At 43.2% G+C, this 60948-nt stretch overlaps 3 protein-coding genes across 3 annotated transcripts; 1 reads left to right on the top strand and 2 right to left on the bottom strand.

The window, feature by feature from the left end:
• Positions 1-340: 340 nt before the first annotated feature.
• On the bottom strand, positions 341-21398 carry waslb (WASP like actin nucleation promoting factor b). The gene is given in 12 exon segments (XM_062382788.1): positions 341-2545; positions 3189-3294; positions 3402-3737; positions 3739-3932; positions 4914-5067; positions 6326-6368; positions 6899-7082; positions 11510-11533; positions 13070-13166; positions 13670-13756; positions 14234-14368; positions 20799-21398. Coding segments are annotated over 12 exon segments (1527 nt in total). The 5' UTR covers positions 20904-21398; the 3' UTR covers positions 341-2483.
• A 7841-nt stretch (positions 21399-29239) lies between these two features.
• LOC133949171 (hyaluronidase-1-like) lies at positions 29240-33701 on the top strand. Its single transcript, XM_062383373.1, has 7 exons — positions 29240-29695; positions 30169-30335; positions 30423-30591; positions 30663-30881; positions 30967-31128; positions 32032-32121; positions 32809-33701. The coding sequence occupies exons 1-7, from the start codon at positions 29240-29242 to the stop codon at positions 33244-33246; spliced, it is 1701 nt and encodes a 566-aa protein (XP_062239357.1). The 3' UTR covers positions 33247-33701.
• Positions 33702-35124: 1423 nt separating this feature from the next.
• Positions 35125-38044, bottom strand: tmem229a (transmembrane protein 229A). The gene has a single exon (XM_062383335.1). It carries the CDS (start codon positions 37940-37942, stop codon positions 36926-36928), a length of 1017 nt encoding a protein of 338 aa, XP_062239319.1. The 5' UTR covers positions 37943-38044; the 3' UTR covers positions 35125-36925.
• Positions 38045-60948: the final 22904 nt, after the last annotated feature.

Genomic DNA, 60948 nt, shown 5'->3' with positions numbered 1-60948 from the left:
ATGAGTATGCGAGTGACTTTCCTTCCTCTTTATGTGGAAACTGGAATTTTACAGCCTCACACAGAAGTTGAAACAAAGATGGACTAACTGTACATCTGCTCTCAGATCTGTCCAACTCCCCGTCTGTTGCAGGGGATGAGGCCTGTATTCAACACACACACACACACACACACATATGGACAAAGAGATACTCAAATTACATGAGACATAAGTTCAAATATATGACGCTCAATAAATGTAAATGATCACGTCAGACAATAAAAAGCTGTTCTTCAAACACCAAGAAGCACAAAATACATCAACTGCCTGAAGATAAAAGAATCCCAAAAACCACGGCAGGTAAATCTCAGCCTTTTTATTGGAGTGTACAACGTACGAGTTCATCATTTGTCAGGCCTCTCTGAGGAGGCCTGGCATCCACATCTTAATATCCCACAGACGCGAACATCAGCGTAAACATGGCTAGGTTTTTAATTCCCCCCCCCAAAAAAGTATATCCGACACAAGAGGTCGGTTCTTAATTCTAACTAGTGGCAATTTGTCTCTCAAAGACTTTCACACCAACAGGCCTCTTTTGGCTGACAAGAGAAAAGCAAAAGAGATATTTCAGCGTAATTATATCGTTTTTCTGACACAGAGCGACAAACATTTCTGTATTGGCTCTATTATAACCCACATTCCCTTGTAGTGTTGCAAAACTTTCTTCAAAATATCTTTAAATATCGTGCTAATGCTTGGTCCTCAATGTCTTGGATTATCAGGCGCCAAAGAGAAATAAACCAAGAGTCTGGTTGAATAAAAGCGAGATTTTAAACCTGCTTTAGGTCGACAAGCAAGTAGGAAGGTTAAATAACAATCTGTGGAGCCTACATGGCTTCCATTAAAGCAGGACCACGCAACTTTTCAAATTTTTCCTTTAATTAAAGAATAGAAAAACTAAATTATTTCAATTTACCCTGTTTAAATAATATGGTTATGATTGTGAACCCTCTTCGCTTTTCCACACTGGGCCAACTTGTAGTCCAGGGGCAGATGTCGGCCATGTTTTTTTAATCCATTCCTGTTACTGATCAAATAATTTAGCATTAGCAATAGTTTTTCTTTGTGTCAAATCGACATTGGAACAAAGCATATTCCGAGAATTACCGGGAAAAAGTAATTCCACGTCGCCTTGTGATAACTTGGTCTCTGCAGGGTAAAGGTTGACCGCTGTCTGGTACAATGTTACACCTCATCACGCACTGGTTAGCCAAGACACTGTCGATACTTATTGAATAATGCCATGAACCCAACGATTGTCCCCGTCTCAGCACTTAGTGTCTACAAGAGGGACAACACCACCTGGCTGTCTCCGCACAGTAACTTAGTGTATGGACCCATTACAAGCATCAGAAGTGTAAAATTTAAATGTCTTTATTCCTCAAACTGAGCATGATGAGATACCTGATTCCAACAAACAGGCATTTATCTGTGTGTAGAATCTGTAGTGTGACAATGACAAAAAAAAAAAGAACTGGAATTCACAAATCGATGGGCAGACATGACGTAGGCTGCCCCCTTGTGTTCACTGCATGTAGTGTGGTGAGATAACGGTTTCAAATGCTTGACGTCCACATGGTCATTGCCTCGTTTCCTAAAGCGCATCCATGTTCCAAACACAGACCTGGAAGTGTCCTGTACTGAGTCTCCACTTTCACGCTGTGTGCAAAAATATAACGAGACTCTGGAGCAAATTTACAGTCAACAGAAAACAGAGCTAAATATTTTCATTTCTTTTCTTCTTCTTTGTTTTAAGAAAATACGAGTGCTAAACTAGGATCATTTGAATAAGTAAAAATAAACTACAGAGCAACAGGGTATGAAAATAGTTTCTTTTTCTCTTCCTGATGGACAACGGGGACACGGATATTGAAGGATTTGTGGCAACTGGTTTTCGTAAAGCCCTCCCCTTCAATCACTGACCAAAGGAAACATGAAAAATAATTAAGAATAAAAAACAAAAAAAACATTCAACTCTAAGGTTCAAGAGACAACTTGATGTAAAATTGCACATGTTGATTCAAGGACTGGGGAATGAGAGCGGGAGGGAACATGTGCGACGGGAGGCTGAGTGACAGATGGAGGTGATTAACGTCACAGAGTCGGGGACGTGGGAAGGACACAGTTAAAATGACAGACGAGACATTTCACTGTCCAGAGACGGAAAAGGAGCCAACAAGGAACAGACGGGACGAAAGATGAAGAGAAAAAACCTAAGATATGAGAGTGACAAACATTTACAGGTTAAATGAGGTATTGCACAGATTAATAAAAATAAAAAAAATAAAGCATAAAGGCAACAAAAATATACAGCAAATTGATAGAACATTTATATTTATCATTTTGAAATTAAAGATGTCTTTTTAGAAAGACAAGAACAATTTTTAGTGTCATAGTCATCCAGAGGGATAGGAAGGGGAGAAAAAAAAAAGAAGAGGAAATCGCTAATCGTCCCATTCGTCATCCTCCTCAAAGTCCTCGTCATCTTCATCGTCATCATCCTCGTCTGTGGAACAGAAGACGGATTTCATGGTAAGTGACGCTGTGATGACGCAGGTCTTTTTTAAGGTTTAAACAAAGTCATGTGTTTCTGGAAATATGTGTGTGTTCTCGTTGTGTTCCTTCTCCTGATGCATTTAAAGAAACTGATGTCGAGCAGGGAAGAGACGTTTCGCCCAATGAGACGCTCGAAATAGAATATCACAAGTTGGTTTGAGACTGACGAGGAAGTAGTGAAAGTCTGATTTATTTTGGGGACAAAACGTCATCTGACACTGAATTACACAGTCTAGTTTCAATGTGAGGCTGATGCAGCAGCTGTTTTAAGGTGGAATTTTGTACAGAGTAACTCACATGAAACAAGTTCCTCATTGCTGCATTTAAGACAATAATTAGGATCCTTCTTTGTATTAATATATGACTCACTATAAGTTAATACTTTTTGATATCATGTCAAGAGTGGGATCTACAGGTAAGACAAATGCTTATTTGGTTGTTTAGAAGTTCTAATGAAATGTAGTGCTTGTTCCACATTCACTTATTACATCAGTTACATAATAGTAAATTTAATATTTTGTGCTTTGGGGCTGTTAGTCTGACAAACCAAAACATGTCATAGTGTCACAAGTCAGTTTTTTGTGCGTTTGTACCTGAAGAGTGAATAGCCTTCCTTCTCTGCATCACCTCCATCAGTGCTCCTACGATGCCTGCCGAGGGACCTTGGCTGGAAGGAGGCGAGTCTGTGTTGTCGTCCCTCTGTAAACGAGACGGCACAAATCAGCCACAGTTAAAGCACAGGATGCAAATTATGATGTGGTTGATTAACAGGCGAGCTGAGCGTGATGATTGAGTGAATAGCTGACCACTTTAAGTTGGATTCCTTGTCGGATTTGGTCCAGAAGTGCGTCTCTGCCGACGTTGGACACTGGCCTCTCTTTCTGCTCAGTCTTCTTCAGCTGCCTGCCCTCTCGGATCTGACTCAGCAGTGCCGTCGTGCCGGTTGAGGGCGCCTCCGGGAGCGCCGGAGGAGCAGGGGGTGGAGGGCCAGGTGGTGGGGGAGGAGGAGGCGGGGGAGGCGGTGCGCCGCCTCCGGATGGAGTCGAGGACGAGGGCGGAGGAGGTGGAGGTGGCGGCGGGGCCACAGGAATTGAGGCATGAGCCGGTGGAGGGGGAGGCGGGAGAAAACCTCGGCTTGGAGGGGGGGGGCGGCGGCGGGGCGGACATGCCCGGCCGAGATGGAGGGGGAGGTGGGAGCGTGGAGATGGGAGCTCTGGAGGGAGGAGGTGGCGGCGGGGCACCTCGCCCTCGTGCAGGAGGAGGAGGGGGAGGAGGGGCCGAGATGTGGTGTGGGGGTGGGGGAGGAGGGCCACCTCTGGATGGAGGAGGTGGAGGAGCTGAGGAGAGAAAGAGAAATATGAAAAAAAAGAGTTAAGACAGACGCCGATGATCAGTTTTCATCATTGAGAGCTCAAACTGCAGCTGGAAGAAATTCATATTCATCTTCAAGTTACTTTTGTGAAGAGGAGTAGGAAGATGAGGAAATTCACAAAAAAACTTCACAGCAAATCTTTTCAAAATGCTCATCAGTTCCCCACTTCTTGCTTGTATCAAGCCATGCAGTTATAAAACCAAGCCACAGGGGGCAGCCTTCACCTAATATTGTGAAATATTGTGAAAAGTTTCACAGAATGTCAAAAAACAAAGTCCAGTCAGACGTTAATACGTTGAAATTGTCCCTTCACACATACACACTTTTAATTTTCATGATTTACTTTATTTGAAAGTTTTGATCTGGTGCACTGGAGTCTGTCTGCTGGTTAAAAAGTTGCCAGTTCACATGCAGAGCTCATTCACAGAGTAAAGCAAACCACAGGGAGGGTTTTCTTCGCCTCGAGTCAGGATCAGAGAGGAGTTGCACAGCAGAGTGATAATCGTTGCATGATAACAACTTCGTGAATTTGACTAAAACACGATGCAGCTGGAACAGGAACGCTGTATTGATAGTGTCTCTGATGAGAATAATTGAGCCCGAGAGACGGGTAATAAAAGCACATCCACCTCAAGTACAAACCAGAGTAGAAGAGCAAACACTGAACTGACTTAAGGAACAACGAAAGCCTCACACGCTATAACTAATTGGCCGTTTTAAAGTCGAACTCCACATGCAGTCATGAGCTGTCACAGCAGATCATGCACAGAAACCTACCGCTGCACCGGGGCGGACCTGGGGATAAAACCACCAAACTGGTTAGATTGTCTTTAAAGTGACAATCGGTGCTTTAAAAACACACGATGCCAATCCTGCAGAAACCAGTACAAATCGTTCGTCATTTGTTGGGGCAGATCTGTATTCTCAGAGTCCACGTCTGCCGTACCTTGTCTCCGCAGCTCGTTCTTCACAGCTTCCACGCCTCCTTTCTTCTCGATGAAGTCGTAGATGACCTTCGAGGTCTCCTTGTCCTTCAGCTGAGCCTCGGAGATGCCGCACATGTCGAAGAGGTTCTTCAGCTCCGGGTCCAAGTTATTCAACTGGAGGGGGGGAAAAAAACAAACATGACATTTGTTGAATGCTTCCATGTAAAACTGAAGATGGAGGCAGTGGAGGAGACAATCAAACTGTTAACCTTCAAAAGGGAACAATTTAATAACTTAATCAAAAGTTTACCAAATGTTAATGTCTGAAATAAGAAGCCATAGTGACTTTAACTGTGTTAAATATTCAATGTGTAACATAGTGATGAATTACTTAACAGGAACCAATAGTTTCTTATCAGTGGTTTGGCCTAATTTTATAAAACCACAGGTGAAAAGAAACAAATGCAACCTTAATAGTCATATATCTCACTTCTCTCCTACGACACTGGCTATAATAAAAATACTATTCTGTTGTAATGAGGAGGGGAAAGTGAGACGTACTTAATCTTGTTAAATATTTATGTTAACAAGATTCTTCTGTGTGGAGAAACTTTCTCCTGTCCCTGTAAAAACAGCTTAAAAGATGACTAAATAAATATCAGAGGGGATGCTGCCTCCTGGTGGTGTGGGGGTAACACTACATCCTGCGATGCTGGAAAAACATGTTTGTCATTCACCTGGTATTTAAATAGAAGTCAGAACAGGTCTGGCTACTTCAGCACAGACGATAAAGAGATTCACTTTTAGGTGAGCTATGTGACGGTGCACCAGTTCGGATGCTCAACCTATTTAAGTCCTCTAAACTAGTTTCTAGGATATGAGGATATAAAAGAATAAAAGACAAATTGATCTACTTGGAATATAAAATGTGTGAATCCACTCATCTTAAACCCGAGGTTCTGAGAGGTGATCGAGCTTTGTTTGACTGATGTCACACATTCAAATCAATCTAAGTCCTTGAAAGCACTACCTCATGAAACCAAATCATCAGATTCCACCCCCCCCCCCCCCCCCCCCCCCCAGTTATGAACAGGGTAAGTCCTCTGACCTGTGTGATCCTGAACTCGCCACGCAGCATAATTACTGACGCAGCTTTTTGGGAACGAGTCCATGGATTATGCAGATGCAGGTTGACTCTCTCTCCACCAAAATCTCCTTGTGTAACGCTCATGGCGACTTGGCCACGCAGCTTGGCTTAATATTTTGGAGCTGCTACATAATTTGAAAAATGTGTCTTGAGGAAGAGGAGGAGGAGGAGGGGGGGGGGGGGTCTGACAAATGGATAAGCTCACGGGCCAAGTTTTAAGAATATCCAAGGGTCACGATCTGCGACATGTGCAGAATGTAGTTGTGTTATGTGAATTCTGCTTACATCAAAGCCTGTGTTTGGATCCCATCCTACGTGACCGATGTGCCTGTGAGAAAAGAAAAACAAGAGGATGTGAGGTCACTTAGAGGTTAAAAAAGAATTTGCACCACACTGACGGACGACAATAAATCTGTTTACTACAAGCACAGGGAAAACAGCCAGAGATAACCTGTGGTATCTTAAAAACGCTGACACAGATCCTGATAGCAAAGCACAGATTTGTCTGCATTATTAAGCCTCATCACATATCTCACATGATAAGTAAAGACAGCCTGGATTAATACCTCCCCCAAAATCAGCAGCACTTATATGGAGAGTAACAGGGAGGGGATCAGACTGTGGGCAAGCGTGGTTCATATGGGAAGTGTATCTACAATAATACCAAACTGCCCCTACATTCAGCAGGTCTTTAACACTGATGTTCATTTATCATTCATTTATTCTTTTTAGGTGTACAGGGTTTGCTAAAGAGGGTTATTTAAGATGTTGTTTCCAAATTTGGTGATAATTGTATGAAATATAAATTTACAAATCTGCATCCATTCTAGGGGCACGGTATAAACACCACCGACTCACTGGAAGTTGCTCGGCGTGCCGATGTCCGCCTTGGTCAGTCTCTTCTTCTTGCCCTTGACCTTTTTCTCCCTCTTGGGGAAGGCGGAGTGCACAATGTTGTTCACCTGAGAGTTGCTATGGTAACGATGCACGTTGCTGATCTCCGGGTTCTTGATGTCGACTGTTGCCATGGGCAATGAGGGACCTGCCAAAGTGAAGGGGACAGAGTTAGGGCTTATGAAACAGGGCACATGTAATTCATTAGAGGAGAGGCTTTGTTATAAATACACGCAAAAATGGGTTGTGGGTTTTCCATCAAGGAGAAAGGAGAAATATTAAACACTTAATGCAGATATTTAAAGGGTCACAGGTTATAAAAGTCCGGTAATTGAGAAAACATAAAAGCGTTAAGTGCGTAACAAGTCATAAAACATGAAAAATGACCCCAGCTCCAGGGCCAGCATTGTCCGTTTTATTATGTAATCCATTATCTAATGGATTTTGCAGACTGTGGCTCACAGACGAGTCGGTTTTATTGGGATTTAAGGGCGTGAAAGTGGCTCAGGCTATGTGGGATTATCGTGTCATCTCATTACTGCCACAAACAGAAATGTCAAGACTTATTCAGCCAGAGAGCCGACACTGAATGAAATCTTATTACAGAAAGACAAGGAAGTGTCTCCGGGGCAAAGCTTGTTCTGTGTTTGGTGACATACTATTTTCACAAAGATGATCATTCCATACCATAATTTCTCATTCCATACCATAATTTCTCATTCTAATGCAAGATCACTTTACAGATGATGCGCGTCTGAAACAATCCTTCAAACTGTCACTGATGTAAAACAACATTCTCTCACTTTTGAGTGAGGGCATTACACAATCTGAAAGCCCTGCTCACAAACTAAAAGAACACGCTCCTAAATAAAGACAGGGAAAAAAATCAAAGGTGCACAGAGATTAATTCTGACCACGGTGTTTGTAGAGAACTACAATACGGAGAGATTACAAACTGGATGATTTTTTTACATTATACCATTAGATTAATATTAAAGCACAGTGGAATTGGTGTAAATGAAAGTTAACATAATTAAGACCTACCTAAACATATTTGAGACCTAGTACGTTATGTATGAGCAGTAGAATGATGTCATTTGAAAATAAGAATTAAAAAAAGATGAGAAGCCAAAAATCATATAACTGTACATGCTGATGTGGACAGCAAACAACCAATCAACAAGTGTACATGTGCAGCCAAACAACATGGGATTTAAATCAACAACAAGAGGTCAGCACACTGCAAAATGTTCCCTCCACGCACCAGTCAGTATTTCAGATTCTGTTATGGCACCAAACCCAAATCATCTATTTATGTCTGGTTTGTTCCTTTATACCATGTTTTCTCCACATGTTCCACAAGCCTCACCATTTAAAAACTGAACACATTCAATATGGTCTCATTGGTTCTTCCACCAGTGCCTCAGCCGTAGCACATACCTTTGACACTCTCACTACATGGACCTTTAGGAGTTTTGCTGGGTGAAGGCGAGGCCGACCGACTGCGTCGCCTTCTCACCCGGTCCCAAATGCAACCTCTCTCCTCTTTGGCTGAGCAGGTGGTCATACTGACGTCCAGGAGCATTGCGCCCACCAGGCTGCAAGCTCGCTGTTCGGGGCCAGCTGAGCGCCGAGCGGTCGGGTCAGAGATAGACGGGTACAAATCGTCTTGAGGGAGAACGAGGCAGTGCAGGGAAGACAGGCAGCTACCTGGGCCCAGACCTCCACCTCCCATTGCTGTTCCCCCTCCTACGCCACTGCCCTCTGGGTTAAGTTTATCAGAGGGAGCAGACAGAAAGGTGGTGCAGAACATCATTGTAGACGAGAGCTGGGCATGAGTGGTGAGGGAAGAGCAACCAAAAGTATCTGGTTCTGACAATGGATCTTGTATCTCGGTCAAGATAAAAATATGCAGGAATATAAATAGAAGTTCTGATTGATGCAAGAAGTTCCTCAAGCTCAACAGGGGAAGACTGCTTCAGAAAAGATAACCTTCCTCTTAGATGCAACTCTGTGCGTTGAAAGAAATAACAGAATCCACTTGACTCATCTCAGCAATGATTCCAGTCTTCTCAAGTTAAAGAAAACAAAGAGGATCCTCGAGATTTCCAAAACATCAGCCGAGGAAAAAAAGTCAACGAGCGATGGACTTGGTGCATTTACTGACTAGATAGCTTCTGCAGACATCTGGTGGAGCTGAAACACATGCTGTCTGAGCTGTGAAGGCTGACGTCCAGCAATGCCATGGGAAGGGAAAAGCGCCAGCCAGCCACTCAGCCAGCCAACAGCCGGAGTTGCTCTTCCTCTTACATTCCTTCCATTACTTTAACAGCGCTCTTCCATGTCTCCTGTTTTCCCAGTCTGTGTTTCCTTGCTGTGCCAGCGCGTCTGAGCTCTGCATCTTTGTGTATCTACTTTGCAATCATTTTTTTCTATTCCCTTATTTCAAAAGGGGGCACGGTTATAATCTCGTGCTGACTGGCTCAATGTGATCCAGATCCCCGCCCACCTCGGCCACAATCTCCTCCCATTCCCTGCAAAACACACAAATGGATCTAATCCCGGCAAATTATTAGGGATTTAGCCCTGGACTTTACGTAACCATTAAACCCCCAACCCATGGCTTAATCTCGCGTTAATCTCAGGGGTTTCTACAACATGATGAATCTGTGGGGTGAGACGATGGGCGAGAAAGGCGTGGAAGTAGACAGGAGCAAAGAAAGAGAAAAAAGGGGAACTTAAGAGAAATTAAATGAGGAGTGGAGGGCAGACAGGGACAAACGATGAGAAGGGGGTGAGCTGGAGATGGCAGAAAGAGAAAAGCAGAGAAGAGAAGGAACGACAGTAACACAGCTATGATGCAGTGGTGGAAGTGTGAGAGTGAGACAGATGGAGACGGAGGGAAGCAACGTTTGTGTGAGGACATCAAGGATGATTTCCTTTGGAACTGAACCAATTCAGAGACGAAGATGCAGTTATTCCGAAACGGAAAACCATGCACGATTTATCCAAGAGAAACTTGCATAAACAGTGAGGCATGACGGCACGACTGGGCTCAGACATGTGTGCCGCGCAAATCAGAATCCTTCTCTGTAGGAAGTCAACCATCAGCGCAAGATGGTTTATCGCATCGCTCCAGGTTACATGTTGGGTTAGTGACATCATGACCATATATGGCATCTGAGCATTTGTGACCCAAATCAAAACATCCACAGGCCCAGTGCTGCTAAGCTGGTCGGAATATGAGCATCAGCTAAATGCTTAAATGTGTCAAATTGTGTAGTTAAGATTTCTGCAAGGCTGCTCACAAAAACAACACACGCACAAACACACTTTAATAAGCTAGATCGGTGAAACTGTGCGGCCTCTTTGAAAAGCCGAGCTCATCTCCTGCTCCTACTGGCTGAAACTAGGCTGTGTATTGGACCATATGTGCAGAAAAAAAACAGATGTGTGCTTATCTACAAATACATTACATCTCTTTAGTCATCCGATCACACTGAGTGACCGAGTGAAGCCTTGAATGACACACAACTCACGAGTTAAGACTCTACTACAGTGTGCTGTAATATTATGTTGCACTGGATGTAAACACGGTGCCATAATAATAAGATCATGGGGTTATATCTCCTCTCGTTTCCTACAGTATTCTATTAATTCTGACTTGAAATAAGTAGTCAATAACACGGCTAAGAATTTCACACAGTAATCAAACGCCAGTCTGAAAAAAACCCTGAATAAAACAGAGAGGGTTTGTGATTGTAGTCCCTACTGAACACCAGGTGGCGCTGTGAGGGTATGAAAACGGGGAGCCGCTGGGAGGCCATGTTATCACATTCATTGATCCCAGTCAGGAAATTAGGAAGTAAGATGTGGAATTACATTCAAGCCATTTTTCAAACCCTTTGAAGATAAAAATTTTGAAAAACAAAGAATAGTTTCAGGGACTCTAATAAGCTTTTGAAGTGGGACTTGACTTGTTCAACTAGAAGTTTGCTTCTGTCCACAGCTGAATAAACATGTGTTTTTCTAGGTTGCGATAATCTTCATGCGCTGCAGTAAAGAGTATACAAAAATTGTAGAATAGGAGGCAGAACAGATAATTGTGTCCAACTTCCAAAACACATTGTACTTGTCAGGCTTGAGCAGTTAGTACAATCGGAAAATATCACAGGATTTGCAAGATGTGCATCAAATAATCTACAACTGCATTCTCAAGGTTTTTCCCACAAATGTAGTACCCCCGTTTACAGTTAGTTTCTCCTGCTATGAGAGGAATCCTTGTTTTTCTTTGTGCAATGCATTGTGGGACAGTAATGTCCATCAACGTTGCACTTCTGTTTCGACTTTTCTTTAAGGACAACGCATTCATGTAATTCTATGTATGCTGCACAGCCTTGACATGTTGCCAAGTAAAACAAATATTTGAATGATCCTGAGACCTCACCCAGCTGACATACCACACAGACCGACCCAAACGTTTCCCAGCATCATCAGACACACACCAGAAGCGGGCTTAACACTCCTCCTCTGTTCATATCTGAGGTTATTTTCAAGAAATGGTGAAAAACGTACCATTTGGAGGGTCACGTCTCTTCTCTGTGAACACACAGACAAAAATCAAACCATTACAATCCAGCGCTGAGCAGCGGACTGGGTTAGTGAGAAGAGAATGTGCGCGAGAGCACAGAAGAAAGTGTTGTTGGTTTTAAAGCGAAGGGCTCGACGGGATGTGAAAGTTATTCGGAGAAAAATTGCCAAGCAAAGTGTTCGATTAGTGCGTTAACGGGACGAAAATCAGACATTACTTTCATTCACTCACACATAACAGCTATTATCCATATTATGTAAATTATATCCATGTATGAATTCATAACAATCAACTGTCTAGAGGGCAATATGCTTCCCTCTTTCTGTCTCACATAGACCCATAAATATACCATGAAACACTAACAGATTAACCTCATACACAAACAGACAAAGTACTGATGGCCTTGTAGATAAGATGAGGATCCAATGCAGATAGCTTAAGAGGAAAAGATTAAAGAGGACGATCCATTTGAAAAGGTCAGGGAACAACCCAGCGGAGGAGGAAGAAGGAAGACGGACGGTCGTGATCGAGCAAGCGATGATAAAAGTGCCAGAACAATAGGGTTAACAATGTATCCGTGTAGGTTTGCATGACGTAGGTGTCTTCAACTGAATCCTCACCCTGTTCAGACGCACACAAACATTCACAGCTCATTTCCTTAGATGAGTAGATAAGATAGAAGGTGGAACGCAGAACAACGGCAGTTTAAATTTTCCATTAGGTATTGTAGTCCCAAAGTTGAAATGTTGGTACTGGATAAAAACCATTAATATTTAACTCATATTGAAAAGTCACCTTTTTCTTAATATATCAATCATTTGCTCATTTTAAACTGAAACTGGAGCGCCCCCTTTGGGCCAGTCCACATAATTGTCTGACCATTCGATCCGGCAGATCCTTCATATTGATCCAGAATGTCCCATTGACTGTTGTGTGGATGGGGAAACAAAATATTGAGCTCCCTGGTAAATGTGAGGTTTCCATACAGGGAAACATTTGGTGGATGACTAAATTGTGAAAATGTGACTTTTTAAGGAGTTTGGGTTAAATTCTGACCGCATTCATTTATACATGAGGACCTGAAGAGCGAAGGCTGAAGGAGGGGTTGCAAATTTGCAGGAAAAGAAGAACGAGTAGTGACAGTACCAGGCAAAAATGTATGATACTTTAGATCAGACGTTCAAGTCTATGTAAACCAGAGTTCACATAGCAGCTGGAGGACGTCTATCTAGGACCTATACATTCCTTTTCTTTATGGATTGAAATGTTTTTGCCCAGTTCTGTGTGAAAGAGCTTCATAAAAATGACATGTTAAGAAATGAATTTGCTCTTGTGCTCATATCAGTCAGATAAGTTCAAGCCAAAACCTCAGACTGTAACTTCTAATGTTCATTACAGCAAGAGGTTTCTGCTTGATACAGGTTTTTAAAAGCTGCTGTATTGTGAGCAAAGGATTCATAATTCCTAAACATGTAATTTAAAAAAATTGTGTTAGGAGAGCAGGGAGGTTCGTAGAAGAGTCTGCTGCAAGAATAAGTTGGTACCGGTTTTTCTCTGTCTTTTCCCCACCAGCTCTGTCAAATGGCCGCAGAAACGCTTTGTCTCATCTTCACTGGCAAAGTTCAGACCCACTTGGCATGTCTGTAAACACACACACAAACCAAACAATTGTACAAATTCAACAAAAGTACATTTGTAAAGCCAGTAAGGTTTTGTGAGGTGCCAACAACTTCCCTAGATATTTAATCAGTTGTCTTTGACTGCATTTACAAATCCATGTCCAGTGAACTATCCAAGTCTCATCAGCACAGACAGCAGATACCACATACCTCATGGTCTGCTGGAGTCTGAGCCACTGTACCCACCAGCTAAGACAGTCCACAAATAAAAGGGGTCTTATCTCGTCGATTTAAAATGAATGTTGTTTTAAATGATGGGAACCGACGTCATCAAGATCAGGACTAGATTACTGATGAAAGAAATAACTTGCACGTACGTGTTTCGTTAATATATATAAATAGACTCTGTGACTCCGTGAGGAAAACCATTATGACATGAGAGGCAGAAATTGTTGGTGAGGCTTTTTCATTAAATAGATAGGTAATGTAATGTAATAAGCAAAAGGAAAAGAGAAAGCAACTCACGTCTCCAGCGAATGTAATAAAGTAGGGTTTTGGGGTGTTGATGCTGAAGTTATTGTACAGCTCCTGTTCAAACAGAATTTTGCCATCCTATGGACAGAAACAGACAGATAATGAACACATATACATCAATATACCCATAATAACCTGATTAAGACAATCGTCTGAATAACATGCTGTCACGTAAACATAATTTTCTATATGCTGGCATGAGTAAGAATTTGACTTTGCTTAGTAACATGTGAATGTTAATATGAATGGAATATTCCATGAGCAATGAATAGCGAGTAATGTCCTATTCAGAATAAGGTTGAGAGATTATTGCTGTACACAAAAACACAGGACAATAAATGCTATACGGCTTACGTTTAATAACAGACATCCCACAGATTGTACTGTGTGGCTACGAATACATAAAGTTGAACATGGATATCGAACAGTGGTGCACCACCGCTGATGTTCATTGGGGGGAGTTCAATCCTCTGTTAGCACCAGCTAGAGGTAAATCACAAATTGTCAGTAATCCTCAAAGTGTTTTTTCTGGCTGTCTGCTGTGTCTTCACTTACCTTGAGCTCAAGGACCCTGATAAAGTAGGATCGCAGCGGGTTGTCTTTGACCAGACAGGCCACCCCGCCGCATTTCTTGCTCCAGCTAGAGTTCCTATCGGCTAGGAACACCTGGGCCACTGCTGAGGACAATGACTGCAGGGAGGGAGACAGAGAGGGAGAGTCACGCTGGGCCTGTACTGTTTAATGGACAGTCCCTCCAGTGGTGTGTTTTTTAGAAGCCATGTAAAGGTCTCTCGCCGGGGTTTTAAAAGATGCACACCACAGGAAGAGAATAAAATAAATCCATACAGGAACTGTAAAATGTGAATAAATGTTAGCAGGGAGAAATGGATAGGGTATGTATAAAAGTAAAGGTCTTAAGCTAAAGTTTATTAAGAATTTGCACAAAAAAATATATTTAATTATAGCTGAAATAAAATGTGACAAACGCCAAACTTTCACTCCAACCCCGCCATCAACAAATGATTTCCCATTGTTTGATGGGCAGCATCAAAGTATAAGGACCATATTACTGACGACTGATTGACAGTGACTCTGTGGGCTGTCGAGTCGCTCTGCCCTGGAGGTCCTTCAATGCCAAACGCCCGACAAGCAGAAACTAAAGCTGATTTTGTGTCACTATCAGCAACACTTGTCTGTCAAAGAGATCGAGTCTCTTGTTTGACAGGAAGGGCACACTCGTCCAGGAAGTCACCAAGGACACATACTACCCTCAACTACAGCACCAAGAGATGAGCTGACTCTGGTTGGGTTTTAAGGACACTGCAAATATTTGAGCATCACCTGAAGCAGGAAAACCCTCAAGGATGAATGCTATATTAAGACTGAACACACACCAAAAAAACACCTTAGTGATTAAACCTTGTAAAACAAAGTATAATAGACATCTAAGCAATTGGGGAGGATCTTCTATGGTGTGTAACAGTCACTGGAAGTTACATAAAAACACACCTGCAGCGAGCACAGAGACACGTCTGTGATCACAAGACCAGATCAGACTGCCACTGGTTTTACAGGTTGCTCCGGGGGACTCCTCACGCTGAGGGGTCCGTGCTCTCATCATTACCTCACAGATGAAAGCAGGAGCATCAACGGGGGGAGACGCCTGGTGACTTTTATCCGTCAGCACCAGACTTGTGCACCACAGAGACTGTGTGGTTTCTTTTCTGCTTTGGTCTCTTTATTGCTTGAATTTAGGCCCAACGCTATTCTGTCTTTGTGGCTCACTCGGGAGTAAATGGTGTTAAGTTGTGCTGACACTTGACAGACTGGTCACATTGCCTGCGCCAACTATCACATAAACATGCCACCTTTACTCCTTGTACTCGCTCGCGCTTTAGATGCGGCCTTCAAATACATAATGGGTGTCGCTGTTGTAAAAACAAAAAACACAACTACTGTGAGAACACTCTTTAAACGGATTTTCAACTGATATCATCACACATCTCTTCACTAAAGTGGAAAAAATGAGTGTCCTCATGGATTTGGCCACAGCTCTGAATAAAGGAGATCATTTTCTTCACCGTTTTCACAGCCAAAGGGAACCAGCTGAAAGGCTGATAATAGCTGGAGCTAATGTAGCTTTGTTCAACATGAATCTGCACATTAAACAGCCTCTGTGAGAGAACAGAAGCACATGTGCACTTGCAGAGGAACCGTTACATCATAGTTATAATTTGTTAGTCAGTTTAAAAAAAACGCAACGTGAATGACGCTGCAGATCATCGCGGACTCTCTCACGGCCTCACAGCTGCATTTATCAACACTATAGCGTTTGTTTCAAATGTGTAGACAAGTCCCATTGTGTTAATAACAGGTATTTAAACCATTTCCTTAGAGGCAATTTGTCTTTCATGTGCAAAATATTTCTACTCATATCTGAGTCCTTTGGAAGCTTTTGATTATTTGGATTTACATCTAAAGCATTTTGATTAAAAGAATAATATGAATTCTGCTTTATTACTAAATTTTCTCTTTGAGTGTAACAGTGTGGAGGCTCGGAGGCCCTGGGGTTCCATCTGCCCGTGGAGCAGTGATTACTCATGACAGGGCAAAAGGCTGCAGGAAGCCGAGCTTGCTCTATGGCGTCATCAAAAGCTGCCAAAAATACACTTTCTCACGCACAAATTGTCCGTCTCTTGAGCACAAACATGCTCAGTTGCTACAGCTACACATGACCTGATCTACGGTGATGATGATGATGATGATGATGATGCAATCACTTGGGCAAGACAAGCATGGGAGGTTTTCTAGAGTTGAGCTGCACAGAGAGAGGGATCTGCTATTTGTGCAGGTTACATAATAAAAAAAAATATGAAAATAAACAGACGCACGGTGATGAAAATCTGAAACTCAGGAAGTGGGTATGTCAATATTAATAAAACTGTCAATAACATACTGCGTGAAAAAGCTGTACAAGTCAGACAAACTAACTAGGGCCTGTGTCCTGATTTGCCCCATCAACCATTTTGTCAAGCTGTTCGATCCTGGCACAAACTATGAGCTATTCCACGTCTTCACACAATCTCCTGGGGTGGAAGCGGGTATAAACCATAAACTGGTGAGTGATGGGAAGGAGTGGGAAGACACAGAAGGCAGGATAAGTGGCTGACGCACAAAGGCCGTGTGGTACAGAAGAGGCAGGAAAGGAGGAAGAATAGGAAAAGATACAGAAGATGGGTTGAAGGAAACTGTGAGAAATGACAGAAAAGCAAGGGATTGGATCAGATCATAAAGAAAGAGCTCAGGTGAGAGTGTGGAAGGAGGGAATTTGAGACAGAAGGAGAAGCGGAGGAAAAGAGGAGTCATGTTCCACTTCTCCAGCACAAATCACCAGAGGAGGCCGACCACAGGACTTCCTGTAGGACAGGACTGCTGATCAGGCAGTCTGTGCACACACACACACAGTGCAAATTGGACCTCTTCCACCTTTTGCCCAGTCAGACAGCATTGCTGACGGTGGAAACAGCTCAAGGAATGCCAATGAGTGAAACCAACAAGTACAGCCGACTGCGTGTGCACCTGAATAAGATTACGACATGCAGCACGCAGGGTGTGTACACAATTCCCAAGTTATGCATTTGTCAATAAAATGAGCTGTTCTGCTGCACAATGACATACACAGGAAAGAATCTAATTGGTGCGCTTAAAATCCCCAACCACACGTTGCAGCAAGAGAACAATCTGTGTATTTAATGAGAAGTTGCCATTTTTAGAAGTGGCAACATATTTTGGGGCACAGACAGAGTCACTAAAAATACACAAACAGGTAAGGAGAGCTTTGCTTTCACTGAATGTAAGTGCACACAGGCAGCTAAGGCCTGGGCTGGACAGCACAAAGAAATAAAGCCAAGCCGACTTCCCGATTCTTACATTGTCTGCATAATAAGAGCATTACATAACACACAATCACTCAAGTCAGTCACTAAATCACTGATGGGCATTTTAATTAGATTGGTCAGGGAGACACACAATGTCCTCTTTTTGCTTTCTCTCTCTCAACACACAAACACACTCTCTCTTTCCAACCCACTCTGCATGCAAAGACGTGTACAGACGAACAAGAGCGTAGGACAGGGAGGAATGTTCCCCGATTCCTCGTCTCCGTCATATGTCGAGTGACACAGTTGACAGAATGCCAATGGAACGTCGTCAGTGGATTTTTAAAAACAGGTTACAGAGATGTGGGAGGACGCGCCTCAGAGAGTTGTTTGTTCGTGTAAAAAAAGGGGGGGGGGAGGGGGCAGGACATCCCGCCATATGAACACACACGGGCCTGACATACTTGTGTCATGGGACAGGAAGTGTGTTGTGTGTTCTTCCCAAAGCAATCATGCGTAGACATACAGGTACCTCAGGAACTGAGCGCACAACTGGTTCACGGAAGAAAGTTGTCGATTGGGAAGACTTCTTCCTCTGTACAATCAATAGGTAACTATGATCACTATGAGGAAGGGACCTGAGTGAACAGTTACAGAGGAACTACTTCTGTTCTTCTGTCTTTTACCTGAACGGACCAATATCCACAGAGCAAAGCTGAATGTACATTACACAACTCCGCTTTAAAAAGCCATCTTATACAGATAAGGGGATCTGTCACAGGTGAGGCTGATATCTGTGTGATATTTGCAGAAACGGGACGGCAAAGAAAAAATAAGAGAGAAAGGCTAAAAGATATAGGAATGGATACTGACACAAACACACCTTATTGAGGGAATACAGGCTGATTTAGCAACAACCCTTACTGGGGGGGTAAGTAAGAGTTGTTTATTGAACCAATAGAGACATACAAGTGCATCACTGCCTTAAAGGTGGTGGCGCACTGGGTGAAAGACTCATGAGGTCAAGGGTCACGATGAGGTTGCTGTAAAACACGCAACCACTTATGCCACAGTGCCCGTCTGCATGTGCATCATTTCATTAAGTCTAAATGCTGTGTACAACTACTTAACAAAGCATACTGGTAATATACTATGATGTATTAGTTTGCTCTGTAAAATGGTTGATGAATAATATATTGTACCAGCCGGTGAGGATTATTGAAAAGTAAAAGCTGTCTTGTAAGATCATAGAGGCGGGAAACCAATCATTAAACACACATGACAACTAGTTTGTAATGCTACTTGTAAGCATGAAGCTGCAAACGTTTCATTAGGGCTGGGTAATAAAATAATGTCAAATAATTATCTCAATTGTCATAAATCGACATGAGGCTTATAATGCAGAAACCATGAGGAGGTACAACACATTATTGATCGTTCTCTGTCGATGCAGAAGAGCTTAAACCTTCACCCTTGACTCAGGAGCAGAAATCAGTCATTTACCTTTGACAGATATTGTAATATTATCAATGATAGCAACATTTCTATCTTGAAATAATTTCTGGACACATCGTCCGGCCCCAAGTGATAGAAAGACACACAAGCACTTACGCCCCAGAGCCCACCTGTCTTCTGCTTGTACATAAGGATCATCTATATTAAATCTACATATTGTTTATTCAGCAGTGGAATGATCTCTTTAATTCTGGGTGTGAAACGACTAACCCCTAAATGCTGCTAATATAAGATAATATACAAGTTCCTTTCTGAAATAAGGGCCTTGCCAACCTATGAATATGATATTGTCCAAGCCAGTAGGGATGTTTGACTAATATATATATATATATATATATATATATATATATATATAAGAAAACTGTCCTGCATTATAATAAAGTGGAAAACCAATGACTAAACAAACATGGGGACTCGATTTAAGTCCACTATTATTCATGCAGCTGCCAACGCCTTACCTACAAGGCAAGTACGTTTGCTTGTTAGCCAAACTGACAGTGTAATTCTAGGTGTGGAACTACAGGCATCCACTAAACGTGTGTCATGCTATTTATTAGTTTCCTTTCTGAAATAGTTCCCATGGGTTATGATTATTATAGTGTGCGAGTCAGTGAGGATTATTGAAAAGTAAAAACTGTCGTGTTGACTTAGACAAAAATTAAACCATGCTGCAGTATCATAAGAGGGGTAACTTATCACTGAACAAACATGAGGTCTAGATTTTTATTTTTATTACTAGATTTAAGTCTAGTATTGATGTAGCGGCCAACGCCTCACCTGCAAGGCATGCACAGTTACTGATAAGTCAAACTGACAACCACTAAATGTTGGTTATGTATTAGAAATGATTACACTGTGCCAGCCGGGGATGATTATTGACTGAGAATTATTGAGGAGGGAGAACTGATCACTGAACAGTCACTAGTTTGAAGTCTGCTAGTGCTCGTGAGCAATCCGCGACCACCGAGCTGACGGTGGGTCGTGGAGCTCGCCTCACAATCCACGATGCACACGAACATGATTCAGCTGGATGCTTAACGTGCTGCGTAATGCGAGACTGCGGGAGAGTGTCGAGTCGTGACGTTGCAGTAATGGTGCGAAGACGTCAGGTCCTGCAGGAGGAGGAGGACTCTGGACGATCTCCTCTGTGCGCACACACACACACACACACACAGACACACAGACACACACACTTCCTGACAACAACCCCAGGTGCAGCTATATTGTGGAACACCGGAGCAATAAAAAAAAGATCATTGTTTACCACTGATGGATTTCGCAGACCCCCCCATTATAAACAGAATCAACCCCCAGGGATGTGAACCCCCCCTGCTGGCGGATCAGGGTGAGTCTGAGCTGGGTGTCACAGGAATGTCTGGGTGAGTTCAGGTGTGTCCGCGGCGGAGAGGAGACCTGGAGCTCGGGGTGGAACTTGCCATTCGCCCCCTGAACAAATGTCCCAAACCGGGCTACTTAGCTAGCTCCCATCTCTCCATTCCTCCATCCCTCCTCGGTCGCCCAGGCTGTCAAAACAAACCCACCTCTCTCACCCCGGTCACACGCAGGAATCACAACAAATAGGTCCAGGCTCACAAACACACACACAAACACACATGCACACCTCTCCGCTCGCGCCCGTCTCCGGACAGGAAGCGAGCTAGCGGCGTTAGCTTGTTTTTTAAGCTAACTAGAAGTACAAGTTTTTCTATGGAGGAGGGAAAACTTACGATGCATTTCCTGCCGAGGTGCTGGAAGAGGAGCTCGTTCTGCTGCGCTGACAGAAGCGTGGAGCCGGAGCTGGCTTGCCGCCGCTGCTGCGGGTGTCCACTCATGGTGGCTGAGTTTGTGAAGCGAGTGGCGACTCGGACTGCTTCGAAAAGATCCGATATGACACTTTAAACAATTCCCACCGGGAGATCCGTGGCCTTCCTGCGACCCCCCCTTCCTCCCGTCTGCTCGCACCGGTTCGCCTCGTCCCTCGTGTTCCCCCCGGGGGGAAAGTGTGGGTACTTTCGGGCAGAGCCGTGAGACGTCGAGCTCAGCAGCAGCCGGAGCGGAGACGCGAAATGTTTAAACTTTCCTGGGAAGTCGTGTCGCTCCAGAGCCGGAGTCAGCTCCGACCAAGATGGCAGCGCCGGTGTCGCGCAGGGAAAAGGATCCTCTGCCAGAACGCGTCCACGGGAGCGCGCGCGCAGGCTGTCGAGGCAGCACCGCCCCTTTTATTGGCTGTTTATGTTTTCTATGGTTGTGTTATATTATGTTAATGATAATCTCTGGAGTCGACCTTCCTTCATTGTGCTGTTTGTGTCCTTAATGTGTAATTTGTGTGTGACTGTCTTTGTGGTTAAATAGAGTTCCTCTTATAAAGGACTGGGTGAGCTATAATCTTCCAAATACAACTACATTAATGAAATCAAGGCTTTTAAAAACACTTTTAATAACAAACCAGGAACTTTTTGGAAAGAGGAAAGGGGTATTTTCAAAAGACGTGGATTTAAAACATCCATAACCTGCTCTTACAGACAGGATTGGCTATTAACCTGGTCCCAGAGCAGATATAAAATCACAAGGATGATGGGGATAAGAGATAATGTCTCTATTTTATATGTAGCTTATCCACAAATCTAGTTAGTTAACGTCTAGTTTCAAAATATTGTCTAAACATGAATAATAGACTAATACATATGCAAATCGGAGACAATGCTGTAGAATTGCCTTTTGCCTAATTGTGATCATCCGGTTAAGAAAGAAGTTGTTGTTATTACTATTATTGTTATTATGATTATCACGTTATAATATCTTGATTAAGATAGAAGCAGCTGTGGACGAATAGAAACGGGGCTATACAACTTTAACAGACTCCGCGTGCGCTCCCGCGGAAGACGATCACTTTCTGGCAGAGGATCGTTTTTGGGCACAACACCGGGACGAGACCACTTTCTGTGAATAGAGGGGGGCCGCGCTTTTCCCCCATGGTGTTCCACATCACTACTAAGAGGAGAACTCAGCACTGAAAACGAAAAGAAGCCTCCACACAAGTACATGCAACACTAAAAATGTATTTATTGAAAAAGTGAGGTAGTCAAATCTAGCCTCATAAAATCATGAAATATCTCCGGACAAGCTCCGCGGAGATGGTTTGGTCCAGTCCGCCCGTGGCTTTGATGACAGGAATGTGAGTGAGAGCAGAAAACAAAGTGCACGTTGCCAGTATCCAGTTCTGATTCTGTCTGTGAAGGGAATCATTTAAGTGTACAACTCATGCAAAATCTAACTTTACACGTTAATTCGAATAGATGCTCATCAACAAAGGGGAAAACTATTTTATTTGATCTCTGATAATATTATTGTTGAAGTGAGAGAGGTCAGGGCAGGATCCAGACCTTAGACATGTCCTAGGAGAGGGATGGATGATATGGCCAATGATGTAATCAAATGATAATACAAAAATAACAATAATGAAAGTCTATATCACAATAAATCATTCAATAATTATCTCTTTCACATTTAAAGACTTGATTTATAGCTCCCGAGTTAAGGTTTTGATTTTAAACTCTTATTTACTAGCAGGGAATAAAAAAACACTGACATTTCAAATTAAAACCAAATGATGTGTCACATTGCATAAGAAATCTATTGATATTTATTGAACTTTTATCATATTGCTATATTTATATATACATCTGACATATGTATGATTATTGTTTTTGGTTTCGGGGGTATGGCATGATTTTGAATTCCTTGTTTCACTGAAAGAAACTATAAATAGAATATAAATAAAGTGAAGTAAAGACTGAAATTAAGACTGCTCCAGTTTCTAAATACAGCCTCAGGGGCGGGTTGCCAGATCTGACATATGTCTGACACATATGTGTCTCCAGAATCCTTAAATTGAGACTCACATTGTTCTTGATGTGTAAAAGAAGCTTTTTTACAGTAAACACTTCAACCTTCTTGATGAAAAGAGCTCAGCCGTGATCAAACAGGCCTGTTTAGTGGCCGAATAACAAGGGCGGACCACATGAAGCTGTACATATTTTAATAATGTGCTGAAGGGCGTCTGCAGCATGCTCAGTCAGGCTCGTAAATGGGTTTCGTTTTGCAGGATGGGAAACTCTGAGAGGCCACTCAAAGAAAACACTTTCCCTAATGATCCACAGACTTTTCTATTGTTCACACATGTGCATCTTTCATACTTTTTGAAATTAATCCTTTGTCGGGTACCAGATCTCATGTTCTCATGCCACTTCAGTCTAATCATTGTATGGTGTACATTCAAATCAGTCCAGATGCTGTTATCTGCCAAATAATGTAAACACAGTGCGACACAGTGTGTGAAATGTCACCTCGAGCTAAATTATTCTGCCTCAGATTTCATCAAATCTGCAGCCAAGCCGTCTGTCACTGTGTTAGGGCGAAGATTCTGTTAGGACAATATTTCCCCCTCCAGACTTTTCCTCCCTTATTACTCCACACTTTGCTTTTGATTGGGTCCAAAACCCTCTTTGCTGTTTCACTATGCATCTTGACTGGGATTAGCTGTAAGGACCCGTTTTTCTTGCAGGTATCCACGAACGTATGTGTGTGTGATCATGTATTTTGGATACAGTGTGTGTTTAGCAGCTCTCCCCTCTTACTGGGTCAGAGCGGGGTGAGAGAAAGTTCCTGTGGCACTTATCACACCGATAAATGACACGAGACACCTGCTGTAAATGACGCGGCACAAACAGAGCGAGCTTGTTAGTATTTGATAGATGAATATGAGCCGTATGAACTACTATTCAAATAGTTGACCCTTGTTTACAATAAAATCAGCAAATCCCTCAAACTTTCCCATAGTTTTGCATGTTTACCCCATTATATTAGTGTGAGCATAAGAGACAAACTGAATTGAAAACCCAGATACATTAATTGTTTAACCAGATGATCGTGAGGCTGTAATGTTTGTTTAAAGAGCAGCGTACACAGCTTGAAACATGCCACACACACATACGAAATAACCTCAAACTCCTCCTCTACATTCTTCCGCCCGGCTTCAACCGAGTCCGCTGCCTTTTCGGCAGAGTCTGGTCGGACTTGAAGAACCCGACCGACAGGAAGAGAAACACCTCGAGAACAACTTTGCATCGCTCCACCTGGCCTCCGGTTTAGAGAGATGTAGAAGTGACATTTCCTGAATAAAGGGCACTGCCTTCATTTTTTGCAAGAGGGGGTGGGAATAATGGCATTTCGGAGCAGGAAAAAGGTTGAGATGGGAGAGGAGGGAATATATGCTGGAGAGAGAAAATGAAATAAAGGAAAGCAAATGGAAAGAGAAGCTCTAGTTGTTGTTTTGTCATTTAACTTAAGTTTAGTATTTTCTTATTTATTACTGATAATTTGTTGATCATATGAACTATCTATCTATCTAGAATGATCCAGATGCTCTGCTCACAGGAAGGAGTGATACTGACAATACTGGTCGGTATGCACTTACTCACACTATGACAGTCAGAGAGCTGGACGGAGGACACCCTGCTGCTTGTGTCAGATACCTCACTGGCGTTTATGAATAGCATGGGGGAGGTGTGATCGTGAGCAGGAAATTCATTTTAACATAATATAAGTATAAGTATCTTTTTATGTGTGTTTCTGACTATCAGGCTAAGATGGTTGAGGAACGGATGTAGGTGTTTACGGTGTGTTTGTTTATCGGGGGAGTTATCCGGACCACTGCAGTCAAACCTTCGGGGGCTGCCCTCGTGAAAAGGTTCACTTGACCCACTTTCCACAACAAAAGAGAATCGAGGTTACGAGAGAAGCCGGGGAAGAGGACGACATGAATATTATATTTGGGATTCTGTAGGAAGATATCCCCTGAAGGGCCCCCGGTATGAATATTTAATAAAGTTGGCCTTTCCCCGTCTCTTCGGCGTGTTCGACAGGGTGGATTTAGGGTAAATGTCACCACAGGGTCACACACACTGAACAAGCGATTGTTGTGATGAGCCAAGGGTGGCATTTTACTTCTGGTTGAGGGTCAGAGGATGACACTGGTTTGCACGTACATGGCATACACCCTGATTCAGAGATAAAAGTCAGAAAAGATAAGAGTTGGTGGCAGCGGCACTGACAATGCCTTCTATTGGTTCTTTACCCACAAAGTTCAGTTTCAGTTTCTTATACATGCACTAATTTAACGGGAATACACTAATTTTGAATGAATGCTTCTGAAAATTGGTTCAATTGAACAGCAATGTGCCAATTTTCCAGATGGTTTGATTCCATAGTGGCTGCAGAGTCCAAGTTGATGACTTCAGATTTTTTGATCTGTCTTGTGCATGTGCAGCTACAGTTCAGGAGGTAGAGGGTCGTTAGTTTGATTCCCCTGCACCTCCACTCTCCATTCTGAAGGGCCTTCGAGCAAGATACTGAATCCCAAACTGTCCCTGAAAACTGTCCCTGAAAACCGTGCTGACGGTGTGTGACAGAAAAAGTAGAATCTTTTTATGAACGTGTGTGTGAATGTGACTTCTAGATAAAAGCACTTTTTTGTACTTATTAAACTGTATTACCATAAACACACGGTTAAACCACAAGATGGCAGCATCACATCAGATACACTTCTGCTGCAGGAGGGCGCACTGAGCTCAACGGTTAATGTGTCATGTCACAGCAGGACAACACAAGCACCAAAACACAAAACCCTGCTCCAAGCTGTGGTGCTTGCCTGCACATGTCATCACCAAACAAGCAGTTAGATGAGTCACCTGCACCCGTCTGCAGGGGCAAAGTACGAGGAGTCTTAGGTTGACTCTGAGGTTAACACAGTCTCAGAGTTTGGTGGTTGAGGCTTCATGTAGCTTCTTAGAGCTGATTTAATCTTGTGTATTTTATTTTGTCAAAGTGACAAATGAGATTTAATCTCTGCCAGTCAGCCTATCTGCAAAAGAAGCCAGAAAAACACAGAGGAGGATGGAACATATTTATCTTATGTTGCATCGGCACATTTCTGTTTTGTATCAACACGTTTCCTAAGTCAAACCGAGCACAACAGCATACCGTCTTTAGTATCAGATCTTTGGGGCTTAAAGCAACACTACGCGATTTATTTAACTTAACAGTGCAGCTTCAAAATAAGTCTGATGATTCACTGACTTGGAAAAGGGAGAGAGGTGCTGCTTCTTTCCCGCTGCTCAACCAGAACGTCTTTTCTCGTTCAATGCAACTCTGGTGAGCAGGTACGATTTCCCGTGAGAGGTGTGAAACTGACAGAGCTTCAATCAGGTTCGGCAAGTTGAAGTATATTGCTGAGCTGAAGATCTGTTCAAAAGACTTAGAAGTCTCAAAAAAACAGCGCTTATCTCCGATATTCAGGGAGGAAAATTTTAAAATAGTATATTGAGCTGGATTTGAGCTCTTCTGGTTGAGGAAGTTGTGTTTCAGTTCAGTGAGTGGGACGACACACTCATCCCCTTGATGGACTTAGGGTCTCCACATGAAAACCACTTACTTGCTTGGACAAAGTGAACAGAATTCATGTGGCTGCAGGGGGCGCTGTCGCTCAGTAAAAGTTATACAGTGTAGCTTTAAGTGGGCGTTTGAAAGTGCTGTGCTGGAGTTAACCAACAAATCCTTCCAATCCAATTTAATATAATATAATCCAATCTAACCTAATCTAATCCAAATAGATCTAATCTAACCTAATCCGGGCTATAATGAAGTGCAGCCCAGGCTTTTATTCTAGTGCTGTTGTAGATCGGAAAAACTTAATATAATGAAAATACATATCATGAAATCATGAACCCCATATTGATCCTAACTGAAGGTAGAAATGAATCCTTATTATTAATGTAGTTCTGCAAGAGGAAATGATTTTTCACTGAGACATATTTCTGTTTACTTTACCACATTTACCTTCGTTACACTTCATTCCAAACAAACACGTAGCTGGGTCACAGGTCCCCGTCCCACTGTTCACACTGTGCCACTAACATGAGAAACAACCACCACCATTTGGTATCACATGACGCAGACACACAAACACGCTACACACACACACACAGTACATGCCGAGTGAAAACAAGTCGTATATTCTGTATGTATACTGCACGTCCCAGACAGCTCCCCGGTTATTTACTAACATGGAGGAGAAATGTGCTGTGGTTTGCTTTGTTGTTTTTTATCTGTAAACTTCATTGTGTGTCTGATGTAATTACACTCACACAGGAACATGAAGTGTTGTTATTAATACCATCCAACTCATGTTTTAGCAGCCAGGTGTCAGACTCGCCTGTCTCCGAACAGCAGGGGGGAGCATGTAAGGAATCTTGGCTGTAGTTTAGCATATGATGCATTTATTTTTAAGCCTGTTTACAGATAGAGTGTTGTTTAAAGACCATTCCCAGCAATAAAATAATCACATTTGTCTTTTATGACATTTAGAATATAATTTTGTAACAAAACAGTTATTCCTGGATCCACATATTAAAACATTCGTTGGTGATGAAACTAAATGAAACGATCAGGCCTCTTCAATGTATCTACATGGCGTCGAACTCACAACCTGCAGTAAAAATAAGATTTATTGAATGAATAACAGCACCAAACTGCAGTTTCCTGTGTTGTTGTTATTTTCTGAAAACCCGTCCGAGGTGACAAGAACCAGCATCAACACCGGAGCACCAGCAGCTTCAGTCCCAGCCCAGTGGGCCACGGTGCACGCTCCATGACCTCACACCCAGGTGTGCCTTCCTCCTCTGCTCCAAGTCAAACTTGGCACACGGGGAAATCAAAACAATGTTTTTCCGACACAAACAAGAGGGGGAACACGCTCGTGCGCGGCTCAGCCCACCGGGTCTCTCCCCCCCCCCCTTGTTATATCACACAGTGTCACTCCAGCGAGGACACTCTCACCCGCTCTGCTCCTGTCAAGACGTCTCGCGGTGACACGGCTCCCCTGAAGGCATGTCCAGGTATTGTGTTCTTATTTACACTGTTAAGTCAGTTTTGTGTTGATGCTGTACGTTGTGTTTTGTGATTGTAAAGGGTGTTTTGTGAGGCAGGATTACATTTTGGAGGAGTTGTTTTGTTCTAATTCAAATCAGAAGGATGAGAGCTGACTTGTTGTGGGACTGTAGATGTGAAAAGTCTCAGGTTATGAATCGAGAAATCGTGCACCTTCCCCTTGTGACGGAGCTTCACCCCAAATAAAGGGAACTACAGCCTCAGTAAAATGACTTATATGATGGTTTGTTATATCTACATTGGAACAGTCCCCTTCTGGAACCACATTTGAAATCACCAGATCCTGATTTCTATTTTGTATACGTGACATATTGCACAAACTCATAAATATCAGTCTTATACAGATGCCTGATTTAAAAAAAAAAAAAGATACATGAACTATTCTCTGAAAAATCAATGACAGCTGGCAACATGCATTATCTTGCAATGTTTTACAAATTGAAAACCCTCAGATGAGTAGGAACCAGACTGTCACTGCAGGATTTGGGGCCGTTTGTTACTCCTGTGCCTTTTCCTGTGCTCTGAACATCTAGTAACATCTTTCTTGTTTTGATAATCTGAAATAAAGAGTTCAACCGTCTCGATTCCTTGTCCTCAGGCAGGTGAAAGGATGGTTTCCGTCGCACCGAAGAGCCGAAGCTGTGTGCTGCTTCTCCTCTCTCTCACACATTCCATCCTCCCCCCTGCCCCCCTCTTCTCTTTCTTCTCCGTGGCAATCGTTTCCGTCTGGCCTACTCTCGCGTCAGCCGACCTGAGGACGACAAAGGCCCCGACCCCTCCTGTCAGCGGCACGGAAAAATCCACCTCAACCAAGGTTTCTACAGCTTTTGCCAACTCGGCGATCAAAAGCTCATCCCCCGCCTCGCAGGCCACAGACTTCTCTTCCCTAACTGCCGTTACTACATCGTCTCTGTCAAAAATCTCTATTTCTACAAGTTTGATGCCATCTTCTCCTACAATGTCAATGCAACTTATTACCCAAATGTCCACCAGAGATATCAATGTCCTAAACTCGTCCACACTTTCCAACAAGGCCTCTCTGCCTCCTGATTCCTTCCACGCTCACCCTGCATCTCATTGTCTTCTTCGACCCCTAAAACCCGTTTTTCGGCGGCTACCAGAGCGGCTACCCTGCCAACATTTGACCGTGTCTCTTAAAACGATGGCGCCTCCTTTACACGCACACCCTCGGTCCACTTTGTCCAAAATGTCCCTGCATCCTGCTCAACCTCAGACTTCCGTCTCGCCAACGTCCACATTTTCTTCCTCCTACTCAGTTTTACCTCCAAAACCTTCCTCGTTTTCTACTTCTTCAAACAACCCACCCTCCACGGGTTCAACCTCACCTTCCCCCGTGACATTCACGTCTCTCATCTCGAAAACACCTCTCGCCAAACTTCCACCCGTTCCTCTCCCCGAACCGTCGCCGTTTCCCACAAAGGAATCGAACCCTCATCGGTCCAAGCGACCTCCGCTTCGACCCCTCCCTCACACCACAGGTCCGCTGTTCAAGCACCAACCTTTCACAGTGAGCTGGAACATCCCTGACCTGGTGTGTAAAAGATACAACATCTCCCTGGACACCTCTGCGTTTAAAGGAGTGGCCACGCCTGCAAAGGTGAGTGGACCAATACTCGGATGATTTCTGTTGGACATTTCAAAATGTATGTCACCTTCTGAATCACTCACTGGTTTGCTCGGAAGTAGGGCCAGAAGAATGAGAGGAGTTTCTTTCTTTCTGTATTTATTAGAATGAAGGGATAATACTTATAATAAGGTCAAACTAATTTAATGAAAGATATTTTGGCACAATCTCCGCAAAGTCTTAATACTGATCACCACACTATGTTTTATTAAAAAGAGAAAGAATCTCCTCGTTAATTAAACTGGAGAGGAATTTCACCAGTTCATCTACTCGGGTCATTTTGTAGATGAATCACTGGCCTCACAAACTTTGAGGTTTTCTTTGCCTTTAATCTTCGAATTTCAAGTTTATTCTTATTTCACCTTCACATTTATTCTTCACGTGCTAAAATCCTCCTGTTCTACTTGTTGAAGCTGATTCCACTCCGCCCTCGCTCTGTTGTATAGGTCCCAGGTCAGTTCCTGTCTCTGTTCTACACCGACCGACTGGGTCTTTACCCACATGTAGACCTTGTTGGTAGAAAGCAGTTGTATGGAGGTATTCCTCAGAGGGGCAACCTGAGAGCCAGTATGAACAAGGCCAGAGCTGATATCACCTACTACATCACATCCAAGTGAGTCGCAGAAATCCACCCTTTAGTAACTGGCCATGTTTTGACACTGATCCCTAACCTCCTCTTCCTCCTGTCTTCCTCTTCCAGGACCAGCCGGGGCTTGGCTGTGATAGACTGGGAGGAATGGCGCCCCCTGTGGGACAGGAACTGGGGCACTAAGAGGATCTACCAGCTTTTATCTGTGGCCCACGCCATGCAGACAAACCGCTCGCTCACAGTGGAGCAGGCCACAGAAAAGGCCAAACAACGGTTCCAGGTCTGATTTAACTATGAGGACAGATTCATATCTGGTTGTTGAATATTCATGAGCAGCTCTTTCCTTTGCAGGTGGCAGCCAGAAGTTTGATGTCAGGGATGCTGACGATGGGCAGAGCCATGAGGCCCAACTACCTCTGGGGCTTCTACCTGTTTCCCAACTGCTATAACTACGGCTGGTTGGAGCCCGGCTACTCAGGCCGGTGCTCCAAGGAGGTGAGGAGGCAGAACGATGAGCTCCTGTGGCTGTGGGAGTCCAGCACGGCCCTCTACCCATCGGTCTACCTGCAGGTTCGTTTAAAATAAAAGGGCCATCCTGAATTTCACTTCCAGATTTCCAGCCTCTCAGGTTGATCTGTTTTGTTGCTGTTCACAGGCCTCACTGGCAGATAACCCCAGAGCTGCCCTGATGGTGAGGAACCGTGTCCAGGAGGCCCTGCGGGTGTCCAGCCTGCCGCGGCGGAGCGGAGGCGCCGCGCCCGTGTTCGTTTACACGCGTCCCGTCTTTGTCGATCAGAACCGACGCTTCCTCAGCCAGGTAACTACGAGGCGTGTAAATGTTGATTTGTTTAACGCAGGTGTCACTCACGAGATGTAGACGTAAAGGGTGCACAGCATCAGTCCTATGAACTTATCTCACTAAATAAATAAATAATTAAATCCACCATCTTTTGAAAACAATTCATTCCTTTATAACAGTTATTATTATTAAGAAAGTTAATTAGATTTCACTAATCACATTAATTAAGGTTGTGCTCTGTTAAGATAGAGCCTTGATGAATCTAACACCTGAGCCCTCTCTTTCATGTCAATATGGCGGATGTGAAAAAGGTGTATTGATGCTCCTATTTTTCTTTTGTGTTATTTATTTATCATCTTTTTATTCTCTTTTCTCCAAGATTATTGTTATTATTATTCATTTATAAACAATTGTTGTGATGATGAGAGTTTGTTGTAGTGATCATACTGATCGATTATTATCATAGTGGTTAGAATAATAATACAATGCTAAGAATTATTATTATTAGTAGCAGAAGTAGTAGTAATAGTATTACAGTTCATTTTCTTGAACCTCCCACCTTACATGTAAGCTCTGCCAACGCAATATAAAAAATAAAAAAGAAATATGTCATTAGGGAGTGGCCACACGCTGAACTAGACGAGCTACATCTTAAGTTACACCTTCATCTCAGCCATGACGAGTTTCCCGCCTGAGGTGGAGTTTAAGGTGGAGTTTGGTTTCTGTGGTGAAACGACAGCCTGTGCAGGTGGTAACCCTCACCTGAGCATGTAATCCTCCTCCAATCTTCTCACCTGCTGTGTGTTTTTTATACCTGAACGTGTCTTAAGCCTTACCGTCTGTGCAGGGTGCATGTGTATTCATCGTCATTAAGTCTACAGAGGCATTTTATAGAGGCCGTGGTTAACCCTTTGTGTCCAGGGGGACTTGGTGAGCACCGTGGGGGAGAGTGCAGCAGTGGGAGCGTCTGGTGCTGTGCTGTGGGGGGCCAGCGCCGACTACGATAACCAGGTAACATCACACCGCGGTCCTCCACCGCTGTGCTGAAAGACGTGGAGCTGTGGTGACAGAGGCTGGTCAGAAACAGACAAAGGGTTCAGTTACATGATATAAGAGTCTGTTACCCATCCAAGGCCAAGACCTACCACAAGCTACTAGACCCTGAAATGATGTTAAACCCTGATGTAGAAGCCCCTAGACTTCATGGTATCAGCTGTGTTTTAAAGAAAAATGGGTTTTATTCACACTACCCACAATCCTCAGGGGTTATAGTGATGTCTCAGATTGGTGGAGCTCGCTGTAAACATGAACGTGTTTAAGACTGCGAAAACTCGTGTTGGCTTCAATCAGGTCATTCAGCGTTAGTACACAAAGTTACTATACTATAGTCTGTACAAGCATTCACAATGGTTTATGGGATGTGTAGTTCACTCTTAAAATATCAAGCACGCTATGTCTATTTTACAATATCTTCTATAACCACAATTACTCTAGTAGTAGGATTTTCTGAAACGTCAGTGAAGGGCCCCCCAGGCTGCTAGGTGTTTCAATCTCATCCAACCACAGGATTTCCTATATTCACAAGCGGCACAGTAACATACATGACGCCTGTTAAACATGTATATTTGCTTTTCAAGTACTTCTCCCATCCTTGCTCTTTAACGTCCCTTCCTCCCCTCCCCTTCCTTCCCTCCCCAGGCCTCCTGTGAATCCCTCTCATCCTACCTCTCCTCCACCCTTAACCCTTACGTCACCAACGTCTCCGCCGCCGCCCAGCTCTGCAGCAGCTTCCTGTGCCGGGGGAACGGCCGCTGCGTCCGCAAACACTACAACTCCAACCACTACCTCCACCTGAACCCGGACAGTTTCCGGGTCGTGCACATTCAGAGGCGCTACCTGGCTCTCGGGAGAGCTACCTTCGCGGACCTGAAGGCCCTGAGCAGGGGATTCACCTGTCAATGCTACCGAGGCCTGAGCTGCACTCCCAGGACTCCCAGGGAGCTCGCCAAGGCCCTGAGGTTCAGTAGGAAACAGGGGCTGCACCAAAAAGCCCGGACACTCAATAAAGCTGCATTGGATGATATGCAACAAGCTAGTATTCCTAAAGACAATACTGGGAAGAACTTGAAAGTTTAGCTTGTTGCACAAATTAAACCAAACTACTCCTTCAGTTCAGACTTGGAGAATCCGCAGTCCAGCTGCAGACCTTGAAATCCAGATGATAAGAAGGCGTCTGCGTGTTTCACCCCTTTAGCCTGATTTGCATTTCCTGTGATTGTAATTTGAAAGACGGCCGGCCCTCGCTCGACTGGAGTTCAAAAGCAGACGACATCGGTGGAGCTCCAGGCTGAACGGCTCTTCCTCCCGGTCTCCCATCACAAATAAATAGATTTAAAGGACTCAGGAAGTGTCACCCTTCAAAGCCTCTGCACTGTGAACACACTGACAGAACCTGAACAAATCTGTCAGCAGTCTGCAGTTAAGAACCAAACCAGGAGGAAAGGAATCAAAGAGCCTTATCAAACACGTCATATCATTCACTGTAGGCATTTGTATGTGATTTGACTGTACATGTAAATAAATGGAAAGAGAGGGTGCGACAGTGTTGTAATGTGTTGAATCTCTCAAGGTAGTTTTTAATATCAAGTCCCAAAATGGAGTCAAATCCATTCAAATTGATTTAAATTTAGATTCATGATTGAGCTTCGTTCATATTCTATTTCAAAAGGCGCTGTGTTGTGCTCACTCTTCCTAATAACAATGACATCAGCTCATTCAAGCTGAAGTAACGTGTGCAACATCGCAGCTCTGACACTCAAGCAAAATGAAAATGATTTCCTCTTTGCTTCTTTGTCTGTGAAATGTAGTATAGTGTATTAGTATATTCAGTATATTATCAATTATCATTATTATTTTGTTGAATTATTGTACAAATAGAAATATAATTTGTATCATAAACAGACTATTGTTATATAGTGGCTTCTATCTGAACCCTTTCACATGCAGTAGATGTGGAGCAAAATTTGCATTTCTTGATTCAACCAGTGCTTTTATTTTGAAAAAGAAGTTTTACAGTGTGTGTATTGTGAATCTTTTTTGAAACATCTTCTTGTTGCGGCTGCAAACAGGGCGGAAAATGTGCAGTTTAAACAACAGGGTTAACCTGTTTGTTTCCATGTGTGTGTGAAAGCCTGTTTTCATGTTTGTCTCTGGAGGAGTTGCGTGTTTTATTCCCATCCTGGCGTTGTCACGGATACTGTTGGTGTTTGCTTGTGTGTGTGTGTGCTTGGTTTCCTGAAGAAGTAGTTAGACGTGTGGATTTTTGCATCACGGCTTGATCACTCAAATGTGTTTCGCTTGGTTATTTGCTTGTGTTTTTTACTTCTCTATGCTGTGGCTCGGGAGGTAGAGCGGGTTGTCCACAAACCAGAAGGTCGGTGGTTCGATCCCAGTCTTTTCAAAACTTGTATTGACTTGCTGCTCAGACCGTGTTTGACATGACAAACAGATTTCTGCTGAACTGCTTCCTCTACACTCCCCCTGCAATAAAGCAGTTACATTAGAGCGCACCATGAACTAGACTGTGTGTTCTACTGTGACTAACAAACCCAGGCTTAAAACCAACATCACCTGTAATAGAATCTGCTTGCTCGTGTCTTTGGGCTTATACAGAGTATTTAGACAAACACAGATGTACAATGAAGTGCTATCTGCCGCTGACGACACCACGTCAGTGATGTGAGTCAACCGGAGAATGGGGCCACAACAACAAGACAAAAGAAAAACCTGTTATTCCATCTTGCCCTATAGCCTGATCTGAGTAATTTTCCATTTCGGCAATCCTGCTGTACAGCTGGAGCAGTCAAATAAAAAATGAGTTCACAGCTTTTCTGTGGACCCTCATTGTCTGTTTTATGACCAGAGGAAGTCATGTTGGGTACAAAGTGGAACATATTCACTCAGAACTCTGCTGAATGGTGCTCGTCAAACATTTGAAGGGGAGAAATGGAGGAGTCACGTTGCATAAAATAATATTTAATTGAGAGTGTGAGTCATAGAGTACATGCCATTGGAAGTCAGCCATCCATTTCCATTCTAACCTTTTTCTAAAAGCACTTTGGCTTCTTTTTAAATAATCTGTGAATAACACAAAACAGAAGGAAATCTGACCTACAGTTATTTGACCATTGAAAATCTTTAGGTCAATGTCACACGCTCATTTGACGATAAAAGGAATTGTTAACCGATAAAAATTCATTCTACGTATCCAAAGTGAATAATTCTAATAATGATGCCTGATAATTTTGAATGACATTCCAGAGTGTACAAGGCCATATACTTTTATTGTATTTTGTATATTATGTAAAAGGTTAAGACATTCCCACAACTTTTCAATAGAAATTACCTACATCTAGAGTTGTATTGAGAACAACCTGCGGCCTCAATTTACACAATTGTATTAAAGGCAGCTTCAGTTTGTTCACAGTGTTCATTAGACTAAAGACCACTGTTAAGTCAGGTTTCAAAAAAGGTTTAGTGAAATATGTTCCCCCGGAACTCAAGAGTGATATCTACGTCAAGATAAGTTGATCAATATATATTTATATTAAATGTTTTCCTCTGTGAGATTTAAATGTGAGCCCTGACGCTGATTGACGGAGATTATATGAAATGTACAAATCCGTCAGTTGGAGATACACTTGCTCAGTCAAAGTGCTTCGGCATTAATTTGATTAAGCTCGGACTTATAAAAAAAACTACTCTTTAGTTTAAGGACGCAGCGATGTTCAAATTTAAACATCACTTGTATTGACATTGGTTATATTTCATGCACTTCTCTTTAGAAACAGGTTAAACTGTGGAACAGATGGAGACCTGTGGGACACTTGGTCCGTTTGAGAGCAGCCGACTCGGCTTGCAGAGGAAGGCACTGCAGCAAAGTCACGATTGGTTCATGAAAGATTCACAGTAACATCTCACTCGGCCCCTCGTCTCCGCTCAGCTACAGGTTCTCTCATTGCTACTCTGGGTTTATCTCTGTGTGCTAATAGGTGCAATGCATCACTCTAATACACTCATAAAGCAATAAAACCTTTTAAACATTCACAAACCCACTATTGGAATAAAGGAAAATGGGACAAATGATACAAGCCTCTTGTTGGAACTTTTAAAAATATATTTTAAGACTGACTTTCAATTTGTTGGTGGTAATGTGTGAGTTTTAAATTAGAAAACTAAATGTGTACTTCTACTTCTTTGTGTTATAGCATTCAAATTTCCACTAAAGCATGCCAGTGCATATAATCTGACCCAAGCTACTCTACCACTGCAGGTATTTAAAAACATTCACACTTTCAAAGTTGTGAAATTTAATATTAAAACCACAGGTCACGTCAGACAGGTAAAAATGGCAGTAAAGTGAATTTAAACATGTTAAAAACGGGCTCCAGTGTTTTTTATCCTCGGAAATGGACCCAGAAATATGCTGCTTTAAATGTCTCATCTTCATATTTGTCCTCGTCCCCAAATCACAAATCTGAAAATCTCTGCATCTGTTGTCACGGTAACACATGTCCCCTCCCAACAGACTGAACTCAAAGTATCTGAAGCTGGTTTCACACATGAACTCCAGACTTTCTCCTGAGTCAAGCCACATTATAACATACTTTAACTAAACTCTAACCTTTTTCTCATTGAATATGTTTCTAGTAATAAATGTTAGCCCTGTTCATTTCCTGTTGGAATAAATAGTTGTTCGTCAGTAGGACGCGGGTCAGACAAGGATTCAAACTTCTGTGAGAAAATATTGAAGTATTTATTTCTTTGAGTCCAGCTCTCCGTTGACCTCTTTGCTCTCCTCTTTGCTCTCCTCTTTGCACACTTTGATCCTCATCAGGACATTGGACAGGATGTCCTGGTACAGGCTGAGGCCGACCCAGGCGGGCAGGTACAGTAGGGTGATGAGCCCCATGACGTTGTAGGGGTAGTGGGAGTAATCCCACGAGCAGGCCCCGAACTGCCTGAGGAACAGGCCCCAGCAGAACTCCCAGGTGTAGATGAAGCAGACGTAGATAGGGAGCCGCTGCCACGTCCTCCACCCCCTGACGAAGCGCAGATGCAGGTAGAGCTTCTCCACCACGAAGCTGCAGCTGCCGTACATCAGGAAGGACCACGGGGACGTGTGGCCGCTCAGGCTCCGGTCCGACTTCTCCACCAGGTGGAAAATGGAGGTGAAGATCACTTCGTCAAGAAGGCCCTGCATCCCGAAGAAGAGGAAGCGCACCAAGCCGGGGAGAACCTGGGGCGCATACGGCCGCGCGTCCCCCCTGTCCTCCGGGCCCGAGGAGCGATAGCGCAGCCGGGACACCCATCTGTGGAACACCTGGGTGAAGTAGAGAGCCAGGAGGTAGTGCATCGCCAGCTGGGTCCCGGACACCAGCCTCACCTGCTCCGTCAGCGTGCTCAAGTTGCCGATGAGGAGCTGCAGCCCGATGTAGATGGACGGATAGAAAACCAGATGAAACACCACAGGCCGACCTCGGAAGCTCTTCTTCTGCGCGTACACCTTCTCCAGCAAGAAGTGGTTCAGTGCCTGCACGACGCAGAGGTACGGGGAGGAGAAGCCCAGCAGTTTGGGGTCGCGATGGTTCGAGACCCCGTGCAGCGAGGACATCAGCACGTCCAGGCTCAATCCGTGCATCCCGTACAAGTAAAACCGGATCCATCGCGGCAGCTCCCGCAGCGACCCCGCCGCGTCTCCGGTCTCCCCGGACGGTTCTTCTCGACGGGGCGTCTGCACCGGCTGCGAGCAGCGGCTTCGAGCACCGGCCATGGTCGGTCAGCGTGTGTGGAGAGATCCAGCTGATCTCCGGCTCCACATTGTTATCTATTGTGTTCCGCTTCACTAGCACTGTGACGACCGAGCTGCGCCTGAAAGCATCATCCGCAATTGTGGTGACTGATGCTGCGTTCACGTACTTGCTGCGAAATTGTAATTGGAAACTTTCCGCGTCTCCACTTCCTTATGTTTTTACAGCATTGAGTAACTGATTAAAACCAAACTAACTGAAGAAACAGCACTTGAACGTACATCAGTGTGATAAGAACTAAGTAAAATGACAGAAACCATCTTTGAGAAAAGATCTGGTGTGCTTTCACTTTTTTAGGGGGGCCATGTCCCATTCACTAACATGGAGGTGGTAGGGGTTTGACCAGCCAGCCACCAGGGGCGACAAAACGGTTTGGCTTTCTCAAATTTTAAGAAGGCCCCATACTGTCCATCTTTATATAGAATTAATTTAAGCAGTTCATTTTCACATTAAAGTGTGACCGACAATCCACAGAAACGACATAGAATTGATTTTACTTGCAGGTGCTGTGTTCAGAGTCTTCAGAGAAATACCCAACAGCCCTTTAAGGTACCACACTAAGGACTTGATGGAGGCTTCATCTCTCACATAAACATGGGTCTTTAATATTAATAACAACAGAAAACCATCATGTTTCTATACGAGCCCCTCAATAAACTCATCTGTTAGAAAAGGAGCTCATTAAATACTATTTGTAAATATTTTTATATCAAATCACAACAAAGTGCTGTGTGAGTATAGGAGGTTGATTTAATTAGGTTTTAAAAAGGTTTACAATAATGCAGAAACATAAATATAACAAACTGTAAAACAATATTAGAAAGTACAATAGTTTCACTCTGTGTACATGTGTAATGGAGTGGAAGTGCAAATGATTACGGGACGTGGGCATGATTACTAACTCAAGATTAAAATTTCCATTAATCCTTAATCCAGCCCCTGCAGTGGTCAGAGGGTTTGCAGTATACCTGGATGGCCACAGGGGGCACTGCTTTCAGTGTGTGTGTGTGTGTGTGTGTGTGTGTGTGTGAGAGAGATTGTGCCATCTGGTGTTCCACCTCTTCCATGTCTTTTTGAGTTGTGTCCGACTGTAGAAACATTATGGCTGTAGAGTGTGTGTCAGTGTGTGTTGAATAAACACAATAGTGTGTAGAAAGTCAGATTGGTTTTGTGTCTGTGTGCACACTAAGAGAGAGAGGATGGATTTAAGCATATTTGTCGGCAAATTTGTGCTTTTAACAATATTTGATAAGTTTTTGTCTGCATGTCTTTATATATGTATGTGTGTGTGTGTGTGTGTGTGTGTGTGCAGAGGAAATATCATTTGTTTCTCTGACACACAGAGATTATATTATTTCATTGTGTGGTTTAAAACCACTGATTGAATATAAAGATTGGACGATGTGGCATCTCCCAAAAAGTGAAGCCAAAGTGTTGTGGTAACCCTTAAAATCATTATAACAGCTTAAACTGACTCATGATTGGTCGAGTGCATGTATTGACGGGGACTTTGCTACAGCGCAGAATATTTCTCCTAATGCACAGGATGACAGCTTTCCATGGCTTTATAGAGAAAGTGGACCATCAGAATCAGGTCCCACAGAGTGAAGTGTACTGACCCAGACCCAGAGCAGCAGACTCAGGACAAAGTTAGAAATGATATTGATATATGATATATCCAATTTTCCATCTGAATAGAAATAAGCCATTTTCTCTCTCATACACCAACACGTCTCCATCTCCTCCTGCTGCTGTCACACATCCTCTCCCCGTCATTAAAAGCCCTGCCACAGGTAATTGCAGCCATTTTTCTTCATCAGCAGCATATTGACAAGATCCCTGCGCACATCAATAATTCAATACCCCACTCATTCTAAGACATTATTACAATTACTGTAAAGAAATGACAAAATCACTGATGGAAACTGCAAACGAAGAACATTTACCTCAGTGTTAAGAAATAGATCTTTGTTCAAAGGTAGAAATTGAGCATTTCAGGTGAGCATTATTAATAATATCCTTTATAGTAAGAATACAAATTTGGTGGAGAGCATAAATAAGGATTTGCAAAAACATTCAATAATAATCTTGGAGAAAAATAAATATTTTATGTTTTAAAACTTCATGTAGCTGCTGATGTGGTTATGTTGTGTTGTTAGTAATCATCGATAATAATAATGCTTATTGTAAAAAATATGTAAATTGAGTCAGTGTGCATAGGGGACTTAAGAGCAGGCAACATTAAACTACTTTAATGCCTGATGTCAAATACCAATTTTCCTCTAAAACCATTGTTCATGATTTAGATTATGAATTAGGTTCTAGTCAAAGTTATTGTATAAGTAGCCAGACAAAAAAACATCAGCTTCCTAATGAATTTATTCAGAGTTTTTAAATTATTATTCTCTGCAGTGAAGCTTCTCTCTGTCCGTAATCCGAGTCAGACAGATAGAAAAGGTCGCTGCTGACTCATATATTAGATTCTTTTGTATTCCTATGGGACGTCTGTTATACTTTACAGCTTCTTTTCATTAACCAGGGGACACAAAGAACCAGACAAATTCATTATGTGATGTGAGGAAAGTCAAAGCGAAAAAGAAGGGAAAAAGAATGTGATGGTACCTTTTGTAATCCAGATAAAAACATGTTTTTGCGGAGCTGTAAATTATTTCATGATGTGGCAAAATGACTTTGCATCTCCTGGGTTTTTAGAGTAGATACAAAATAATTCCGTCCTCATGTCTCATTACTTTTATTCAGATGACTTCCAGACCTGCACCGAGGCTGAGTCATAACAGAGGCTGCAGTTACTCAATATGCTACAAGTCAAATAAAGAAGCATTTTCATTTCCACTGTTGTCACCCAATACGATGTCTGACCTTTGTGCCAACGACCTCTTTTGTGCATCAACCAAATTCTCATAGATGTAAAACCCTAGGCTTGTGTATTTCATGCCATCAATAACAGTCTTTATTCCATCTATTTAGGATGGATGACCAGTCTCCACTTTTTCCAACTTGCCAGAAATGAAGCCAAAACTTTCAGGATGCGAATGCCGCCATCTTGCACCGATGACGTAGTTGCGAGCCTGCACAGTGCTGATCGAGTGATGGAACCACATTTACATTATTCATCTCTCATCTACTAACATGGAGGAGGCTTGGTTTATGACCTGCACCACCAGGAGGCGATCAAGACGCTTTGGCCCCACTTTGAGGGAGCTTTCATGTTGTACACCTGTACATCTTTAAATCTAATAGTTTCTTACTTTGCTTTGGTGGATCCTGGATGGTTATTAGTGAAAATGGTGCAGAAACTATGTTACACAATAATTCCTGCTCTTTTATAAAATGTGAAATATAAAAAAATTATATATCATCTCATTTACACGTCACCAAGCTCAAGCTGCTCCGCCAGAAATCCACATTGTGCTGCATGAAAGCAACGGTTTCAACACTAGGTGGAAGCAGTGTGCCACAGTCTCCTATGGTTTGGGTGGGCCCCTCTGACTCTTGTTGATTTCATTCACAGAAAACACAATACTACTGTGTAAGCAGGCAATGAATTTTAATGCACAGCGGTTAGAGCATCAATGATGATCAGTGTAGCGTGAAGTGTTTATACTCATCACTGCGCTGATCGTCAGGGTAACAATGGAAGACTCAAGCTTACTCCACTGTGCAGTTTATTGTTATAAATGGGAATTAAAGCCATTTACCTTCTGATCGTGATCGAACAGGATCTTGTAAATAGACTTTTCATATCAGGGGCTCGACAGCCTCCACTCGGTTGCATACAGAAAACCTTTTCTCATCAGATACGTCCTATTAGGCTCATTACGGGCGGCGGACGGCTGCCAGATGAAGCTGTGTGATGTTTGATTTATGTGACGCTTGACCGAGTCCCGCAGGAAATGAATGTGAATCTGCCGTAGTGCACTTAAAATGAGAACCTCTGAAAATGTAATTTCAGAAGCCATTTCCTCCAATTTGAGCCATTATTGAATGGACCGCTGGCCCCTCAGTGTGTGTGTTTGTGTGCGTGTGTAAGTGTGTGTGCACATAGGCTCATGATGTGCATGTGTCTTTGTATTTTCTCCAGTTTGTGGCTTGGTTGCTCTCATTTGTTCATTTTTGTCCTGCAAATATGATTTTGTATAATATCGATTAAATCATTCAGTTCTGCTTTCCCTGCTGCTGTTATCATTTACATTATTACATTTGTGAGTGTTACTGTTGTTGTCATCTTTACAGCAGATATAGTCTGATGGTGCTGAAAACCATCAACTGTTGAGTATTTCTCTTATTTGCCGTGAAAGGACGAAGAACTCAAAACACTTCTGCTTCTCCGATGTTTTGGTGCTTCAATGGACTTTGTGGGCCCAAGGCAACAGAGTCCTTGACAGCACATACACAACTGTAATTGCTGTGGAACAACAGAGTAAGCTGTTCTTCGGGGGGCCCCTTGTCAGTTCGGGGGCCCCAGGCTATTGCAACGCCCCTGTTTTGTTGACATACTTGTCCACGCAGGATGGCTCTGATTGCTAGCGTTCGTAGCAAAACAACGCAACATCACCGGCTTTCTCCAATAGGTCAAGAGGGCGTGCAATAGGGGATAGTGAGTGCCCTCTGCTGGATTACAAGGCAAACTACCTCAGACGGCCAGATGCGATAATAGGGCGTTTATTTGGGTTGTTCGAATTACAGCTAAAAAGAGAGATAATACGTGTTATAATGAGTGTGTGAGTGAGTGTGTGAGTGTGTAGGAGAGACGGAGCAGCTCAGGCGCTTGTTTGCCGTTTCTCTCCTCATTAGGAATTCTGTGTAACTCTGACGACCCTCCAGAGAGTCACCCGGTCACATGGCAACACTACACCTCGACTCACCTGGCTTTACCCTTCTCTACTCCCCCTGTCTCCCCCCCCACCCCTCTCCTGTCCTCTTGACATTGTAATTCATTAAATGTCTGACTCGCCCTCTCACTCCTTCTTCCCCTTCACCCACCGACTCCTCCGAGTGTTTTATGAACCGCATCTTCTCCGAATCCGAGGCAATACGTTTTCGAAAAACATAATATTCATGCCATGACGTGCTGCTGTCGTCTTTTAACCTCCCCTCTAAGTCCCGGTGATCTGCTCGTATAATTAATCGGCGCCTTCCCCACCTCTGCTCACCCATCTCATCCTCCCGCTTATCCTCTCCTCCTCTCTCATTTCATCTCATCCTCCGCGCGGTAACCTCAGCTAACCTTCCTTTTAACCTTCTCACCGCCTCCTCCTTCTCCCTCGTGTTTTACAACCTTCATTTCCCCTCTCGTCCCCTCTTACCCCACCTAGCCTGTCTTATCTTTTCTAAAAAAACATGGCGTAACGTCTCCTGCTCGTTGGGTTTCTCGGCGCACCGCTTCGATCCAGGGTGAAATATCTCAACAGCAATCGAACGCGGCCGACTTCCGTGACCTTATTTTGTGCGACGTTTCAAAGCCCCCTTGTGCGGATACCGTCGGATGGATGCGTTTTCAACCTCCTGCGCGTTAAAATCAATACAAACACGCGACATTGACTTGCTTCAAAAGGCCTGCTGCAATGGAAACAGGCCCTTTGCACCTCTCATCTCTCCTCTTCAACCGAATCCTCTTCCTTCTCGTCTAATACCTGTTTTACCTCACGCCTCCCTCTTCTGTCAGGTGGCTGTGACTTTCTCCCATCTTAATCCCCCCCGCATCTGTATAACCCCCCCTCCAGATCCTCTTTACCTTCCTGTCGACTCCTTCCGACTATTACAAGTCTTTTGTTCCCGTTTTGACCTTTTGCTCCGCCCAATTACTTCGCCTCAGACCGCCCGCCGCGACTTCGTACTTGACACTCTCTCTCTCTCTCTCCCTTCTCATCCTGCGCTCTCCTCCTCCGCATGTCTAATCAGCTCAGAGCAAACCTAGTTAGTCGACTCCAGATGCCCTGGGTGTCCCTGTCTGCAGACATCCCGTCCTCTTTCTTGCCCTCTCTCCCTCGGTCTCCTCTAGTCTAGACAGTCGGGGGCGGATGGCGTGATTTCATTTCGTTGGGTTGTAAACTCTGGTGAGAAAGTGTGTGTTTTTAAAGTGGGGACGAGCTCTGTGGTGATTCGCGGTGATGGGTGGAGAGAAGTCAGACTCTGTGTCGGGAGCCTTTTGTGCGTCCCGTCCATTTTGCTTACCATCCCTTGTACGCCTCGGGGGGGGGTCTGGGAGATTGTAGCCATGGGATACCAAGACTCCATGATGTGTGTCGCGCTCTGATTGGTCCAGCCAGCCAACAACTGGGACATTTACTGGACCTGTAGTAATATGGGTATGGATCAGTGACGATGCTCCCTCTTTCTTTTTCTGCCTCGTCTTTCTCTCACTTCTTTCCTTACTGTGTCGTTTTCTTTGTCCGTGCACGGTCACAGTGATGGAGTGAAAGTGATGGAGAACAAAAGGGGGGCAGGAGATTGAGATTGTCGGGGGGGGGGGGGGGGCTGATAGGTCAGCACTGTGGAGAGGTCCAGTGAGGGCACAGCGTAGGAAGATGTCTGTTAACGGCGGCGCCAGGAGGGAAACAGGAAGAAGCAGCAGGTGTCTGGTCTTTCGAACGTCTGTGTCTGCTGACCTCACATCTCTGACCTTATGGATGTATGTCTTTGAGCCTCTCCCCATAGAGTGTGAGCTCAGGTTTCAAAGAGCAGGCGAGGTGAAATGAAAGTTTGAATGAGGGTGTCTGTTTTAGCTTTGTCACGGACACACAACCTCTTCCTGGAAACCTAAATCTAAGAGTAAAATAACAAATCCACACATTGTTGAATGGTAGAAGTGATGTTTTTGGTCGGCAACTATTTTGGGCTTATACAAAGTCACAGTATATAAAGATGGATGACATGACAGCTCCCCAGATGTGAAGCCACCGGGTGATGAAGATGGTTTCTCTCGTTGTAAATAGTAAAAATACCACTGATGTACAACCAAACACTTATTTGATGCTATGAAAACAGGATAATTTAGAACGTATATCCTAAAAACATCTGTATTGGCTAAAAAGTATAGTGTTAGGTTTTTCCGACTGGTAGTTCCTGCTTGAGATGCTGGGACACGGGATATGTGGCTTCCTGTCTGGGTAGTGGTAGGAAGTGGAGACTTGTCATCCATATTTATTTATATGCAGCCTATGAATGGAGCTCATAGTAAAAAGTTGACGTCACCTTTTACCTCCTCCACCTGAGCTGTTACCGAGAGTGGCAGTAACTTCTCATTTTTTTTTTCACTTGAAGAAATAATGTTTGATTGATATTTGTTCCTCAAAGAATGAGGCACCACGCTACCCACCTAAGAATAGATGACCTCTACTTTTACATCTAACTGTAATGAAAGAAGGAAGATGTAATATTATACTATTATCAATACCGCCTCGATTAAAACACATCAAGTCTAACAACTTAAATATTTCTCCCTTTATATCATGAGTATTAACTTGGCTCCCTCAATGGACATCACAGGTTATTGATGTAAAGTCACAATCACTACGTCCTATTAAAAACAAACACAATTTGTCATTATCAGTTCCCAAGAGAAATGTGCCTCTATTCTTGTTCTATGAAGCCTATTCTTAGCACCACTAGTGTCTTTTGATGAGCCTAACAATGGTTTGAATATGGAAATAAGACACTGTGTTGAACTCCATCCTGTCTCATAACCCTAAAATAACGTCGCTGGATGAAGATGGAAAATCGAGATGCGAATCCGCTGTTGGACGGAAACATGCAACGAGGAAACAGAAGAGAAACCCCCGGCACAAAACAAACAGAACTTCCCCTCTAATGAGGTCCCACGGTGGCCTCCCTCCACGGGTTCACAAGAAAATCTCTCCAGTGGGTTTTCTCAAATGATTCCCCCTGAAAGTTGAATTCATTGTTCGCCAGGAAAAGCTGCAAACGGGGTTCATGAAGAGGTCACGTTGATCTTGATGTGTATGAATTCACATACTGCATATTTTGTTAATTTTTAAAGGTTCGATGAATGAGATGTGGGAGGCTGCAGTATAGGTCACAAACTGTGCCACCTCCATGTTAGCAGATGGGATATTGGCCAAACTAAAAACTAAAAGGGGCATCAAATAAATTTCCCCAAAGTTCTAAAATATTAATACAATTTTGCAGTAAGTTTGATTTCAATAAGTTATTTGATGCCTTTAAAAATATGAATACGTCACGATTGACAGCTGAGACTGACTTACATGGTTGGTCGACTGAAGAGTTTCACGGATATCGATACGGGGGCGTGAGGCCCATATTGCCAGTAGTATACACCAGCAGTACCATACAATCATCTCCGTGATACAGGCTTAGTATACAGCCGTTAAAATATGTTATATAAGTTGTTATTTCTTAAATGAACTGGTCTGTGCAAGGTCTCGGAATCGGAGTTGCCATCGGGAAGGGAAATATGGCATCGGAACATCTTGAGGTGAGTTCGAGTCACAGAGGGACCTTGATACTACGACTCCATCTGGCTGTTGCTACTGTGCAGAGTCTGGCTCCAAATGCACAAGATGGCAGCTTCAGTGTCAGGGATATTTTCTCTTCATTTCTGGACAGCGAGAGGAAGAGAAGACACGCGGTCCATCTTCATGTACAGGCTGTGGTTTAGGTGTCAAAGCAGGAAAATGCTCATATGTTCTGGTCTGTCAGTCTAGTTGAAAGAATAAATCATTATTAATCTGATGTAAACACTGAGAGACACAACAATGATATGACGGAACCTTAAGCGGACTGATCCTCTTTGCATCAACATAACTCCCAAATGAAAATCTGCCTTTTCCAATCTATCCCATGAATCACTGGGGCCACTCGTTACTTTCTATATTAGCTGCCATTAACATGATTGCTCTGAAATGAATGTAAATGAATGTCACTCAGCGCGACACCTCTCTGACGCTGCTGTCCCTGAGGAATACTGTCTGTGCCTGGTACAGTATCTGCTCATGAGAGCACCACTCCCTCATCCGTCTCTCTCTTTTCTGCCCCCACTCGTCTTTCTTTCACCTTTTTTAATTGAGCCATTTCCCCCAGAACAGTTCCATCAACGCTCCTCTCCTCCTCCGACTGTTTTACTTCCTTTCATTTCTAACCTGCACCTCTCGCCTCCTCCTCTTCAAATCAGCTTTAAGGTATCCTGCAGTGCTGCTGAATGTTTCAGAGGATGCAGATGCTGCACGCTCTGCAGCGCATTAGCATAGAGGTGGTCACTCTCATCTCCTCTCTAAGTGAATGTCTGGGTTTCTAATAAGCGTGGGCTGCAGCAGAGTCATATTAATGAGAGGTTGATTTGATGTTCACATTAGTCAAGTAGCAAACATGGAAAACTGCAGAGAGGGAAGGTTCTAATGCTTGAATGTGATTTACATTTTTTATCTTCAACCTTTTTCCATGAAGCCTTGTAAACATTCAAAATAAGCTGAAGTGAAAGAGTCATTATCCGGAAACAAGAGCGTCTATTGTCCTAAACCATTACTCTTGACTATCAGCGACGCATTAGTCAGTTTCCAAAGGGCACAAGACGCTGCAAGAACAAATCAAAACAAACAATTTCCCCAAGAGCGTCATTAAAATTGCATCTTGCTAAAGTGCAGTGGAAACAACAGCCAAAAACTGGCTGTGGGCTATGCTCGAGGACCAGAGGCTGCATCTGTTTTGATACAAGCCAGCTTTTTATACTTCTATTGCACATTTATGCAAAAGCAACACTTGAATACGTCAATATAAAAACTAAAAACTACCAGATCATTACATTAAAAACATCCCTCACGATCAGTGGGTTTATCCCATCAAAACCAACCCACAGAGGACTACAACCAAGGATAACCAGTGCAATGAGGCGAGGATGAGACTAATGGACATTCTAAGATTTCAGAGCTTTTGTAAAAACCTGCAGCTGCTGTGTCTTGTACAAGTTGAAGGCCGTTAACTGATTCCTGTTCGAGCCCTTCGAGCAATGAGAGACAGTGGCCTGAAACAAAAGGTGAAGGTTTGATGTTTAAGTGGTTGGAGACTGTTGAAATCATTTTGCACAAACACATTTGTAGAACTGGAAATCAGCTAAAGGAGAAGAGAAACCCTCCTACACAGTCAGAAAGCCGTTGGACTCATTGAGCAGCCTCATTAGTAAACTCCCAGCTTTCCTTATGGAGAGTCTGACCCTGACTTTGTTTGACCTGCGGGAGCTCTGCCTGAATAGAAACAGTAATTTGAAAAACTTTTCTTTATAACTTCAACTCGAGTTCAATGAACTGGAAATATGTTTAGACAGTTGCTTCTGGAAATCAGGCACACTCAGAGTGTTAATTTACACTGTGATGCTCGATTGACGCCCGATATTGACACGGGCCAGAGCCAATTAAGGTCACGGTGCTGATCAATCCCAATCGGCCATCATCAGCAGGTACGTACAAAAAGGACTCATCTGTTCGGCAGCTCTATTCTCTCTGGTGCTGTGTAGTTTTTACATCACTGCCTTACAGATGACCAACATCAATATAATTTCCTCCGGCAGAAGAAACAGTAGGAATAAAGATGTATGAGATAAAGTTAAATAACATATACAAGTTCAATTTTAGTGCATCCTCTGCCCGACAACCCCACACATTATTTCCTTTGCAAAAGTTATTGAGTTCAAATATTCCTTGGTTGTAACACGTGTTTGAAAAAATCCACCCACAGACGGATACATCAAACCCAGAGAGAGAGAGAAATACATGTAATTCAATATCCTTACACTAAATCATGGACCTTCAGTTAAATGAAATATCTTTATTGAAAAACCCATCAACCCACTCAGTCATTGCTCTTGAGAAAAACGCTTGCAAGTACATAAAGCCTCGGCGCCCTGAGTTGGAGACAAGGACATGATGTTATTCATGATGTTATTGTTGATGTAATGAATTAGAAAATGTCTCTTTTTCAACCTCGGAGGCCTCCGTCATCACCGTCCTTATGCTAAAGATGGAGAGGTCAGGGAGCGTGTTGAGGTCGTATTGACCCTTTTAGCACATGACTGATGCTGGGGGCAGTGGCAGACATCACTATACTAATAGCCGCACACACTGATGCATGCATGTATACAGTGTATCTATACCCTAACACACCCCTAAGCTGCACACGCACTACCGTGTCAGTGTCTAACTAGGTTAGGGGCGGGGCAGGGCATTTCCCTGTGTATCACTGACCCGCATTAAGTTACATCATATTCCCCGAGAGACGGAATATGATCCTCTGTGTCACAGGATGATGAATGGCGAGCGGAAATAGTGGGGGGAGGAGGAGGAACGGCAGAGAGATGGGAGGGCAAGAGAGAAAGAGAGAGAGATAAGAAGGAGGGGAGAGGCGACATCGACGTTATAGGGTTGAGAGAGAGAGAAAGAGAGAGAGAGAGAGAGAGAAGATCCTGGAGAGGATGGAGGGAAGACTGATGCAAACATGTAGAGACAGTCTGATATGTCAATCTGCCAGAAGTCAATGAGAAAATGAAAGTTCAAGGGTAAATATGGTTTATTACAAAATAGCTCAAATTTTTTAAGATCATATTTCACCAAATTAGTTTCTAAGGTCCCGGAATCCGTTTACAAAGAGGTGTAAAAATAGATTTGAATACAGACAGATAGCGATTTGATCATGGTTATTTTTTTAGCTGATCTGTCGGGGGTTGGGTTGTGGACACCCCTGTAGAAGAGAACTGTTCCTTGAATATGCAGAGCGAAAACTATATCTACTACCTGCCAAGTACAGTAAAATCTTTATCTCGATCTGACTGATGCACTCAGTGTCAACTTTAAAAAAGAAGCCACGGACGCCATGATTTAGTTCGCAGCACTATAGGATGCTCATCCACAAACACAGATCCCACTCACTCTCTTATACGAGATGGCTAAGAGGATATGGTAAACAGGGAAGTTATTACTCAAAGGCTTTGTTCAAATTCCCTTCAAGTCAATGTTGAAGGGATTTTGAAGCCTACGATATTTTCTTATAGATTTATACTTGTACAGTTTGTATGTTTTTTATTGCATGTTATGTGTCAAGGTAACTGTGGATTTCTGCTTATTTTGCTGTACAGGACTATACGTGAATCTATCTACAGTGCTTCAGTGGTTTAGATATTCTGTCTGACTGTGTGAGTGTCTGTGTTTGTTGTTGCCCTCAGTGATTTCAAAGTGTTTCCAAATCTCAGCAGTTATTAGTTATTTGCTCTGATGTCGTCTTGAAATCAACGGCATATTAAAAACGAGATCCGAAATGGCAAAAAACTGAAATCATTTTCAAGGATCATTTCTCCTCTAAATAAATCTGAACATAATCACCAGAATTGGATTTGAGGCTGTGATGTGATGAACAGTCGGGCAGAAAATCTGTGATTATTTAAAAACAGAAAACGTTGTTTGATGATGCCTTTGGTTTATTTGTGTGTTTATTTATTTATTTATCTGTCTTTCCCACTCGCTGTCTCAGCTTCTCTTTTTTATTCTGTCTTGACCTCTATGACTCACCTTTGCTCTTTTCACTCGCTCTGTTTCGCTGTTTATCTCCCTCCCTCGCTCCTGTCGTCCCCATCCCCGCCACCGCTATCTCTCTCTCTCTTGCTCTTCCACACGCCACCCACACCCACTGCTGTCTTCCTGTCTGTAATATACACACACGCACACACACACAAACACACACACACTTATACTTATAGCAGCTGAAGCCCTTTTCGAGAGAAATGTCAGGGGAACGCTGAGCTAATGCCAACCATTAGATTCTACTGGAACCTGGCAGAATGTGTGCATGTGCAAATGAGCTTAAATATGATAAGGACGTGTGTGTGTGTGTCTCTGTGCGTTAGCAAATGTCTAAAAGTATGTGACTGTGAGTGTCGCTGCATTGGCAGACGTTGGTGAACATTAATATCTGTCATCTGTCGTCTATTATCTGTCACATAGGTCTTGCAGACTGACAGCATTTGAGATGAAGAGATGAAAAATGGAGGAGATAACACATACCTCATATCTCTATCAATTTTTTCTTCTGGTTGTTTCTCCTTCAGGCGATTTCCTCTTCATTGGATTCAGAACCATGGATGAATTACAGTGTTTACAGATGTATGGTAATTATTATGATTAGATGCATGATAATATAAACAATTGTACAGCAATAGCAACAGACAGATTTTCCATCTTTTAAAGCCTCAAAGTAGTGTATGTGCATATTATAAAAAAATATATTGTTTGTTGTGTTAATTCAAGTTGTATATATTTAGTGTTTTCTTTTCTTTTATACTTACTTAATAGTCATAGATGGATAGATAGACAGATAGACAGATAGATAGACAGATGGACAGACAGACAGATAGACAGACAGATAGAGAGACAGATGTAGATAGACAGATGTAGATAGACAGATGTAGATAGACAGATAGACAGATAGACAGATAGATGTAGATAGACAGATATACAGATAGACAGATAGACGGACAGACGGATAGATGGATAGATACAATTCATTCGTGCATTCTGCAAACACAGTTTTAACAGTTTACATTTAAATGTACAAAATCATTCCAGCCCTTTGAGTTGGAGTTCTCTATTCTCCATTCCAAGAGAAAAGGCATTAAAATCTCTTTAAGCCGAGGCCTGCATCAAGGATTCAAGCACCTACATGTATTTTGCTGTGCGCCATAGTGCCGCCTCATTAAATGATTCAAATGAGCTTGATAAATAAACCCAATTTCTTCTTTGTACGAGAGTGCACATAGACTCAGCCGTCACAGCTGGAGAAACCAGTGGCCTGTTAATACGTGTCTCTGTGTTTGTGTGTGTGTGTGTGTGTAATTTGGGGCAAAGCACTAATGACCAAATTATAATTCAGCACATGTGCACAGGCAGGAGAGGCACATGGACTCACAAGTGTGTATACACACACACATACACACAGAAAAAGCTGTGATTTGCAGCTGTGTGACTGTGTGTCTTCATATGTTTGTGTGTGTGTGTGTGTGTGTGTGTGTCTGTGCGTACATGTGAATACAGTACGTCGATCTGCCTTCGCCCCGTCCCCTGCCTGCGCGAGATGACGAGGTCACTGGGCCGAGCCTCTTAACTTCACAGTTCAATTTGGATTTGCATAATCCGGGCGCTAATTTCCACAGGGTGCACCCATCCAGCGTATCTCGACAGGTGACGGGGGTTAGACAGCTATCCCATGATCCACTGCTCCGCCGGCAGAGTGGAGCGACAAAACATGCAGGAGGAGAAGAATGCAAGAAACACGGGCTGAGGAATTACTGACAATTTATCCCTGGAGTCACACACACACACACACACACAGACCCACACAGACAGACACAAAACCGAGAGGGGTGACTGACGCTGTGAAAGTCAATGAACGAATTTGAATGATGTGACATTCAAAAAGAACAAACAATGAGGAGGAGAACAAAATTGAAAATATCGACGGGGGATAAATAAATTATAAAACACAGAGGATTGTGATTAATGACAAAAGCATTCACTTTTAATTAGTTTGAATCTCAAGTTGTTTTCTGCATCAAGATAAGCTGTTTGTCATCGTGCCATATTCTCATTCCTGTAACTACCTCAAATCTCAGGGATGATCCGTCTGAAACTTGTAAACAACCTGATGAGGATTAACATCGTGAACTCAACCTGTTTTAGTGAATACTCATATGCTAAGTTGCTAAAATGTATAATTGTGGATTGATCTATAATAACATAACACCAACAGTTCAGTATTGCCCTGCCTTCAAGTTGTACTTTCAACAAACAGGGGGTCAGAATAGCTTGGAGCACTTCCTTCACACTCAATTTCTTTGAACTCCACAGAGAGTTTATATCAGGACTTTCAAACACACTTACGATTTACTTTTTTTGTTATGCGAACATCTCTCACCTCTACAGTTAAATCACTGGAAGCAGTGGAAACAGCCTCGCTCTGTCAAAAGTGCCAGAAATGCCCCAAGTGATTGATTAAATCCAAAACTGACGTTTAAAAAAACTTGAGGATAAGAAATCAGTAGTTTTGTGTCTTCAACTTGAAAGAGCAACGCAGATTTGTCGAGAGAAGGAATAGAAACTTAACTTAATGTCAAGAATCTCAAGATTTCAAGATTCCAGTTTAATTTTCTTTCTATCCTCTATCTCTATCTATCATGTCGCACTGACATGGACATGCAAAATCTCCTTAGGCTCCCTTTTAAACACAAGTTAGGTTGTAATTTCTTATTTTTTACATCAATCCCCTTAATTCTGTTTAGATCAGTTCAGTCTAACCGTCCCAGGTGAATACAAATAATCCCTGTTGGCAACTCACTCCCCCCCCCCCATCAATCATTTTAAACCACGGTAATAAGGACGATCCTCTCATTTTCTTTCGGGTTAATAGAGGTGGCAGTTAGCTCGCTGCTACCAAGATGGCCGCCTCCGCCTGACTTTGACCCAGTGACACATTTTCCTGTCCCATCTGTCTGAGGCCCCCAGAGGAGGAGAGAGTCTCCCTGAACACCGGGAGTGCAGGAGTGTGTGTGTGTGTGTGTTTGTGTGTGAGGGTGCATCTCTATGTCGACTTAATGTTTACTCATCGGGCCCCAGCTCGTCTCTGAATAATACAGCCACACACAAACACACACACAAGTGGCCCATCCCAGTGGCACAAAGCGTGCACTGTCAACCCAAGCTGTTAATTTGTTCCAGACATGCAGAAAGAAAAAGAAGAAAAAACACAAATCTCTGCCCTCCTCTTTTCTCCATTACGATCTCTCCCTGCTGCCTCTTTGACCCCTCTCCTGCTTTCTCTCCCTCTCTCCTCGTTTCTCTGTTTAATCTTCCTCCTCATCTCTCATCCCTTCGTTCTCTCTCTGCCAGCCACCCGACACTTCTCCCCTCTCTCTATCCCTCTCTTTTTTTTGCCTCATGCATAAGTAAATGAGAAGCAGGAAAACACGTCTTCCTACTCCCAAAGTTCATCCCCTGAGCTTTGAGAGATGCATAATCGAGGCGTCTGGATCGTGAGAGAGAAAGAATTAGAGTCCTGCTCTTGCCAGAAAATGATACAACGGGTCAAAATACTTCTTGGAACTTTTCTTTCTACTACTGGGGAGAGCGTGGCCTAGGGGATAGAGCGGGTGCTCTGCAACAAGAAGGTTGCCGGTTTGAATCCCACTCTATCCCATCTGCATGCCTAAGTGTCCTTGGCAAGATACTGAACCCCTAGATGGCCCCTCATAAAATGATGAGTGTTCTAAAAATGTAAGTCGCTTTGGATAAAAGCGTCAGCTAAATGACATGACTCAATGGCTTCCCCAAATTGAACTCTGACTTTCTCCGTTCCCTCAGGAGCACTGTTTGGACCAGTGGTTCTCAGATGGGGGTCCAGGACCTGTCCATGGCACACAGGGGGGTCAGGGTGTGACCATGCCTCATCATTTAAAGCTTTATCTGACATGTTCAGTAAAACTAACTAACTTCTGCACGCTGCATTTGTTTAACCACATTGTGGCTCACTTTAGTATGTTGAGCAGAGACTCACAACCTTTTGTGCGTGCGCTTTATGAATCATTAATCTAATCATTACATCATGCCTTATTTAACCGTGCTATGCTAAATATTGATGTTTGCTGCCATAATGCAAGAGCTTCAAAGATTATTGCTCTGCAGTGAAAAGATGAATCGATACATCTAGATGGAGACGGGAGGAAGGAAGGAAGGAAGGAGGGAAGAGACGTGAGGAGATAGTGCAGGGACGTGTACAAAAGGAGGAAGATATGGGATTGACAAAGCGAGGCAGATAAAGAGAGATCGAGAGGAGCTGCTACACACACACACGAGGCGGGAACACAAACACACTCCCCTCACACAGTAATTTTCAGTGATCCCCATTTCACCATATCTCCAGCTAACAATCGTTATAATCTTCCAATGCTCCGACATCTCAGATCAAAGTGTCGCTCCTCCGAACCTCGGTGCTATTCAGCGCTCCGAGATGAAATACATCAAGCTCGAGTGTGAGTTTACGCGTGTGTGTATAGGTGTGTGTGTGTGCCAGTCTCTTTTCTATCCCTCCTTCTCCCTACCCACCCTCCTCCTCCTCCTCACTTCTTCAGTGCTGATTGTAGCATGATGCAGCAAAATGCAAAAAAATGCTGCAAATAATTAAAATGCTGTCTCTGTTTGTGTTCGGGATTGCTTTTGTCTTTGGAATAAATGTCCACGTCTGAAGCTCAGACACGATATGATATATAATATAAAAATTAAATAAAATATTCCAATCCTTTTTCTCCTCTTTCTCTCTTTACTAACTCCCCACTCTCTCCTCTTCACCTCTATTCCACGCCTTATTTCTTCTTTAACTCCCCTCTCCTCCCCTCTCTTCCTCTCCTTCCCTCTCCTCTCTATTTCTGCCCTGCAACAGAGAAACTAAGGGGTGAACGTTTCTCCACAATTTATTCCGAATTCTGTGACTGTCTGCTAAATCCTATTTATAGCCACCTTCACTACTCTCTACTGTAAATCGGAGTGCACAGGATTGCCGTGCACGTGAGTGTGTGTGTGTGTGCAAGCGTGTGCTTCTAATCAATGTGAGGAATGATATGTGCACTTGTACGCATGTGGGTGTGTCTCTGTGTGATCCTGCATAATGAATATGTGGGTCCAGTCTTGGCTACCTCACACTCTGATTGGGTATAATTGATTAAATGGTTATTAAAGGCTTATCTACCATTATATATGATCTATAGAATAATGTCTTACCCTGGTATTAGCGTGTTTGCTCTGTATCTTCGGCAGTATCTTGCCTGTAGGGCGGCTAAACGTGCCGGTCTGAGTGTGCACAGTTATGCGTGCACGTGTCCGAGTGCACTGATGTATTTCTGTCCAATTAGCCGATGACCCAATTCCATCTGGCTGTCTCGGAGTCATTCTGTGGTCGTAATGGATTCGCTCTATCATTATATCCAATCTCCCTGTCTGCATTACACTGGAACACCACTCAATTTAACTCACACATAACGCTCCTGTTACCAAGGACGGTTCAATCAATACCCGCCAGCGAGAGCCTCCCACTTGTGTCCCGTGAAGCTCGCGAGCGTTCAGGACTCGAATCAGAGGGATTTTGATCAGCTTACAAGTCGGAGCTGCTCCACTGACACCGATATGTGTTGTGGCTTTAAAAAGGTGAAAACGTGACACAAGGCAGCTCTCGAAAATTCATCTGATATCAAATTGGTCTGGTCTTAAGGCGGGTGGCAGTGGCCCTCAGGCGGTAGAGAGGGGCGCCCCGCTAACCGTGAGGTGAGGGGTTCGATTCCGATTCCGATGTGTCCTCGGGCAAAAATACTGGTCTCAAAATTGCCCCTGACAGTTGAGCCGACAGTGGATGAGTGGTGTGTGATAGTTTGAGTGACTTAAGATCGATAATAAAACCCAAACCATTTACCGCTTAAGAACTATTCTCTTTCCTTCGTAGGGACGGGGCACAGGAGCCAGGTATTAAACAGCCCCGGGGCTACATTATTTAACACTGTAGTGTCGAAATGCTCCAACAGTATCTGCTCTGCTTAAATACATCATATTTTGTTAACATGCTACCTTTAAGTTGTCTTAAACATTTACTATCAGAAGAGAGATATCATTCTCGCTGACTCACACACACACACACGTTCTATCTTCCTGAAGACACTCATTGGCATCATGCATTTCCCATAGAACCTTACCCTAACCCTAACTATCACAACTAAATGCCTCACCCTAACTCCAAATCTAACCTGAACCTAATTCTAACACTAATCCATCAAGCAGTCCATTCCAAGTGGGTCAGAAAGTGATGACCAGTCAAAATGTCCTCACTTCGTTTGTTATATTCTCAAAATGGTCTTCACAAGATATCTCTAAGAGGACACACACAAACAAACACACACACACACACACAAACACACACACACAGCCCCTGATTTTTCTGTCAATGTGGCCAGAACTAAATATTAAATGTGCGGTTACACTTAATCTGAGTGGATGTTGACAATGCTTGTAGCCACAAGAGCAACAAGTCTGAAAACATACACTGTTGATACATACAGGAGCAGAAATGCAGTTATCATCTTCCAGTAGCTCACGTCAATGCTATGTTGTGTTTGTATGGGAGCAGCCTGGAGCCCACACACCCACATGCACAGAATTAACTAAATTATGCAAACATAATGGTTCACAGTTACGATAAATTCAATGTGAAATGTTCAGAGCATCATAGGAGCTGGAATTCACTCTGTGTGGATTTAGATAATCGGAGGCTGCCGGCAAACTACCTCACTGTAAACGTCTATGATGAGGATTTGTTCAACATTTCCAACAAAGTTGCATTTAGAACTCAAGAATGGGATTTTAAAAGCAGATCATATGAGAAAATAAAGCAGTATATAGTCAGCTCTTAATTTGCTGCCTTTGACTACTAATAAATAAGAGCCGTTAAGCGTACAGGGTCGACGAGCAGTATCGGCAAGAGCAGTATTAAAAACCATACCCATCCCTACTCCTCGGAATGTTCCTTATTAAATGTATAGTTTGCTGTCATGGGAATAGACTTATTAGTCTTCTTGGTGTGACAGAGCGAGGCCGTCTGCCCCTGTTCTCCGTGTTTGTGTTAAATGAAGCTGAACACCTGCTGACATTCGCCTCCCATTTACCCTAAAAGACTAACATTCATCTTCTCATCTCATTCTGCGCAAGAAAACAAATGTGTTTTTCCCTAACAGATGGGATCTGACCTTTGAGGAAGTAAAAAAACAATGGCGAGTACGTAAACGCTGGTGTAAATCCATTTCCTGCCTTACATATATATGTATATATATATACATGCATGTTTCTCATTAAAGAGATTCCTGCAGAATACATGAATATCATATGATTTACCGTTCCTCACAGTGCTGTGATCTGCCTGCAGGGAGTGAGCGAGTCAGCCTGAGGGGAGCTGAAGTCAGCATCGACTCCCGCCGAGCGCTTCATTACGCCGTCACACGGTTATATCCTGAAACACTTCTAAAGGATTCTAAAGGATTGGTTGCATTTTATTTGGTTTTCCTCGATGTGATGACACCAGTGGCCTGCGCTCACAGCTACCAGACACTCTGCATCATGTTAAGAGGAGCCGGGTGTCAGGAGACGCCCCATATTTCCAGCGATGGCACCTAATTACAGATTTATGCCACAACCCTTTGAGTTCACCTTTTTATCCTCGCTCTGATCCTCTCATCCAGGAAACACCCCCCCCCCGTGTCGTTCAGATTGACGATCGCTGACTGACGGCACAATCACTTGACGTCAGGATCATTATGGATGACGGGTCCGTATATTTCTGTGAGACGTTCTCTATCATACAACATTCATGACCTCCCGGCTCCTATAGACTCAGAAGTTGCACGTCCTCCTATACAGGCAGTTTTTTTATGCTATATTATTTACTAGATTTACCACCACCAAGGAGGTAATTACTGCCGCTAACTAGGTTGTTTTAATCTGCGTCTGTTTGTTTTGTTTGATTGTTTGCAGGATTACGCAAAAACTACTCAGCTGGCATGGCCCAAGGAGAAACCTGATAAATGTCCGAGCAGATCTAGAATATTTATTGTTCACGTTCTCTAACATGGTGAGTTAGGGCATTAGCCTTGGCAGAGGAATGCTCTCTGGGTTCTCTTCTGGCGTTCTCATTAATGTTTGTTTATCTGTCTGTTGGCAGGATTACACAAAAACTACTGAACCGATTTGATTGAAACTCTGTGTGAGGGTGGGGTATGGGGCAGATTCGATTAAGAGGGCGGGTTCAGGATGTCTTTCTTCTAATACAGCGAGATGTGTTGAGTTTTTTTATTAACTTTTTTGCGAATTGAGTCAAGAAAAACGCAGAAACCTCGATGGCACAATCAGGCACATCGGCCTCGTCCGAGGAGGTTTACGTTTTCACGTTTGTCTGGATTTTGACAGGATTATGCAAAAACTACTGGACAGATTAGCACATGGAAGGGTGCGTCAGGAAGGAACCATGAAAGTTCTCTGGATGCGCTCTACTGAGGGCGATTCCAGTTTAGACATGCTCTCCTTAAAATCATCAATATGTCTGTTTAGCCTGAATAGATTTGTTTTGTGCTCCATGAATGTTTTTACATGATCTGAACATGCTCACACAGGACAAACAGAAAAGGACCGGCTTGTTCTCACTGTTCAGATGTGTACGTTACACCTCCCTTTCTGCTTCAGTGTGTTTGTGTGTGTGTGTGTGTGTGTGCGTGCATGCAAGTTTTATCTGTTCACACACCTGTGTCAGCCAGAGACTACATCCTGCTGCCCCACTCTCCTGTTGCCATGGTGAACTCCCTTTGGCCTACAGCGAGTAAATAGGTGTGTGTGTATGTGCGTGTTCATGTGTGCAACTTCGTGTTTCCCTGGTAATAAATGTGTGTTTCTGATGACGTGCATGTTCATATGTGCACGTTGCTGTTCACCTATATGCAGGTTATCAGTGTTTGTGCAGGTACACACACACAAACACTGTGAACAGCATGAGCATCAGCCTGTGTGTTATTGGGGGCACGAGTGTTCAGACAGATGTGGGAGGAGGGGTGTGATGACTCACAGAGATGGTGGGAGGAAGAGGTCCTTGTCCTCTTTTAGTTCGGCTGTTTGTTGTCCAGGCACCTCTCTCTCTCTCTCTCTCTCTCTCTCTCTCTCTCTCTCTCACCATCTTCCAATCAGTTCTCTTTTTGCACAAAAAAACAAGGCCTCGAAATACAAAAGTGCTCAAATCATAACAAGCCACAGATTAGAGGCAAACATGAAGTTGAATAAACAGGTGTCGCACAATCAATAAATAATTATGTCGGACAAACCGATCTTTTGTTTGACCACTTTAGAAAGGAAGCAGAGGATGGATTTTTGACTTGAGCCTGACGGGACTGGGTGCAAAACAAAAATACAGCAATGACGTTGGGGTCACGTCGGCTGAACAACATCTGACTGTGTTTTAAAACAATAGAGTGTAAATAAAAGATTAGATAACGTGTCTCCACTTCCTCCCACTGTCCAGAAATGAAGCCAAAATATCCCTTACATGAATTCTACCATCTTGGAGCAACTATTACTAAACATATTATAGCGATAATAATTGTATATGAACGTGGGCAAATCCTATAACATCCACATTTGAGCGTAACAATTTGCAAAGCAACAAATGTAAAACAAACATAAAGTGCAAATAGTGGATTGTTGACCATATATGTTCATGTTGATTGTATAACAGAACAAAAAAATAACATCAGGAAGAAGAAAAACACACTTGATGCGTACACAAATATACTTGAGGCGTTTAAGCCCCCCCCAAATAAATGCTAGCTATCAGGTGTCCATAAACATTAACACTGGATTTCCTGCAGCCTGAGACCTCGAGCAGTTTATCTCCATATAGTGGACATTGAATCACGTTTCGAGTAAAGTTACATTGAGTCACTCACCTCATGTTGTCGCGCAGCTGGCCACGACACTTTCTCAGCGTGTGTTTCTGAAAGATTCTTGTTTAGTCCATGTTTAGTTTCTGATTGGTGACGCAGGCTTGGGGATTGTCCTATGGGCCAGAGACAGGAACTCGCTTGAGTCCTCTTTTGAGTTTGGAATGATTTGGTTTGACTTCCCCTACGTCATCAACACATTCCCTCTGCTCCATCCTGCTCGATCCAGCTCAAAACAAAGTTCTAGTTGATTATTCAAAAAAATCATAAATGTTTTGGTTATTTAATTTAATCTGAAACTTTTGGATTTATGCATTTTTGGATGACCTCTCACAGCCCACCTGCAGTGGCTTCACGGCCCACCAGGGGGCCCACACTTTCGGAATGACTGCCGTAGTGGTGTTGTGTACTTTGACTTTTGGGCTT

Source organism: Platichthys flesus, chromosome 23 (assembly GCF_949316205.1).
Source record: "Platichthys flesus chromosome 23, fPlaFle2.1, whole genome shotgun sequence".
NCBI classification, from domain to species: Eukaryota; Metazoa; Chordata; class Actinopteri; order Pleuronectiformes; family Pleuronectidae; genus Platichthys; species Platichthys flesus.
This window is presented reverse-complemented; position numbering and strand designations above follow the sequence as displayed.

Excerpts from the sequence above, each read along its gene's own strand:
- LOC133949171 (XM_062383373.1), top strand. The coding sequence starts at position 29,240 with ATGGCGCCTCCTTTACACGCACACCCTCGGTCCACTTTGTCCAAAATG. Across the intron at positions 30,336-30,422 it reads ACCTACTACATCACATCCAA|GACCAGCCGGGGCTTGGCTG; the intron begins GTGAGTCGCAGA and ends TTCCTCTTCCAG. Across the intron at positions 32,122-32,808 it reads GCGCCGACTACGATAACCAG|GCCTCCTGTGAATCCCTCTC; the intron begins GTAACATCACAC and ends TTCCCTCCCCAG.
- tmem229a (XM_062383335.1), bottom strand. The coding sequence starts at position 37,942 with ATGGCCGGTGCTCGAAGCCGCTGCTCGCAGCCGGTGCAGACGCCCCGT.